The 62,316-nt window shown below is 49.1% G+C and overlaps 1 protein-coding gene across 6 annotated transcripts; it reads left to right on the top strand.

Annotated features, from left to right (window-relative positions):
* The first annotated feature begins 9,131 nt into the window (after positions 1 to 9,131).
* Positions 9,132 to 61,678, top strand: DRP2 (dystrophin related protein 2). 6 transcript variants are annotated; one of them, XM_048864424.2, is made up of 24 exons: positions 13,571 to 14,005; positions 27,083 to 27,248; positions 36,341 to 36,474; positions 37,578 to 37,734; positions 38,833 to 38,953; positions 42,717 to 42,985; positions 43,582 to 43,728; positions 44,251 to 44,329; positions 45,911 to 45,971; positions 46,923 to 46,984; positions 47,421 to 47,495; positions 48,108 to 48,309; positions 48,651 to 48,736; positions 49,186 to 49,343; positions 49,662 to 49,828; positions 50,916 to 51,027; positions 51,574 to 51,710; positions 52,114 to 52,179; positions 53,276 to 53,341; positions 53,633 to 53,776; positions 54,692 to 54,929; positions 55,160 to 55,280; positions 55,735 to 55,821; positions 56,703 to 61,678. In XM_048864424.2, exons 2-24 carry the CDS (start codon positions 27,129 to 27,131, stop codon positions 56,720 to 56,722), a joined length of 2,829 nt encoding a protein of 942 aa, XP_048720381.2. In that variant the 5' UTR covers positions 13,571 to 14,005; positions 27,083 to 27,128; the 3' UTR covers positions 56,723 to 61,678. The 6 variants fall into 6 exon arrangements, with proteins under 6 accessions (XP_074988509.1, XP_048720381.2, XP_048720380.1 ...); XM_075132408.1 differs by lacking the exons at positions 13,571 to 14,005; positions 56,703 to 61,678 and adding an exon at positions 9,132 to 9,149 and having other exon boundaries at positions 27,083 to 27,236; positions 55,735 to 56,696; XM_048864423.2 differs by lacking the exon at positions 56,703 to 61,678 and having other exon boundaries at positions 27,083 to 27,236; positions 55,735 to 56,696.
* The last annotated feature ends 638 nt before the right edge of the window (positions 61,679 to 62,316 follow it).

The following is a 62,316-nucleotide window of genomic DNA, read 5'->3' as shown; positions in this document are numbered from 1 at the left end:
CTCTGTGCAGTGAGTGGTTGAAATCTCTCTGCCCAACATATATCATCTAGAAGAAAAGAAACAGGTTTCCCCAGTTTTCATTTGGGGACAGGGAACATCTTTGCTGTGTGTTTATACAGTGTTTTTAGCACAATGGGGTCCTGCTCCATGACTAGGACTTCTAGATGCTATGCTTATGCAGATTATAATTGAACTTGTGTTAGAATCCTCTAAAGATATGCAAGGGGGGTACCTTCTTTTTTTCTACTGTTGCCATCCAGGCTGCTGCTGACAAATGCTTCCATTCTCATGGGGCGCCCCCAACCCACCATCTTGACTTCCCAGGAAGTCTGCCTTGAAATAAGCAAGCTGGAGTTTGGGAGCGATTTATCAGGCATGCACAGCATTCCTTTCTGTAATGAAGGAATGGACAGGTCAGATCAGGACAGACAATGCCTCAGTAATGTGTTAGATCATGCTCATCCCTGTCTGCTGATATTTTGTATTCCTTCCCTCTCCATGTCAGAAAGCTGAGAGTCCCAGGAACTGACGCAAAAAGAAAAGGAATACTTGTGCCACCTTAGAGACTAACCAATTTATTTGAGCATAAGCTTTCATGAGCTACAGCTCACTTCATCGGATGCATTCACCATGAAATTACTCCAGGAGCTTTCCACTTAGTCCTTGCAGACCACCTCAGCAGGCAATTTGCAACCAACCACAAGTGGTCAGTCAAAGACACCATTATATGAGGTATAGTCGCCCATTTACATTTTGCTGCATGGGTGGGGGGGGGGGGGGGAAGGGGATGTCAAAGCTCTGGTTTCCTGTCAGATGCCTTCCTACATGTCTGTACTCCCGGGATGATCTATGCTTACGTGCCAATTGCTTTGATACCATGGGTTCTAACAAAGCTCAGCCAGAGCTCAGTCACGATAATCATGTAGCACCACTATTGCCTTGGCCAACTCAATTCTGGTTCTTGGATCTGAGTGATTGTGGTGGATAATCAGCTGAACATAAGCTCCCTTGGTGATGGTGTGGCCAAAAGACCCAATTTGATCATGGGATGTATAAAAGGGAATCTCAAGTTGGAGGAGAGAAATTATTTTACCTCTATATTTGGCACTGGTGCAACTGCTGCTAGCAGACTGTGTCTACCTCTAGTGCCCACAATTCAAGAGTGATGTCGATAAATCTGAGAGGATTCAGAGAATGATTAAAGGATGAGAGAGCCTGAATTTAGAGGGATAGATTGAACTCCTTGAGTCTATTTAGCTTAAAAATAGATTACAGTCTATATGTATCCACATGGGGGAACAACTACTTAATAATGGGCTCTTCAAGCTAGCAGCAAAAAGTATAACACCATCCCATGGTTAGAAGTTGAAGCTAGACTGTAACATGGTGGCTGGCATCTGAGCAGTTCCTTGTGGCCAGGGTGCCCCACCCTAGTTTTCCCCTAATTTAGGGCTCCTTAAACAAAACTCACTTGGGGACAGGGACCATCTTCCCCAGCATCAACACTCTTCTTTGGGTGTCTTTGCAGGATAGCTGCAGTTTTGCCCTCACTGAATGTCCTCTGACCCTTTATAGCCCAGGTGCTGCCCTGCTGCATTAATTGGCTCAACTGGGAGCACCTGTTCTGACACAGGGGCCTGCCACTCTGTGACAGACAAATTCAAACCAAAAATAAGCTGTAATTTTTTTAACATGTACTGCATGAGAGTAATTAATCACTGGAAAACGTACTAAGGGTTGTGGTGGATTGTCCATCACTGATATTTAAATCTAGATTGGATGTTTTTCTAAAAGATCTGGTCTAGCAATTATTTTGGGGAAGTTCTATGGCCTGGGTCATACAGGGAGTCAGACTACATGGTCCTTTGTGGCCTAGGAATGTATAAATCTATCTATCCATCCATCCTCTACTACATTTACTACTTCTTCCAGAAGGAGGTACATCTCCTTCATTACACATGGATGCCAGCTGGCTAACCTCTAACCCTCTTCAGAGGTCCAAAATATACTAATTCATCTTAGGAAAGTGTTTTACCAAACTTACACATTCTACCAAATGGAAACTGTTCACTATTTGGGCTTAACACCAATTATCATTTTTGGAGAGTTGGACTATCTGTCACTAAAGAGCTTGGAGTTGTCTATCAGCTCCTCTAAGAGTCCACCAGGCAACAATAATAGCTAACCATCCCCGCATACAGAGTCACACAGTATTCTCCCACTTGATGGTAGCTAGATTCCTTAAAAGTCTCTTATGTACTTCCCCCCGCTCCTCCACACCCAGATAGGGAGCAGCGTTCCTCTACTAGAGTGTCCTTTAACAATTAGATTCGGTATTGCCAAAGGAACTGAGGGACAGTTGGTCTGGATTTGCTTTTTATGACCTTTGGTGGGGGCCCATGAGGGCGAGGGCACAGGCACAGCCCCAAGAGATACCGCTGGCCAAAAGAATCTGAGCCCGAGTGTATGGGACGCATGCACACCAGGAGTGGAATCCATACAGACAACACATCTCTCAGAACCACAGTTACTGTGAAGTAAGTAAGTGAGTCTTTGAACTCTGCCTGGAGGTCAGGTCTGGAAACCATGGGGAAGAGGAAACAGTGCGAGATGAGAGTAGAAAAAGACTGGCTTGTCTGATTAATGCCATAGACAGGATTATCTTCAAAGATCACTGGTAATATCCAGCTGCCATGTAACCTTCCTGTTAGATGGGTAGAGCTAAACAAGCCTAGAAGAGGCTTTCTTTCATCCACTACAGGTGTGTGTGTGTGCTCTCATCCATGAAGGGAATGTGTACAGGTTCTAGCACAATAATGCATTTATCCTGGTACATGCTGACTACTCTAGCAATATTAGAGTTAACGGTTCCTGAGTACATGTGTGCCAGTATTTCCTTGGAGCACACCACCTAAGTGTTTAGTTTGGAAACTGTAGGTTCATCTCATCATGCCTTGAAACAGGACTATTGCCACCTTGCTAATCCTTAATTCTGTTCCCATGTGCATATGTGTTATGGTAGTCTTTCAACACAAGAGCACACACTCTTTTCTCACTCAGTGCACAGGTTGGATGCCCAAAGGGACAGAATGAACGTTGCATGGACAAATAACTTTGTTTCTTTGTCTAGGCATCTTTCATACTGTTCAGTGAGGTGCCCTGTATTGTATTGAGTAGCATGCTCATGAGTATTGAGTAATAGCCCATTTGTGCAAAGCCATCCACAATGTCATGCACGTGGCCCAGAGTCACAGTCTTCCGGAGCAGGATGCAATTAATGGCCCTGCACACTCCTGTCAACACAAGTCCAATGGTCGACTTTCCCACTCCGAACTGGTTAGCAACTGATTGGTAGCAGTCTGGAATAGTCAGCTTCCACAGTGCAATCGCCGTGCGCTTGTCCAATGGCAGGGCAGCTCTCATTCTCGTGTCCTTGTGCCACAGGGCTGGGGCGAGCTCATCACACAGTCCCATGAATGTGGCTTTCCTCATCTGAAAGTTCTGCAGCTACTGCTCATCCCAGATGTGCATCACAATGTGATCCAACCACTCAGTGCTTGTTTCCCGAGCCCAAAAGTGGCGTTCCACTGTGGTCAGCACGTCTCTGAAGGCCACAAGCAATCTCGTGTTGTAGCTAGTACATGTGGCGAGATCAATGTTACATTCCTCTTGCCTTTGTAGTTTAAGGAATAACTCCACTGCCACTTGCGACATGTTGGTCAGAGCAAGCAGCTTACTGGTTAACAGTTCGGGATCTGTTTCTGTAGACCGAAGACGCAGGGCATGCAGTACACAAACCATTGAAAGCCAAATGCAGACAGAAGCACAGAGATTACTGGGATGCAAAGCAATGCATCATGGGGCATTGGAACAGGACCCAGGATGCCCCATGGCACCTCCATCTTCCCACAACTCTTAGTGGCAGAAGAGGAAGAAATGCTCTGTGGGATAGCTCCCCAGAGTGCAACGCTCCAAATACTCCTGCAAGTGCTGCAAGTGTGAACATGCTATTGTGCAGGCAGCTGACAGTGTGAACACACAGCAGCGGTTTCCCTTCAGTGCTCTCTGAGCGGTGCTGTAAGTCTGCCCGTGTAGACATGCCCTCAGTCTTGGACTTTGTGCCTTAAGGCCTTCTATACAGTTTTTCTTAGTAGTTAGTAAAAAGAAAAGGAGTACTTGTGGCACCTTAGAGACTAACCAATTTATTTGAGCATGAGCTTTCGTGAGCTACGTACCTGTTAATAGTTTAGTTGTTAGTACTTAAGGTCCCTGTCTCCGGGTTTCAAGCCTTGCGAAGACTGTAGCAGGCCTATGCCTGTTAGTGACCCTCACAGCAGTTGTCTCAAGTACTTGGGAGAGGCACCCGTCAAAGATAAGTGCCATATCTGTAAGAATTTTTGGCCCTGCATGCAAAAATAGTGTGATATTTGACTCCGGGCTCTCCTCATGGAGTGCGCCCTCTGTCCAGCATCTGAGCCATCTCGGCACAAGTCACTGAGCATCTCCACATTGGTAAAAAGTGCAACCCCAGCACTGGGCTCTGCACAGCACTGCTCCCCGTCGCCGGTACCAAAAAAGAAGGCTTGAAAGCACGGCTCCCCGGTACCAGTGAAGAAAAGCCAGGTGGCAATGGGCGAAGGATCTACCTTGGGCCGTCCACTTACCCCAGAGCCCTGCAGTCGGCCTTCTCCAGTTGGAGCCATTAGCTCAATAAAAAGTCGTCCTCCGATTCCTGCAAACGGTATTCGACCGACTTCCTTGCCAGCACCAATGCCAACACATGCTTCTCAGGTGTCGAAGGAGCACAGGCCGCCGCTAGTGCTGAAGGTGCCGCAATCTTCGGAGAAGGCTTCCCAAGAGGGAAAGCCAGCCGATAAGGCTCCCCAGGGAGCAGTGGAGCACCACAGATCCCCTGAGGCGATGACATGCTCTCCACCGATGCACCGACGGAAGACGGAACCTCCCTCCAGGTTGGCAGATGTTCGCCATTGGTCACCAGCACCACAGTCATGGTTATCATCGTCCTGACTCGGTTTTCTGAGAGGGAAGGCACCGATCCCCTACTACTGGCACCAATCACCGTCCCACAGGTCGTCGTCTTGTCACCGATCCCAGTTGCTGACGCCGTGGCAGTGTTCTCCTTCCCGCCTTCAGTCCCCCTGGCACCAACTTCAGTCTGCACACCGTAGGTACTTGTCCCCCCATGCAGGGTACCGGTCACTGTTATCGGTGGTCTCAAGGCAGACTCAGGTGTCTACAGCCCCTCCATGGGGGATCCACCAGATCCGAGGGTTGCTTCAGCCCATTGCCTACAACCCAGCAGCAAGAATGGGCTATTGAGCTGGCAGTGGCAGCAGCAGCCGGGCAGTGGCCTTGTTGGAATGCATGGGGGGTTCCAGTCATGGCTATGCCCCCTTTGCTCCACTCGTCAGCCACTGTCTCAGAGCACCAGCTACCGGCACTTAGCCCGGTACCAGATAGGGATGTAAATATCTGTTTAAAAAGTTAACCGGTTAAATTATTAAAATTATATTGTTTAACCGGTTAACCATTAATGGAGGTCCCTCCAGCTGGCCTGGCATGGGCTGGGACTGGGGTTCCTCCAGCAGCCCCGCCGGGGCTGGGGTCCAATCAGCCCAGCGTGGCCAGGGCTGGGGCTGCTCCGGTCTGGCGCAGTCGAGGTTGGGGTTGCTCCAGCTGGTATGCCTTTCCACCGGTGCCGTTAATCCACAGGGTCCTGGTGAAAGTCAAGCATGACCGAGCGAGCGTTATCCTCGTGGCCCCTGAATGGCCCCGTCAGCACTGGTTTGGCATGCTGTTGGACCTTTCGGCAGCTGCCTCTCTTCCCCCACCTCTTCACGCAGACTTGCTGTCACAGAACCATGGCAACCTGCTACATCTGAACCTGGCGGTGCTGCTTCTGACGGCTTGGCTCCTGCATGGATGAGTGTGGAAGAACAGGTGTGCTTGGCCTGTGTTCAACAGGTTTTGCTGGGCAGCAGACAACCCTCAACCAGGGCAACCTACCTAGCAAAGTGGAGACGGTTCACGTGTTGGCCTTCGGAGTGTTGCCTGCAGGCCTTGCTGCAAGATGTCTTGGATTACTTGCTGCATCTCGAGCCCCAAGGGTTGTTTTTCTCTTCCATCAAGGTCCACCTGGCAGCCATCTCATCGTTGAATCCCCTGCTCCAGGGTAGGTCTCTCTTCGCCCATCTTATGATGGTAAGGTTTTTAAAGGGTCCGGACATCCGGGACCCTGTCCCTCCTTGGGACTTGAGCCTCGTGCTGTCCAGGCTCATGGGTTCTCCCTTTGAGCCTTTGGCTACCTGCTTCCTCCTGCTGCTGTCCTGGAAGGTCTCTTTCCTGGTTGCTATAACCTTGTCCCAGAGGGTGTCTGAAATCAGGGCATTCACTTTGGATCTGCCCTATATGATATTCTTCAAGGACAAAGTCCAGCTGCGCCCTCACCCGGCGTTTCTGCTCAAGGTCATCTCCCAGTTTCATAGTGGCCAGGACATAAACTTACCAGTCTTCTGTCCAAAGCCTCATGCGATGGATGAGGAGTGAAGACTTCACACTTGGACGTCAGGAGAGTGCTAGCATTCTACATAGATAGAACAAAGCCATTCCACAAATTGACGCAGTTGTTCATGGCAGTGGCAGACAGGATGAAAGGTCGACCAGTATCTGCTCAGAGAATCTCATCCTGGATTACAGCCTGCATTCGCTACTGCTATGAGCTGGCAAAGGTGCCCCCGCTGGCGATAGACAGATTACATAACTACGGCGCACAGGCGTCATCATCAGCCTTCCTGGTGTAGGTGCCGATCCAGGAAATCTGTCTGGCTGCAACCTGGTCGTCAGTCCACATGTTCACATCACATTACACGCTGACCCAGCAAGCTCAAGACAATGCTGCCTTTGGCAGAGCAGTGCTCCAAACTGCAAGACGGTAAAGTCTGAGTCCACCTCGGAGGATTCTGCTTGTGAGTCACCTCCAATGGAATTGACATGAGCAAACACTCGAAGAAGAAGAAGAAAAAACCGTTACCCACCGTTTCATAACTGCTCTTCTAGATGTGTTGCTCATGTCCATTCCATTATCCGCCCTCCCACCTCTCTGAACTGAGTGGGCGTAGGGCCAGCAGTGCCCGATATATCAGCACATGAGCGTGGCACTCAAAGGGGCACCACAGCTGGCCCTATGGATACAGCTAAGGCAAAAATCTCTGATGGCCACAGACACCTACAATGGAATGGACATGAGCAACACATCTTGAAGAACAACAGATAGGAAAAGTTGGGTAACCGTTTTTTCCCTCCTTCATTTCTTCTGCTGGTTATGATTTGCCCACCAGTCCCATAATTTTGATGTGTTATTCCTCTGACTCCACTCCAGCTATACCCCACACGGCACTTCGGAAGGGGCGCACTTGGCTAACGTTGCCATTGCCAGAGCCATACAGGTGTGATGTTCTTCTGTTGCTGTTCTACAAAGACTCTGAATTGTGAGAGGCTTCTCCTTATTTTCAGTTTCATGTTCATGCTCCTGGTCAGTTCCCCCTGACTATTTTAAGTTCAGGTCAACTCAGCAACTGCTCCTTGAGGGAATTGCATACACCCTGCTTAATTTTAAATGTGTAGATTTTTGGCTACAAAATATTTTGGGAAACTAAATTTGAGATTTAGGTTGTTCTTTAACCTCATCTTTTGCACAGCTTTCATTCACCAGCAAAGCATGTACTTTTCTCATGCTACTTGAGTTCCCCTGCTCAGGATAATGTGTGCGTATGCAGTGCGGTGCCAACCCAGCAGATTACCCTAAGGTTGGAGAGTGTACACTGCCATCTGATCCAGTGCAGGCTGCTTTATCTCCCCACTCTCTCCCCCATGAATACATACCAACATCCAGAATGTAAGAAGTATACAGATACCACTGCTTTCCCTTCAAAGAAGGAGGTCCTCCCTGGGTTTAATGTGAGAGGTTCATTATGTCACAAGCAGGATAGATCAGCAGCTGTTTAGCTCTATACTGCATTCTGCTGCTTTCTAGTTAACCAGCTTTGAAACTTCCAAAGAGTGAAGCCTTTCACTTTAAGAAAACCACTATGTAGATCTTCTTAGTGTATATGCAACATGGCTCAGGTGGCACTAAACCAGGATTCGTCACCGAATTTAGTCCACTGGTTGAATCATTAGCTTGCCCAGGCCAAGTACTGATGGGGAGTGTGACATGAAGGCTGATCCATCCCCCCACTATGGAGGTATTGGACTGGATTTCAAGTTACAAGGTCAGATCTTCAGCTGATATTTATTGCCATAGCTCTACTGACTTCAATGGAGTTATACTGATTTATACCAGCTGAGCATCTGGTCCACAATTTGAAGGCCAAGAGCCACTAAGCCCTCCAATGCCAGGCATATTGACCCGAACATAATGCATCTGGAAATGTAGATGCCTAAGGGTATCAGGCTGAACTGTTTTCTGAAGCTATTTTTCTGCAAATTAAAATTTTCTTTTGTGGGGAGAAGCTTCTATTTCTGCATTGTCTTAATTCAGTGGGATCTCATTCCTTAGCCAGTGCTGTCCTCTCAGATCCACTTGGCCTGTTCTGAAAGAGTTAACAGCTTCAACCCATTTTCTGCTGGAATGAAGAAACCGGTTCCTCTGTGTTCCTGCTTTCTATTCTCTTGTTGGCCTACTTCCGTGTGCTTGCATTTTGCATTCCTAATGCTATGAATAAATGAGGACCCAAGGATTTAGAAGGTGGTACAGCTGTAGCCACTCAGAAAATTGAACCTCTGAGGGTTGGATAGCAGCTCTAACAACTGCCAATGTGTATGCTCGTGAAGTCTTCTAATGGCATGTAACTGGTACCAAAGGACAACGATTAATGCTTACTTCAATACCCCTATCAATTGAGTTTAACCCCTAGCAGTTACTTTAACCACCATCTCCTGCTGCCTTTGTCTGAGTTAATGCTCCATTATAAACCCCAGTGCTAAGCAATAACCTCCTGGGCACTGTGACAAAATGATTTATTGCTAATCTTTGCCCACAGAACAGAAGAGATGAAGATGGTTAATTATGGGCTCGGACCAGCTGATCAAGTGTCCTACTTTGTCCACACAAAAACCTTGCTACCCAGGTGAGCTGCTTATTTCTGTGGTGAGGCAGTTCCTGAGCAGGAGGAGTAAGGTGGGTTCTATCTGCTTTTCAGCCATCGGAGGCACCTGGTCTGTAAAGAACAAAGAGCAGCAGTAAGTTTGCTCTTTATGATGGTTATTCTGAAAGGTAGACCAGAGTCCTGGGGCATTTTTTCCGTCCAGAAAAGTTCGGCTCAGAGCCTGCAACACCTGGTTCTCTTTTAATGCAGTGATTTTTACTCTGTAGTTTCCAGCTGGGTAGGCTGATGGGGAAGGAAAGTGGTTTGTCTTCAGTCACGCAATCAGCAGCTGGTTTACTGAAGATTAGAACCCAGGTTCTTCCCAGTGGTGTACTCCATGCCCTAGACATTGTGGCTTCTTAATATTTGGCTGTCTGAAACCATTTACTTATATACTAAAATCGGTGAAGTTCTCGAGACACTTACTGGTCACTGGTGCTGGTTTGTGCTACCAGACTTTATTTTAGAGAATCGTAAAGGGAATGGTGGTGTGGTTCCAGCTAAGGATTATCCAGGAACTCTACAGACAGTTATGTTACACAATTCCTGAGTAACAGCCCAATCCTGCAATCAGTTATACATGTGGGTAATTCCATTGACTTCAGTGCGACCACTATGAAAAAGTTAAGCACATGTATAAGCAATGACAGGATTTTGCTCAAGATACTGGACTGGGCCTTGAGAGACTTGGGTCTGGTTCCTTACTCTGTGACAGACTTCCTAATCTGTGACCTTGGACAAGTGGTTTAATTTCTCTGTGCCTCAGTTTCCCCAACTGTAAAGTGGGGTTGGTACTTTCCTGCCTCATAGGGGTATTGTGAGTCATAGGGATGTCTATGCTGCATTTTAAAACCCATGGCAGAGAGTCTCGGAGCCCAGGTTCTACAGACTTAGGCTCCTGCTACAGCGCTAAAGACAGCTGCTTTGAAGCCAACCTCCTTCCCTGGGCTTAGACCAAGCTCCAGCCCGAGCAACAATGTCTGTGCTGCTGTTTTTAGCACCATAGCACAAGCCCTGCTAGCCTGAGTCTGTAGACCTGTGCTCTCAGATTCACTGCCGCGGATTTTCAAAGGCAGTGTAGATGTACCCTTAGTGGCTCAGGGTAAAATTTCCAAAGGTGCCTAAGTACCATTTTCAGAAGTGACTCAGGAGCCTAAGTCTCACTGACGGTCAATGGATCTTAAGCTCCTAAGTCACTGAAGTGCTTTTTGCCAGTTTTACCCTCGAGGTCTAATACACTTGAGATCCTCGCCCAGAAGGTGCTATATACGTGTAGAGTTAGAATTTTCCTTATTTTTTTTTTTCCATGTGTAAGTTGCGCTGTCACTCAGTTCAACCTACTTCTCCCCACCAGCTAGACTTGTAGCAGGCCCTGGATATGATCTCACCAGGAAGAGACTGATCTCTAGAGAGGGGGCCAGGAGAAAGCCTCAAGACTTTCTGGGGCTGCAATGTGGTACATTGTGCATGCATCACTAAGCAGTTTCCTTTCTCTTAGGGCACCTCTGTTCTGTGTCTAACCGAATTTCCAGCAGCTCCTGTGTGATGGCTCTCCTCCTCCTGTGTACAAAACCCAGTAAATAGGGAGGGAGATGGAAAGGCACAGCATAAACATATTGACAGCCTTTGAAGAACAAAAAAGAGCCATGAAAGCTGTCTGTGCTCCATTCCCTCCACCCTGCTACCATTGTCTCCTCTCTCATTCCCTGATTTTTCCTTTTTCTATTTCTCTTTGCCCCCTCCTTTTCCTGTTGCACTCCTTCTCTCTCCCCCTCCGCACCCCACTCCACAGTCTTGGATGCTATATGCCCTGAAAGGATTTTTCCTCCTCCTCTGTAATCTTTCTCATTTCCGCTTATTCGGTAAGGACCCTTTGAGTTGTTACGCAGGGGCAATCATAAAGGGAGCCAGTCTGATTTCTGAGCATGTGTAATCTGTCTGTCTGTATTTGTTCCGCCCAAGCAGAATGCCACTAGAAAGAACTCCACTGTTTTTTTCCCCCCAAACAACTTAATGCAAAATGTTGCCAGGATAAAATCAGCGCTGAGGTATTCTCCTTATGGTTATTCGTGCTGGGGATGAAGGGAGAGGAATTTACTTGATATCAATTATTTAAACAAAGTAGCAACAATCTAGTGGGCAACAAGTCTTCGATTCTCTTCAGTTCAAAGTCAGAACCGCCAGTTCTATTTTCATTCCTTGCCCTGGAACAAGGGACTTTTTGTCCTCTCCTACTTGCAAAGAAGACATGTTTGATACTGTACTGGAACATCACGCAGGTTCCGATCCTTAGGTGTGAAAAGTACACCATTCTCGGCTATCCCTCTGCATTGTGCTGAGCTACTCTGTGCCCAGTTACTCATTCTGTGGTGAATGCTTGGAGAGGAGCACCTCCTGCATCAAAATAGTATGCAAATTTCTCGATGCCAGATAGGGATGGTGTTGACACAATGTTTTTACATGCATCCTGCATCAAAAATCACTCAGACCCAATTTCAGGCACATGAATATGTTCCATAGGGAACAGCCCTCTGCACTTCTTCTGCCATTGACACATATTGTGTTCCTTGGATCCTTCATGTTCCCTGAATTCTCCTTTTTCAGGGTACCAGTTAGTAGCAATTATGATGTGCACACTTTGTTCACTGGGAACTGTGCTAAGACCTATCAAATTTGTTTCACAGAATATTGTAATAGTTCTGCCACCCTCAACCTGGACCAGATTTAAACTGGTGATTTAAAGGTGAAAGGCTTCATATCCTGTTACCATCCCCATTTCCTCCACACAGTAGGACTAAGGGCTTGTCTACACTTAATGCTACAGCGGCACAACAGTGTAGACACAATCTACCTCCCTGAAACATGGCAGGTAGGTTGACAGAAGAATTTTTCCATCAACCTAATGCTGTCCCCCTGGGGACTCAGGTCAGGTTAACAGTGCTGCTAGAGGTGTGGATTTTTCATACCTCTGACTGATGTAGCTAAACCGACCTAATTTTGTTGTGTAAACCAGGCCTAAAAGGAAACTAGTTCTGTTCCTGGGGTCCTAAAGGTGTTGAGGCACCAGCTTGACCCCCCCTTCCCTTAACTCCTGCAAACCCCTCTGTGAACACCACATGGACCTGGTGTTGAGTGGATTAGGGGCATAGCTGCTTTATGAAACAGTGTCCCCTGGCAAACAGACAGGAAAAATTCCTTGTTGTAGCTGTGTTGATCCCAGATATGAGAGAGACAAGGTGGGTGAGGTCATATCTCTTACTGGACTAATTTCTGTTGGTGAATGAGACAAGCTTTCAAGCTATTCAAGGCTCTTTTTCAGGTCTGGGAAAGGTATTCAGAGTGTCACAGCTAAATACAAAACTGTACAGGTTATTTAACATAAGGATTGTTGCAGACCATTTAAGATGAAGTGGACACTTAACATCTCTGCAGTCATAGGACAAAGGAGAGTAAGTGGGTTTCTCAGATTGTTGTAATGAGTCATATAAAATCAGTATCTTTGCTGAGATCATGATTTTTAGAGTCTTGGCAGAGTTATGAATTTAAGCTCCCAAGCTTTCCTTTTGAATGTGTCATGTAGGCTTCCTTTGAGGATGAGGACAGGTCAGATATGGAGTGATCACTTTGTGAAAAGTGTTTGGCTACAGGTCTCTTATAATTTTTCTGAGAGTTCATTTGAGAGCATAGTGATTGTCTGTCTCGTTTCACCCTTGTAGTTATTGGTGGGGCATTTGATGCACTGGCTGAGGTACACCACATGTTGTGCTTGGCATGTGTAGGACCCCTGGATCTCAAAAGGTGTGTGTTGTGGGGAGCACTGATCATCGTAGCAGTGGAGATAAAAATTATTAAATAATAGTATAGTGCTTTGAGATCCTTGAGCGGAAAGTGGCAAAAAAATGCAAAGTGTAACTGTAGCTATTTATTTGTTACATATGGGCACAAATCCAAATCCCAGGTCTGAATGTGGTTTCAAAGTCAAGTTAGTGCTCAAGCCCTCTGTTTCTAAGGGGCTGAATCCAAACACTGCCAAACGTGGCAAAGTCTGGGTTGGGATTTCATACCCCAAGTTGGGATTGTAGGACTCATCTAGTTATTTTCCTTTTGCAAGAGAAACAGAAAATGGGCCTAAAACACAATGATTTTTCCCCTTTGACTTTAAAATAACCACATTTTTATTGAAATTATTAAATTTTTGTAAGAGTAAAGAATGCCTGGGTTTTTATTTAAGCTGCTTTATTCCTTAACTGAGAACTTGTCTAGCAATTTCCAGCACACACATGGACACATGTATCCTAAAACAAGAGCTGCCACACCACCCCAGAAATGCTGCTGATAGACATCGGCAGGCTGCATGGGGTGTGTGTGTGTGAATCCAGCAGACTGTCAGGTCTCCAGAGGTCAGGCTGTACTGCCTTTGTGTGTCTGTATTTCTCTCGCTCTACCTCTGTGTGTATTTTGTCTCCTCCTCCCTCCGTGTGCGTCTCTCTTCCTTTGTATCTCCCCGCTTCTATTCCTTCTTTTGATCTCCAGCCAAGGAACCTCCAAAATTCCAGGCACTTCACAGAACTACCCTGGGTGCGTTCCTGCATTACCCAGTCAAGGATATCTCTGCCTGAGGTTGGAGAGATGCTGTTACTCCTGGTGATCTGATTGCATAGCAACACAGAAGCCCAGGGTGGTGGAGGAGGAGAGACAGAGAGCATGCACACAGCAGCACTGAGCCTCAGCATGCATCCCAGTCACAGGGACTTCTTTGCTGATTCACAGAAGCAGCCCCAGTCCCTGCCACTGAAGCTCGGCTGCTGCCTTCATTTCAGACCTGACGGAATCGGAAGGTAGGCCGCAGATAAATGGTTTTCTACCCAGCTCCTGGCTCTGCACGGAGAGGGAAATTACCATTGTACTGTATGGTTAGCCTCAGCATTGTGCTGTGCGTGTGCGCGTCCATCTGACCGTGCACAGTATACTGTGTATGTATGTCTGGGGAAACTTGCATGGAAAAGATAGGGGGTGGGGGAGAGATGGGCAGCCAGGACTTTGGTTCCACAGGAAAGAGCTCAGGGAATGGTAAGTAGATGCAGATTCTTGAGAAAAACAGCAATAGCAAGCTTTGCAATTATCTCCAGCTTTGATTCTTTTTAAATCAGAGGTTTATTTACACCGAAAGATGCTTTCTGCCAAGCTGAAGGGCTGCTCGGATCAGGGCCTGGTAGCCTTCCAGCATTCTCCTTAAAAGACTACCCTGCAGGGCAAAGCCGAGCCTAAAGCTCTTTTCAAGTAGTGAGCTGGGATCAGATGAGAAGCAATAGGGACTATGGTCCCAGCTCTGGCCTTTGATTCACTTCCTTGTTCGGTCTTGCCGCTGCTTTTATATTATTCCCTCTCCCCCCCTGCTCTTATAGCCACTTTTTCTCCTGCTCACCTCTTCTCCCACTGAGGACCCATATTACAACTACCATTCTTCTGCTTGAGGAGGGCTAGCCAGGATTACTTCCAGAAACCATCAGTTCTACTCCATAATAGTCTAGAGAGGACATGGGCCACTTCCTGCTCTCCAAAGCTGAGCACTCTGCTTCTACCTCCTTCCCAGTCTCAGCAGCCAAGACCTGGGTATTGCATAGCACTGCAACATATTTACTAGTGCCCCAACCCAGCCCTGTTTCCAGTTACCTCCTGTTTCTTCTCACCTACTCCCTTGGTATGGCAAGCATGTAGTACTGGCAGTGGGTTTACCAACAGGGCTCTGGCAGGCCTCCTTGCCAAGAAGCATGCGTGGCATTGCTAGAGTGGTGGAGAGCTGTTGAATTGCCCTTGGGTTTTTAAATGTTGTGTTGGAAGTTGGGGAAAGCCACTTTTGACAATTTGTGGTTTGGTTTTTTTTAATTTAAAAAACAAATCAAACCTTTAGAAAGTTTGTGTCCTCCCTGTGTCCCAAGACTGGGTCCTTCACATCTTGGTTCCTTCCCCCTCCACTAGCTAATCTCTCCTGAGCAGCTAGAATTTGCTCTTCAGTTAGTCTTTGTGTTACCCCATTGGGGGGATCCTTTCCCTGAATACACAGTTAAAAGCCTTGAGGGTCCTGATCCCCCAAGGGGATTCATTCCCTGGCAGACCTGTTCTGTGCGTTCACCCCTAATGCCTTGGGGCTCCCATTTTGCACTCGTGCATGGCAACACCTGACATTTCCAGGTGGTGAGTGTTCCTTTTCCTGGCAGTGCATGTTACACCACACAAGTCCCTGATGATGCACCCGTGTGCAGTGCCCTGACAGGAAAGGGCTGTGTTATAAAGCCATGCAATTTTGAACTGCCTCTTATCCAGTGACCTGTGCTCACTGATACTTAAAGGTGTTGTGTGTTGAGTAATAGAAGGCTTTGTCCTGGTTTTATTTAACCAGAGAAAGACTAGGACAGTCTCTTTCCAGGTCACAACCTGGGACATATAAACCACACATATAATTAAACTCTGTGTAAAGTAGAGATGACTAAATATAACCAGGGACACAGCTGATCAGAGGGCAGGACAAGAGACAATGATTTCAAACTACAGCATAGCGGATTTAGATTAAATCTCAAGAAAAACTTCCTAGCTGTAAGAATAGTAGGACAAGGGAACAGACATCTCAGGAGGTTGTAGAAGCTCCTTCACTGGAGGTTTTCAAAAGGAGGCTGGAGAGCCATCTGTCTTAGATGGTTTAGACCCAACAAATCCTGCATATTGGCAGGGGGTTAGACTAGATGACCCTTGCGGTCCCTTCTAACCCTATGGCTCTATGATTCTGTGATCAGACTGAAATACATCTTTAAAATTATATTTGACCATCAAGCAAGGCTAGGCAAAATGTGATGCTTAAGGAGTTAAGTGGGTTCCAGTAAAACAAAAGTTCCAAGTTCTCTAAATTGCCAGTGAATTTCAGACTATAATGATATTTTAAAGAATGCTGCATACAAGGCCTCTGTTTCAGGCTGGGTGGCTAATGCTAAAAGCACATAGGTGCTATTGTAAATCTTGTGTAACAAGACATACCTAGTAAAATGAATCCACTCCTCAAATGGCCGGATTGGAGTGCTTAAGAGTAGACTGTAAATTGCTCAGAGCCCCCTTTCTTTCCATGTCCTATAAAACAAGAACAAGATAGCACTTATACATTCGGGGGAGGGGGAATTACTTCACACCGCATACACTCCGCCTACAAAATTCACAGCCTCCCGTGGCTAGAGAACTACATACTGTGGTTGGATGTCTGAGAGAGCTTGGGTGATTGTGGGCCAGTAATAGTCAATGCACAAAAATGTGTATTAATGCAACATTGAGAATGAGAGATCAAGCACCAGGAAGTTAACTTGGCTACATGGCACGCCTGACGAGTTCTCTGTATTATTACTAACCATTTATATAGCACGATAAATGGATGGTGCATATTTCAGAACCGAGTGTAAGATTCATTCCTTCCCTCAAAGAGCAGGGAAGGAAGAGTACAGAGTGTCTGAAAGACAAAGAAGAGATTCAGGACAGTAGTTTATTAAGGGAGAAGCAGCATGGTTCCATGGCTAGAGATGTGTACTGGGACTCTACAGATCAGAGTTCAATTCTTGATTCTACCACAGACTTCTTTGGTGACTTAACCTCTGTGCTTCACTTCCCCCATCTGTAAAATTGAGATACTGCTTCCTTTTCCTGTCCTATCTACCTAGAGTGTGAGTTCTTCGGGGCAGGGACTTTCTCTGTCTAGCACAATGGGGCCACATGATCACAGTTGGGTCTGCTAAGTGCTACTGTAATAAATAGAATTACTGTGAAATAGAGGAGGGTGAGAAGAGATTGGTGAGGAGAATGAAGTAGGAAAGATAAGCTTAGTCAAAATGGGCTTTAATGAGGGAGCAGTTTGGCAAACTATTTCAAGCATAGGGGAGGCATACAAAAGAAGTAGCATTTAACCTCCTCCTAAATAATATGCTATGGATTTCATGTAGCCAGACAAAGAGGCTACATGGTGAGTGTATGTGTGTGCAGCATGGCTTAGTTAACGTTGCTGTAGGAACACTAACTTCAGCATTCCCTGACTTTTGTATGTGCAATTTCTCAGCTTGAGTGCTGTATTAACAGAACAGAACATATTTTTTTCCACGTTGAGGGGAGAGAGATTCTGCTTCTTAAGGAGGACCCTCTCCTTAGCGTTTTCCATATACACACCGAGATCCACCACACTGGTCCCCTTCCCTGGCCTATGGACTCAGGGCCTGATCTTGCAAGGTGCCAAGTGCTGTCAGTTACACTGATGTCAGGCCCTTTATTTCCCCATGGGTCCAAGTTTCATTCATTAGATGACCCAGCACATCTAATGTGGCACTGGGGTGATACCAGTTGCGTTAGAGGTTTCATTTTACTTTAATGGGGGTAGTGTGGCCTTTACACATTAAATGTTTCAGTACATTTAATGCAGGGGACCTAGATGCTTAGTTCAGTGGGGGGAAAAGGAGTTTTCTCCTGCCTAAAGAGGGAGAGAAAGGAGCTACAAGTTCCTAACAGCTAATTGTCCCAGGACATGCCTGGTGCTAGGCCCGGCCACATTCCATGTTTAATCATTGGCAGCACCTCTTCTTTTTTTCCCCAGGGGTTGAGGTTCCTGTATAGGGTGTTGTCTCTGGTCTTTTCTTTCCTCCTGAGGAACAAGCAGAGGTGTGCCTGTGACATGGGGCACACAGGGTGGTTCTAGAGAGAAGACCAAAGACACCCACTCCAGGAAGGAGCTCTTCCTTACTTGCAGACCAATTCCTAGGCAGCAGTATCTCCTCTTCTTCTGCCATCAGTCCCTGACTCCGATGTCTCAGGAAGGAGTCCTGGTTCCCAGGAACAAGCACTTACTGCATGTCCAGTAGACAACTTTTTATTCTGGAACAATACGGGTTAGTGCAGTATTGCGAGTCCAGCTGTCTCAGCTCGTTCAGGATCCTGTTAAGGTGTAACTAAAACTGCAATGAAAGCTTCTCTGCTACTTATGCATAAACATATCATTTGAACTTTGAAATATCCTAAACCGTCCTTCCTTCCCCTTCTGAGTACCTCACTTATTCTTCCACTGTGCAGTAAATTAGCCAACAAAAAAGTCATTAACCATTCTAGCAATGGAGAAAATATGTATTTGTATTTCCATTGCTACAACTGGATAATGGCTAAGAAACCTTAGCTCAAACATTCACCAGATAAATGGTTCCCTTTAAGCCAAGACCCCAAATTGAAAGTTTGAGTCTCAAAGGAACATTTTTGAGGAAGTTAGTGATTGGAAAAGGGGGGTTGTGATAGGAAAAATTTTTTAGCCTTTCCTGCAAGCTACGCTGTAAAGGTATTGTGTGTTCAGTACATGAAACAAGTCACATAGAGTCTGAAGTCCAAAGTTTGGATCCAGTCCAAACTTCCCCAAAGGTTGAAGGTTGCTTAATCTAGTTGGCTATAGAGCTATGAACCAGCTACACAATTTGTCTTGAGATGAGAACTTCTCTGAAATTTGAGGGGGTTCGGCTTAGGCTCATTTCTAAAAATAAGGGCAATCAAATTGTATGCTTCTGGGGTCAGGTGTGTGGTTTGTAGATGAATGGTCATCTTTGTCTCAGACATGAGGTGGGATTGTTGCCGGAGGCAGGACGCCAAAAGAGATGGAGCAAAGGTCTGAGTTCATTCAGCAAATCTACCTAAATGCTGCCACTTGAGCAAATCAACAAATGCTGCTGAAATGGGCTTCTGAATAGAAGCAATTCTGTAGACTAGATTCCCCAGTGAAGCAATAATCCATATTCTAGAGTTTGAAGCAGAACTGGTTTAGCAATGGCTGTTAGTTTCTTTTGTCAGACTGCTTTTCAGCCAGTACAATAGGCCAATCTTGCCTTTACTGATTTTGAAACAGGTGCAGCTTGATCAGCAAGAGGAAAAATCTGTGGGGTGTGTGTGTGTGTGTGTGTTTTTAAACAACCACCTAGTTTATCTTGAAACCACCTTAACGCTGCACCATTCTGGCATTTAAAAGTAATGCCAAGACCTGCACGTTATTTATTTCTCAGCAAAGTGATTATTGAGATCTGAAATATGACTGATTGCTGAAGGTGTAATAGCGCTTTGAAGTCCTGGTGCAGCCTCATGAAATGCGTAACACTATCGTCTGCACATAGTTTATACTTACTGTACTGCAAACTGGGGGAAAGATTGGCTAGTTTCTGCTGGGGCACTCATTACTAGGGAAACGACCATCAGTGTTATGGGGGAGGCCTGCACCATTGGAGAAAAGTCCAGCCTATGCTACGTGGGGGTGAGTGCCCCAGGAAAAGGGCCAGTTGTCATTTCAGGGTTTGTACTACTGGGGAAAGGCTTTCACAGACATGAGTGCAAGGCAGTTCTTACCAGCCCCTGTTCACACAGGTCTCAGCATATTTCCCTTCCTCTTCAGAAAGGCACACAGGGGAACCCACTCATCTCACACCCAGACGGGTTCAACGGCGCAGCTGTCAGGCCTGTGTGCCACTGCAGATCCAGAGGGAATGCTTCATGGACAGGGTCTGATTAGGAGATGGAGGCTGGAGATGTATGGGAAACCCTAGTCATACACCCTCAGTGTGTCTCCTCATCCTCCACCCATCACCAGTAGCATAGGCTGCTTCCTCACTCTGCGCCCCTCTGGTGGGGGGCAGAGCCCACAGAATGATTGATTAGTGCTGCTCCGAATAGCATTAATATGGGTCGTTTTTCCAGAAATAATTGGAGCGGGGGAGGGGGAGGTAAACCAAAGGCCTAGACGTCTTAGCACTCCCCAGTGCATGCACACCTGCACAAACACAATGGGGTCAGCCATTCTGCACTCAGTAATGTGGTTGCAGGTCCAGGGTCCTGACCTCTGCTCCATCTCCAAGGATGTGCCCTTAATCACTTCACTGCACACAGAGGGCCAGCGTAGATTCCCTGGGGTGAGATAAACAGCTGCTGATGGGTAAGTATTTATCTCTCTCCTCCACCCATGGGGGTGGAGCTCTAAGAAGCACTCTCCCCACAGGACTATGCCATGGAGAAAAGAAGGTTTCAGAGTAGCAGCCTTGTTAGTCTGTATTTGCAAAAAGAAAAGGAGTACTAGTGGCACCTTAGAGACTAACCAATTTATTTGAGCATGAGCTTTCGTGAGCTACAGCCCACTTCATCGGATGCATTTATATTTAAAATATATAAAATCTCCTCATTGTATTTTCCGCTGAATGCATCCGATGAAGTGAGCTGTAGCTCACGAAAGCTTATGCTCAAATAAATTGGTTAGTCTCTAAGGTGCCGCTAGTACTCCTTTTCTTTTTGGAGAAAAGAAGGATTCCCAGCTGATGCAAGGCTGCAGCATCTCACAGCATGGGAGTGTTCCCTATAGTAGATTAGCTGATCTGTCCAGTCTAGTTTAAATATCCTGAGTGATGGGCCTTCCACCCTTCCTTTGGGACCCTATTCTACAGCTTCTGAGAGCTCACTGTCATCCTGAATTTTGCTTCTTCGTTTCACTTCCAGTGATTCCCCTCCTTGATGTTAACAGCCTTTGAATATCTGAAACTGTCTATCCTTGGTTTCAGAGTAACAGCCGTGTTAGTCTGTATCTGCAAAAAGAAAAGGAGTACTTGTGGCACCTTAGAGACTAACCAATTTATTAGAGCATAAGCTTTCGTGAGCATCCGATGAAGTGAGCTGTAGCTCATGAAAGCTTATGCTCTAATAAATTGGTTAGTCTCTAAGGTGCCACAAGTACTCCTGCTCTTTCCTTGTGGAGTGGCCACTTAGCCAGGCTGTTATAATGGTCATCCTTTAAAACACTTCAGTAACAGGTTCCCAAAGTTCATGGAGCTCTTGCTGGTGGGCAGTGGAGAGCTTGTTGGTTAGATGGTACCACCTGTCCACCCCCAGGACTCTCTTGGCATTCTCATCACTCCCACAGAGTATCTGTTTCTTTGTCCCTAGCTGGATGTCGACTGGCTATTTGCTACATGCTAGAATTCCATGCTAGGCTTTGTTGCTGACATGTCACAGGGATTGTGAGTTGTAGAATTCTTGTCTTGTTTTAAGGTCTCTGTGGGGAGAGTGATGCAGAATCTACCTGTCTCTCGCTGGGCATGCTATTAGTGGTGGCAAAGGCATCCAACTAGCAGGGCTGTTGCTTGTATTTCCAGCCCTGTCTGGTCTGTGCCTACTGAGTTGGAAAAGCTTTGTTCCATTATGGTGTTGCATAGGGCGTTGTGAGGCTCTCTGCTTGACCCATGTCACTCGTGAGGGATCTCTACACAGCCCTCCCCTTTTTTGCATCAGAAATCCAGCTTCTGTAGAGAGTGGGCTGGCCCCCTGCCATTCTCTCTCAATACAGCTACTAGGGAACATGGAATCCATGTATGTCCTACAGCCCCAGAATTATCCCCTGACCTCTCTTCAAAGGAGTGGCTGTCCTGTGCAGAAAGGCTGATCCAAAAGCAAGGTGTGGGAGCTGATGGCAGGCATGGGAAACCATGGTGCACTGCATACTCCACAGAGGGTTGGAGAGGAGTGTGCAGCCCCTAAAACTATAGTCACATTGCACCCCACAGGAGCAGCTAATTAAGCAGTGGTCCAGGGTGGGCGGACTGGCCAGAACATAACGCTGTAACTGTATTGTACTGTGTAGTAGAGACTAATTAAGGAAAAGAGAGCCAGACCCCCTGGTACTACGGCCAGACTGAATGCATTATGGACTCTTTCATCAGTGGTATGACCCTGATTTTCCAGTCATATCATTGTGTGCACCACTGATTAATCTGTTTGTACATGAAGAGGATATCCAGGGCCTCAGACTTTCAGCCCCATTTTCAGCTGTGGTGCCTGGCCTGGCCCATTGAGAGATGAATTGGGGGGCCAGGAGAAGACCATTCCCTTTCAGGAGTTTGTGGGGAGTGTGTACAGGGAGATGTGGAAGAATCTGGTCTTAGCAATTCTGATACATAAGGCAGAAGTCATCCATTGTTTCACTGGAGTTACACCAGGGGGTAATTTGGCCCATGGGGCTCAGGGAACTCAGGATCCTGGAACTCTAGCCATAAATGCATCAAATTAATAACTTCCTCCAGGGCTGAGGAGGGGAGTCACTGCAATGTGCAATATCTGACATTCATGCAGACGGGCAGGGAAGGTTAGGGGGCAGGACCAGGGGATTATCAGCATATTGAAGAGCTCAGTACAGGCTGCTCTGTGGGAGATGGAGCCAGAAACTGCTAAAGGGTTAAAATAAATCATAATAGAATGAGCTGTTCTCTTAGTGTGTGTGACTGGGGAGGGGAGAGAGTGCGAGAGCACGAGCAAACGGAATAGAGACCTGCAACCAGAGAGACAGACACAGCTGTGGCCGAGGGACTTTCTCTTCGCCTGGCTGCCCAGTGCTATCAGAGGCTTTGTAGAATGTACTGCCTGCTTCTGTCTGACGAGAACCCATCAGAAAATTTCTCCATGGCTCAGAGTGGGGCCATGTGTGACAGCCACCCACCCCGAGGGAGGCAGCCAGGCTTTCTTCCAGCTGCCTCACTTCTCCTTTCTCACAGACCCCTTTTGAAACAGCCCTTTTTATGGCTTTAAAGTGAAGGCTGGTGGCTGGAGCTGTATTAGAATTCCCTGGGGAAACCCAGCTTTTAGGTGGTAGACCTGGGAGAGGGGCAGAATCCCTCGACACTGCAGCGGGCATATGCAATACTAAGCCACCCTTCCCCGCTTGCCCGTACATTTCACCTCTTGGCGTGCCCCACGTGATGTTCAGATTTGTTGTATGTTTAGTCCCGAGACGAATCCCCTCTGTTTGTGCTCAACTGGTCTGTTCCTCTCATGACACTGGTGCTGTCTTGAGGTTAGAGTTGCGATTTTTGTGTGCTTTGCCTAGAGATTTCCATGGGAAAACCATTTAATTTCAGAATATGAACGAGAGGCTGCTAGACAACTCTCTGACACCACATTCTACAGGCCATTACCCACTGAGGGTTACCAAAAGAAACTACACCATCTGCTCAAGAAACTCCCTAAAGAAGCACAGGAACAAATCTACACAGATACACCCCTAGAGCCCCAACCAGGGGTATTCTATCTGCTACCCAAAATCCATAAACCTGGGAATACTGGATGCCCCATCATCTCAGGCATTGGCACCTTGACAGCAGGATTATCTGACTATGTAGACTCCCTCCTCAGGCCCTACGCTACCAGCACTCCCAGCTATCTTCGAGACACCACTGACTTCCTGAGGAAACTACAATCCTTTGGCAATCTTCCAGAAAACCCCATCCTGGCCGCTATGGATGTAGAAGCCCTCTACACGAACAGTCCACACAAAGCTGGACTACAAGCCAACAGGAATAGCATCCCCGATACTTTCACGGCAAACCTAGTGGCTGAACTTTGTGACTTTTGTCCTCACCCACAACTATTTCAGATTTGGGGACAATTTATACCTTCAAGTCAGCGGGACTGCTATGGGTACCCGCATGGCCCCACAGTATGCCAACATTTTTATGGCTGGCTTAGAACAATGCCTCCTCAGCTCTTGTCCCCTACCGCCCCTACTCTACTTGCGCTACATTGATGACATCCTCATCATCTGGATCCATGGGAGGAGGCCTGTCATAACCATAGGGGTAGCCTAAATTCCTCCTTCCCTGTAAGGGGTTAAGAAGCTCAAGTAACCTGGTTGGCACCTGACCAAAGGAACCAATGGGGACAAAAGATACTTTCAAATCTGGTGTGGGGGAGAGGTTTTGTTTTGGGTTCTTTGTTTCTGTGACCGTTCACTCTTGGGACTAAGAGGGACCGGACATCAATCCATGTTCTCCAAATCTTTCTCAGCAAGTCTCTCATATTTCAAACTTGTAAGTAACAGCCAGGCAAGGTGTACTAGTTTACCTTTGTTTTCTCAACTTGTGAATTTTCCCTTTGCTAGAGGGAGGTTTATCCCTGTTTTGTTGTAACTTGGAAACTAAGGCTAGAGGTGGTTCCTCTGTGCTCTTTGAATTTTCTGCTACTCTGTAAGGTTAACTACCAGCCTAAGTTTACAGAGGTGATTCTTTTACCTTTTTCTCTTTAAATAAAATCCTTCTTTTTAAGAACCTGACTGAGTTTTCCATTGTTCTAAGACCCAGAGGTCTGGGTCTGTAGTCCTTTTGTAACCAATTGGTGAGGATACATGCTCAAACCTTCCCCAGGAAAGGGGGTGTAGGCTTAGGGGAATAGGACTCCAAGTGGTCCTTTCCCTGATTGTTTGTTAAATCACTTGGTGGTGGCAGCAATCCCAAGGCAAGAAAGGAATCTGTGCCTTGGGGAAGTTTTAACCTAAGCTGGTAAGAATAAGCTTAGGGGGTCTTTCATGCGGGTCCCCACATCTGTACCCCAGAGTTCAGAGTGAGGAAGGAACCCTGACAAGGCCCTTGAGGAATTCCACCAGGATTTCAACAATTTCCACCCCACCATCAACCTCAGCCTGGACCAGTCCACACAAGAGGTCCACTTCCTAGACACTACAGTGCTAATAAGCGATGGTCACATGACCACCACCCTATTACTGGAAACCTACTGGCAGCTATACTTACCTACATGCCTCCAGCTTTCATTCAGACCACATCACACAATCCATTGTCTACAGCCACGCTCTAAGATACAACCGCATTTGCTCCAATCCCTCAGACAGAGACAAACACCTACAGGATCTCTATCAAGCGCTCTTAAAACTACAGTACCCACCTGGTGAAGTGAAGAAACAGACTGACAGAGCCAGAAGGGTGCTCAGAAGTCACCTACTACAAGACAGGCCCAACAAAGAAAGTAACAGAACACCACTAGCCGTCACCTACAGCCCCCAACTAAAACCTCTCCAGCGCATCATCAAGGATCTACAACCTATCCTGAAGGACGATCCCTCACTCTCACAGACCTTGGGAGACAGACCAGTCCCCGCTTACAGACAGCCCCCCAACCTGAAGCAAATACTCACCAGCAACCACACACCACACAACAGAGCCACTAACCCAGGAACCTATCCTTGCAACAAACCCCGTTGCCAACTGTGTCCACATATCTATTCAGGGGACACCATCATAGGGCCTAATCACATCAGCCACACTATCAGAGGCTCGTTCACCTGCACATCTACCAATGTGATCTATGCCATCATGTGCCAGCAATGCCCCTCTGCCATGTACATTAGCCAAACCGGACAGTCTCTACGTAAAAGAATAAATGGACACAAATCTGACATCAGGAATTATAACATTCAAAAACCAGTCGGAGAACACTTCAATCTCCCTGGTCACTCAATAACAGACCTAAAAGTGGCAATTCTTCAACAAAAAAATTTCAAAACAGACTTCAACGTGAAACTGCTGAACTGGAATTAATTTGCAAACTGGACACCATCACATTAGGCCTGAATAAAGACTGGGAGTCTGAATAAAGACTGGTTGGGTCTTTACAAAACCTAAACCTAATTTCCCCCATCCTAATTTCCCCCTACTGTTACTCATACCTTCTTGTCAACTGTTTGAAATGGGCCATTCTCATTAACACTACAAAAGTTATTTTTCCTCCCTTGGTATGCTACTGTTAATTGAATTGTCTCATTAGATTGACCTCACACTTAGTAAGGCAACTCCCATCTTTTCATGCATTTATACCTGCTCCTGTATTTTCCACTCCATGCATCTGATGAAGTGGGTTCTAGCCCACGAAAGCTTATGCCCAAATAAATTTGTTAGTCTCTAAGGTGCCACAAGGACTCCTTGTTGTTTTTGCTGATACAGACTAACATGGCTACCACTCTGAAATCATTTAATTTTGGTGTCTCTTAGCATCCCCGTAAAACTGGGCAAATTAATGTTGTGAGCATTGATTTATGTTTGTAAAGCATGTTGAACTCCTCATAGAAAAAGTGCCATGGAAGGGCAAACGCTGATGTTACAACCTGTGGGCTTTTCAAATTGTCTGCCTTGATCTATTCCCCCTTAGTAATGGCCCCAAACCCTGTGGTATCACAAATATAAGCTGTAGTATTTTGGACCTGACTGTAGAACGTTGTTTTCCCTAAAATAAGGGCTCCTAGTTTCACAGCTGCTTTGCTGCCTAAACTGAAATGCAGAAGCAGCACAATGGCCAGAAGAAAAGAGTGAGGTTAGTGGAATAGGTGAGAGACCAGAGTTAACCATTACGAATGCCTTTTTCTTGGAGCATTAATGACCCCATGATGGGTTATATATATTGTCTGTCTGTCTCTATGTCTAGAGCTCTAGACATATGGCTTTACAATCAATTTTCCTTCCAAACACAGGATGTATTTATTATTCCTGTCCCTCTGAGATCTTTGAGGGTAAATGGCAACAGTGCTTAGTGCCCATGACAGTTCTGGTTCCTCCTCCTTTCCTGCTAAGCTCTATAGCTCTCTGTCTCACTTGTCATAGTCCAAAGAAAAGACATTTTTGCATGCTGTAGTATAATCTGTGGAATTCACAGCCACAGGGTTTTGTTAAGGCAAATTGCTTACAAAAAGGATTTGATGTTTATATGAGCAAGAAAATAGCATCTTCAGTGACACTAACTCTATGATAAAAATGACAAGGCCTTTCAGTCCTCATGCTTCAGGGCAGAAACTGATCTGGCAGGTGGGGTCAGGAAGAATTTTCCCTCCATGGTTCAGTATTGTACAGTGAGTGCATTGTGGAGGATATATGCCTTCCTGAGAAGCACCTAGGACTGGCCACTGTTGGACACAGATTTCTGGGCTAGGTAGACCTTTGGTCTGTCCCCTTATGGCAAGGCCTGTGTGTCTAGTTTTCTCCCTGCAGCTTAGCCAGCTCTCCTGAACAGTGAGACCTGAGAGCTGATCCAGTGGATTCCACACTGTGTTTCAGGTGCCTTTGCCCAGAGAAGTCTCCATCCCCATGAGCCTTCGTTCTGATGCAGCCAATGGTCATGCAGGGATGCTCCTACACCCTCCCACGATGTCATGATTGGCATATAGCAGACCAGTCACATCACAGCAGCACCACCCACTCTCAATCTCAGGTAAGCCCTGAGGTAAGTGAGGACATGAGATACCGGGAGGAAGCACGAGCAGGAGAACGCGAGAGGAGAGGGCTCGTGCCTCATACTGAGAAAGAGGGACGATCAGCGAGTTATCTTAAGTGCCTATACACAAATGCAAGAAGCCTGGGAAACAAGCAGGGAGAGGGATTGGGGAGGAATAGCTCAGTGGTTTGAGCTTTGGCCTGCTAAACCCAGGATTGTGAGTTCAATCCTTGAGGGGGCCATTTGGGATCTGGGGCAAAAATTGGGGATTTGTCCTGCTTTGAGCAGGGGGTTGAACTAGATGACCTTCTGAGGTCCCTTCCAACCCTGATATTCTATGATTCTATGAACTGGAAGTCCTGGCACCGTCAAGTAATTATAATGTGATTGGAATAACAGAGACTTGGTGGGATAACTCACATGACTGGAGTACTGTCATGGATGGATATAAACTGTTCAGGAAGGACAGGCAGGGCAGAAAAGGTGCAGGAGTTGCATTGTATGTAAGAGAGCAGTATGACTGCTCAGAGCTCCGGTATGAAACTGCAGAAAAACCTGAGAGTCTCTGGATTAAGTTTAGAAGAGTGAGCAACAAGGCTGATGTCGTGGTGGGAGTCTACTATAGACCACCAGACCAGGGGGATGAGATGGACGAGGCTTTCTTCCGGCAACTAATGGAAGTTACTAGATCGCAGGCCCTGGTTCTCTTGGGAGACTTCAATCACCCTGATATCTGCTGGGAGAGCAATACAGAGGTGCACAGACAATCCAGGAAGTTTTTGGAAAGTGTAGGGGACAATTTCCTGGTTCCTCCTGGAGGAACCAAGTAGGGGCAGAGCTCTTCTTGACCTGCTGCTCACAAACTGGGAAGAATTAGTAGGGGAAGGAAAAGTGGATGGGAACCTGGGAAGCAGTGACCATGAGATGGTTGAGTTCAGGATCCTGACATAAGGAAGAAAGGAGAGCAGCAGAATACAGATCCTGGATTTCAGAAAAGCAGACTTTGACTCCCTCAGGGAACTGATGGGCAGGATCTCCTGGGAGAATAATATGAGCGGCAAAGGAGTCCAGGAGAGCTGGCTGTATTTTAAAGAATCATTATTGAGGTTACAGGGACAAACCATCCCGATGTGTAGAAAGAAATAAACATGGCAGGTAACCAGCTTGGCTTAACAGTGAAATCCTTGCTGATCTTAAACACAAAAAAGAAGCATACAAGAAGTGGAAGATTGGACAAATGACCAGGGAAGAGTATAAAAATATTGCTCAGGCATGCAGGAGTGAAATCAGGAAGGCCAAATCACACTTGGAGTTGCAGCTAGCAAGAGATGTTAAGAGTAACAAGAAGGGTTTCTTCAGGTATGTTAGCAACAAGAAGAAAGTCAAGGAAAGTGTGGGTCCCTTACTGAATGAGGGAGGCAACCTTGTGACAGAGAATGTGGAAAAAGCTAATGTACTCAATGCTTTTTTTGCCTGTGTCTTCACGAACAAGGTCAGCTCCCAGACTGCTGCACTGGGCAGCACAGCATGGGGAGGAGGTGACCAGCCCTCTGTGGAGAAAGAAGTGGTTCGGGACTATTTAGAAAAGCTGGACGAGCACAAGTCCCTGGGGCCAGATGCGTTGCATCCGAGAGTGCTAAAGGAGTTGGCAGATGTGATTGCAGAGCCAGTGGCCATTATCTTTGAAAACTCATGGCGACCGGGGGAAGTCCTGGATGACTGAAAAAAGGCTAATGTAGTGCCCTTCTTTAAAAAAGGGAAGAAGGAGGATCCTGGGAACTACAGACCAGTCAGTCTCACCTCAGTCCCTGGAAAAATCATGGAGCAGGTCCTCAAGGAATCAATTCTGAAGCACTTAGAGGAGAGGAAAGTGATTGGATTCACCGAGGGCAGGTCATGCCTGACTAATCTAATTGCCTTCTATGACGAGATAACTGGCTCTGTGGATGAGGGAAAAGCAGTAGACGTGTTATTCCTTGACTTTAGCAAAGCTTTTGACACGGTCTCCCACAGTATTCTTGCCAGCAAGTTAAAGAAATATGGGCTGGATGAATGGACTATAAGGTGGATAGAAAGCTGGCTAGATTGTTGGGCTCAACGGGTAGTGATCAATGGCTCCATGTCTAGTTGGCAGCTGGTATCAAGTGGAGTGCCCCAAGGGTCGGACCTCGGGCCAGTTTTGTTCAATATCTTCATTAATGATCTGGAGGATGGCGTGGATTGCACCCTCAGCAAGTTTGCAGATGACACTAAACTGGGAGGAGAGGTAGATATGCTGGAGGGTAGGGATAGGATACAGAGGGCCCTAGACAAATTAGAGGACTGGGCCAAAAGAAATCTGATGAGGTTCAACAAGGATAAGTGCAGAGTCCTGCACTTAGGATGGAAGAATCCCATGTACCGCTACAGACTAGGGACCAAATGGCTAGGCAGCAGTTCTGTAGAAAAGGACCTAGGGGTTACAGTGGACAAGATGCTGGATATGAGTCAACAGTGTGCCCTTGTTGCCAAGAAGGCCAGTGGCATTTTGGGATGTATAAGTAGGGGCATTGCCAGCAGATTGAGGGACTTGATCGTTCCCCTCTATTCGACATTGGTGAGGCCTCATCTGGAGTACCTATGATTAGGGGTCTGGAACACATGACTTATGAGGAGAGGCTGAGGGAACTGGGATTGTTTAGTCTGCGGAAGAGAAGAATGAAGGGGGATTTGGTAGCTGCTTTCAACTACCTGAAAGGGGGTTCCAAACAGGATGGATCTAGGCTGTTCTCAGTGGTAGCAGATGACAGAACAAGGAGTAATGGTCTCAAGTTGCAGTGGGGGAGGTTTATGTTGGATATTAGGAATAACTTTTTCACTAGGAGGGTGAAGCACTGGAATGCGTTACCTAGGGAGGTGGTGGAATCTCCTTCCTTGGAGGTTTTTAAGGTCAGGCTTGACAAAGCCCTGGCTGGGATGATTTAGTTGGGGATTGGTCCTGCTTTGAGCAGGGGGTTGGACTAGATGACCTCCTAAGGTCCCTTCCAAACCTGATATTCTATGATTCTAAGAGTGCCAGGGCTCATTAACGATCACACCTTTTCTCTTTCAATTCAGAGTTTTGGTGACAGTTGCCAAACTTCTGTTATTTATAGCAAAGTGGCACCTCCTACATTCCTGTTAGTGGTGGGGATGTTATTTCCTCCGTCTCCCCCAGCTTCTACTTAGCATGTTCTACTCATATAGCACTTTCCAGATGCACAGTGCTTCACAAACAAGAGATGGGCTTGAGTGACAATGTGCAGTGTTGGGATCAGTTCTGGGTTTCAAACCTCCACCACCAAAAATTGTGTGTGGAGATGTGTGGGTGGGTGGGGATGAGGGGGTCTCTGTTGTCATCTCTCGTGATTTGATGGTTAGTCTCGCAATATTTGTTTTTCTTGAAGTCCCAGCTCCTGGACGCATGTGACTTGAGGGGCAGGAGGAATTCAGCTATCATTTTTTAAAAAAGGAAGTTTCTGCAGAGAAGAGGTGGAAAATGTGACCCTGGTGCTAAAGGCTCAGAAGGCAAAGAAAAAAATCCAACTGTTTTTAAGTCTCATGATTTTTAAGCTGATCTCATGATTCTTTGGGGCCTGCCTTATGATTTTTGAACACTTGCGGCTGGCAATATTGGTGGGATTGCAGAATCTACTTCCCTTCGGCCCTTTTGGAAATCCCAGGTCTTTGGTTAGGAGCAGGCCTGTGCTATTCTTGGCTACATGGGCTGGGGCCAGTAGCTATCCTAAGGGGGTTTCTGACCTGCATGGCCTGTGTTTCTGACCCTCACATACTGCGTCAGTGCTCACTGGATGTGTGTTTGCCTTGCACTTCTTGTGCTGAACGTAGCCAAGGCTGGCAGTTTGTCCTGCCTGCAAAAGGGGAATGAGCCAGTTAACCCAAGACCCCAGCCGATGGCGGAGAAGGCACAGAAGAGCCTGCATTGCTTGTCTGATCTGGAGGTTCAGCAGAGATTCTTCAGGGCTCTTTCCCTTCCACCCTTCACTGCCCCTTTCCATTCCCTCTCCCTCTGGCTGAAGAGTGCTGGACCAGCGCCCTGTGGAAACAGCAGTGCTGATCTGAGGGAAGCAAGCCCCCTTTGGCCTCAGCACTCCTCTTCTACAGCAGAGGTTCTTAAACATTTTCTTTCTGAGGCTGCCCCCCAACATGGTATAAAAACTCCACAGCCCACTTGTGCCACAATAACTGGTTTTCTGCCTATAAAAGCCAGGGCTGGCATTAGGGGGTAGCAAGCAGGGCAATTGCCTGGGGCCCCATGCCAGAGGGGCTCCCACGAAGCTACATTGCTCAGGCTTCAGCCTCAGCTGACAAGGCTCAGGGACCTGGGCTTCAGCCCCACGCAGTGGGCCTTCGGCTTTCTGCCCTGGGCCCCAGCGAGTCTAATGCTGGCCCTGCTTGCAGGCCCCCCGAAACCTGCTCGAGGCCCCCTACAGGGCCCTGGACCCCTGGTTGAGAACTACTGTTCTATAACACACCCAGGTGTTTTTTGCTGGCTCCAAGGAGTTCAGGATGGCTGAGTCTGGGGCTGGATCCCAGCACCATGTGTTGCCGTTGCACTGACTGCCCCAGCATGGAGATCTGCAGCTCAGGGGAGAGAAGCTGGGGGAAGTGTGAGAAACTGGCATCTGTCTGTCTGAGCCAGTTCCCAGGCTGGAAGCGGGGCTCATAGATGAGCCCGTGACTTTTCCCTGCTGGTTCTGAGTCAGTGTTTATGTGGAGGGGGTGGCTGTTATGTAGCTATTACCAGGAGCGTGTAAGGGGGTTAATAAACGACCCAGCAGATTCAACAAGGAGCAGAGGGTTGGAGGGAGAGCAGAGTGAGCTGAGCAGCAACCTCCACTGCCTCCCATGAACATGCTGAGGAGCTAGCTATCCGTGGGTCGGGCTGATTCTCTGTGGGGGTACAGGAGTGGAAGAGGGAATAAGCAGGGAAACAGACAGAGGCAAGGGCAACCTCAGGGACACTTGCAGCAATCAGCAGCTGCACTGGAGAGAGGGTGTACGAGGGGCACTCGTTGCTCTGGGCTTATAATCACTCACCCAAAGCCTTTCCTGACTTCTGTGCTGCACAGGGCTAGAGTATTTAACTCCACATGCAGGCAGAGTGCCAGGCCACTGGCTTGCTCTGCTTGCAGGGCAGCGATCTTAATAGCAGCTCTGCCTTCCACCCTCCAAATACCGTGCACTGTCTGCCCCCTTCCTGGGACGGGCCTTACTCAGGGTTGCTGGCGTCGCTATTGTCTTGGCTTCAGAGTCCAGGGATCCCACTGGGTTGGTGAAAACTGAAGAGCGTGTTGGTGTGAGAGCCCCCTGATTGCAAAGGGCAGCCCAGCACAGAGGGAGGGAGGAGGGGACAAATGGGTAGAGATGGCAGGCATGCAGAGAGAGACAGAGAGAATGAGAGAGACCAATGGGAAGAGGGAGAGATACAGGGAGCTTTTTCATAGTGTTCCTGTAGGTGGAACTGAGCATGGAAACAATGCCGAGCTGCAGAAACTCCAGAGAACTCTGTGGGAGACAGATGGGAACGGGGACGAAATCCTTTTGGCAAAAACAAGATGTTTTCCCTGGGTACAGATGCGTGTGAGCCAAGCCCAGGAATGTTGATGTTGACATGTGAGGGAGTCTGGCCCAGGGAGTCCCAGCTGTGAAGGAGGGGAGTGCTGAATCTGCAGAGGGGCTTCCCCTTCCCACCCCTTCTGTCCCTAATGCAGGCCCTGGCCATCACTGTGATGCACACCTCTGCTGGGGCTCACCCAGGTGAGCTCATGGCTTGTCCAGGAGGTGTGGGCCAGGGCAGATGCTTCTCCACTGAGGCTCTTGACAGGGTTTCTGGTAGCAATAGGGAACCCCTGTGGCTCTTTCAGTGTAACCTCCCGTCCTCCTTCTCGTATAATGGGGTTTGAGGAGTTTCTGTTTCCACCTCCCATGCTCCCCCCACACCCTGTCCTCTCCCACCATGACGGGACTCAGACAGAGCCCCCAGGTACGCCCCGGGTCTGTCTAGGGGACTAAAAGCTTGCATTGACTGTTCCTTCAGGAATTTGTCTATTGACGAACAAACGCTGAGACCCCAGCACTCCATTTGCAGTAACCAGAGGACCTGGGGGCTGCTGCACCATTGCCTTTGCTATTACCCAGGGGCCCCGGCCCCGGCCCTGTACAGTGCCACCTTTGCTATTATCCAGGGGCCCCGGCCCTTTACAGTGCCACCTTTGCTATTACCCGGGGTGGCCCTGCCCAGCACTGTGTTCTCTTATATGTGCAGTGATTTCTTTGAATGTGGCTAGCTGTGGTACCTTCTCCCCCATCAGTGCCTGTCACACACACGTGTGCACAGGGTGACTCCTGGTGACACCCTGCCCTCCCTCACACACAGACAGCTGCCGTGGTACCCGTGGGGGTTAAGGCAGGTTGGAGGGAGCTGGAATTCCACCCGGACAAAGCTGTGATTCACTGGCAGAGCAGCTGCTGCCGCCGCCTCCCTCCAGATTCCTGGGGGGTCAGTAAACAGGGCAGCAGCTCCTCTCAGCCCCCCCATCCTGCTCCTTGCCCGCCCTCTGGTCCCTTCCACCCTTCTTCTCTTCCCTGTGGTGCTGCTTGCCTTTCTCCTGCTGCTGTCTGCCTGGTGCTGGGTGATGGCACTGGGAAGAGAGGGGGACAATGTTCTCTCCCGTGCAGCTGGTGGGCAGCCACGCCATGGATCCCTGGCTCTGTACAGGTAGGGGACGTGCTCCACAGCCTGTGTGTGTGTGTGTGTGTGTGTGTGTGTGTGTGTGTGTGTGTGTGCCTGCACACACATCTAAAAATACAGCTGTTCACATGCATCTGACTTCTGGAGGGAGAAGGATCCAACCGGCCTGCCACCTCGGCAGCTGCAGCCAGTGGAACTGGTACTCGATGTGGAAGCGCTGCTTTCCCCCACTCACCTGCAGGGGTTTTATTCTGGGGGAGCAGGCATTGCACACCTGGCCAGTGCATGGCTGCTTTCCCTCTGGCTCATCTATAGGACATAATCGGTGAGTGGCAGGCATTGTGGACTTTTACCCTTTTCCTAAACTAGGCTGGAGAGGATCACTCTTCCCGTGGAGTTATATCCACGCAGTTCCGTTTACCCCTAGATGGAGAAAGGCCATTGGCCCTGATCCCTTTGCAATCCCCCTGGGGACAGAGGAGGTGGCTAGGGCCATGCAGGGCTAACCTGCTTTGGCAGCGTGAGTATTTGCACAAGAAATGTATTGACTTTCAGTATACGGGCAGCAGCGTTAGTGTGAATGATTTATGGTATTCATGTCTAGGATTCCTCTGTACTCTGTGTTTGATGATTTTCGGGATGCTCTCTGGAATGACATGGCAGATCAGGGGCAGAAAATTAAATGTGCTTTCGGTGAAACATAAAACATGCTTCTTCCCCCACTGTGATCATTAAGTACCTCCCAGTTTTTTTCTGGGGAGTAGAGAAGTGATAGCCCTAGTGACCTGGCAAAACCCCCTTTGGATAGATTATAAAGCCAGACGGGACAATTGTGATCATGACCTACTGTGTCACTGCCCTGAATTAATTTCTTGTCTATTCTGCCTGGTCCTGTCTTTCCTTCTGTGCCATTAGCATATGGTCCCCTCCTCGCTCAAAACTGTTACAGGGTAGCTGTGCTCTTTCAAACAACTGCCAATCCCCTCTCCAGTTGAGTGAAGTGATTCCTGTACCGATCATTTGGAAAACACTTTGGGTTGAAAGGTACTAATGCATATTAATTGTTATCACTTCTGAGCCCTGCCAACAAATTAGAACTGGAGGGAAAGGTTGTGATTTCCCAAGCAAAACACAGCAAATTGTGAAATTGGTAAATGTTTGTGTGTTTTGACAACAGGCAGCAAGCTGCCATTGTGGTCACACACCAGCCCTCCATCCATGCACCCCAAATACACAGTGGTGAGAGTGTTTGTGTTGCACGTAGATCATGCCTCCCTCTGATTGTTTGTTGGTGTGTCTGGCAAGTAGGATAGTCTTTGCTGTTGTCATGGGACAGAGCACAGTCTAGCGATCAGAACTATGGAGTGGGAGTCAGGAGACTAGGTTCATCTCATAACTCTGCAACTGACTCACTGTGCAGATAATTTCCCTGTGCCGTGCCCCACTTTCCCCCCAGTCTGTGTCGATAATGCTTCCCTTCCTCCCAAGGGATTGAGGCTACATTCCTCATTGTAAAGTGCTTTGAGATCCTTGGATTTAAAGCACGCTGAATGCAAAGAGATATAGTGTGATCTCCTTTCTTCAGATGACTGGAATTCTGAGTCTCTCCCTAATTTTCACACGCATGCACTCTCTTCCTTCTGGAGTGGGTGCAGAGGAGCTGCAGAGTCTCTGGAAGTTGGGCCCCTGGACTGCCAGAGAATGTTCTCACCTGCAATTTTCTACAGGTGAAGCAGGTGGGAGCTTATAGTCTGTTTTTTGTGGTAGCTCAGGCTGCACAACCAGGGCCATTAATATTGTAACAAATCCGTGATCACCTACACCTTCCTGGTTGTCACTGTGCTGCACACTGGGGCCGCTCAGAACTTAATGGCAGCAGCAGGAACAGAATTTGAAGCCTGTGCCTCTTTGGTGCTCCAAAATCACAAGTTCTAGCCACTTAAGCTGAAGGGGAATATCCATGTAGAGTGGTGTGGAGTCTATGCCACACAGCTGAGCAACTCTGACTCAATCCAGCAAAAAAAAACAAACCAAAAACAACACACACACACACACAGAGCACAAGAGTAAAAACCCTGCATCCCCTTGCAGTGTTGTAAATGCTGATCACTGTATAATATGTCACATTGATAGAACATCCTTCAAGTGTTTTAAATCCTTAACAAAATCTCAAGATCTTTTGTGATGCAGGCCGGCATTTCAATCCCTTTGTACAGATGGAGAAGCTGGTTCATTAATGTTAAGGGTTGTGCCCAAGAACACACAGTGAGTCAGTGGCAGAGGTGAGAGCAGCAGTCAGTCATGTGCTCTAGCCACTAGACATCCTGTGTCTGGACTCAGTGTGTCAGGTGTTTGTGCTTCCACCTAGGTTAAAGCAGCGGAAGATGGTGAAGGAGCGCCCTGTGTAACCCAGCAAGCTTCCAGCAGTGCCCTCAGGCCCCAGGCACCTCTGGAGATGAATCTTTGTTGGAATGAAATCAAAAAGAAATCCCACAGCCTTCGGTAGGACTCCCCATGTGAAGTGAGCTTGCTGGTCTTTGCCCCGGGATTGCCTGCTGGAGATGTTAGGCACAAGCCTTGAGATCTTGTTCAGTTCATTTGCCACCCAAGTTCACTGTAACCTTGGAGCAGTTTTCCCTCTCGGCCTCTAAAGCAGAGACAAATCCCTGAGTCACTAACTCTTTTCTCCTCTGCTTGAAATGTGTTTTCATTTGCCCTTGCTTGTGCTCTCACTCCTTCTTTCCTCTTGTTTCCTCCTGTCCCTTTATCTCTTCTTCCCCATCCATTCCTGCTTTCTCTCTGCCCCTCTCTCCAGTCCTCAAGCAGGGGCGTGTGTGTGTGTGTGTGTGTGTGTGTGTGTGTGTGTGTTCTTATTGCCCAAGATAAGGACTCAGGAACCCATTCCCTTCACATCATCTTCCTCTGTGGCCTGCCCCTTCCCTCCAGACCCCTCTAGGAGCATGTGCCTTTCTGCAGCCTTCTGTAGTTGCAGATCCACCGCCAGCATCACTGAGAGTTCAGTTGGGGCATATTAATTGTGCTTTGCCTTAACACACACATCCTGGTCCAGGTAAATGGTCCAGGTGGCTACAACGTATAGCCAAGTCTCTGCCAATATAGGCATAGCCGGAGTTCAGGCTGTTTATACACACAAGTCCAGGCAGGTTCTTCTGCTCTTCCCCACTACACACTTGGAAATCAGAAACAGCTTAAGGGAGTCCTCTCACCTGCCCCTGCTAACACCAGCAAATACTTCTAATGCTGAGCCTCATGGAAGGTATCCTCTACTGCATGCGAGGCCAGGGCAGCATCCATGTGCATGCTCACCTGGGACAGGCTGAGGGAGCTCCTCCCTCCTGACACCAATGCAGGATATAGCCATTCTTTAGTCACGGGACAGAGAAAGTTTTCCCTTAGCCTGGCTGCCTCTTCTCAGGGCAGAAGGCACACACTGTGTGAGATTGGGCTGTGCCCTCTGAGCCACAGGCTGCAGGGGCCCAGTGCACTGTCCACTCTTCCCTTTTTGAAAAGCGGTGAATTCCCATCGGGCCTCATCCTTTTTGTCTGCTCTCTATAACTGTTGTGTTCCCATCCATCTGGTGCAGGGCTCGTCTGGAGGCCTTTTCAGACCACAGTGGGAAGCTGCAGCTCCCCCTCCAGGAGATCATAGACTGGCTGGGTCAGAAGGATGAAGAGCTGTCCGCACAGCTGCCGCTCCGGGGAGATGTGCTCTTGGTACAGCAGGAAAAAGAGACGCACGCGGTATGTTTCCAGATACACACTCCCTAGAGCCCTATCTTCGCTCACCAGCTAGGATGAGCTCCCGCCCCAGGTTCCTTGGCATGGAACCTGGATACCTGACCTGGTCTCTCTGCCCACAACTGTACTTGCAGGTTCCCCTGTGACTTATGTTTGGGGCCAGAATGCTGGCTGTCACTTGCACCTTTCCCCTTCCCTTATGAGGTGGAGCCAACGTTCTGAAAAGCTCCAGCCTGTATTTTCCCCAGTGAATAACAGATAGGATCAGTTCAGTTTAGAAAGTGAAGAGGCATTTTGTGTAAATGACAGAAAGTAAATCTGCATTACAGATTTAAAGTTAAATCTATGAAGAGATCACAGAACTGGATGCTGAGCCTCAGGCACTGACTATTTCCTGTTTCCCAACTGGCTGCAATATCCGAGCTCTCAGACAGACAGATGCCTTTCTTTGGCCACATTCATGCGGATCCTGACACTTGCCTGCTGGGATCTGAGAGACCAGTTTGGGTCATCTGTCTGACTTAGATCTACAGCTGACACAATGACGGGGATGTGAGAATCCTTGTGGTGTTACAGCACATAGCCGTTCTGATTAACCAATGTCATCCCATCTGAATTCAGGAGAATCATAGAACTAAAAGGGACCTCGAGAAGTCATCTAGTCCCGTCCCCTGCACTTGTGACAGGACTAAGTATTTAAAATATTTACAAAGGACCGTTTCCTTCTCCCTGGACCTACAGTGCAAACTGGCCATGATCAGAATGCCTCCCTTTTAATAATTCGTGGCTCAGAACGCGCCAGTAGTTGCCTATTTCAGAGACACTGTTGATCTACAGATCTCACCAAATCTCTCTCCTCCTTCCATGTGGTGGGATCTTCCTTGAATCCCAGGGCTGTTTATCCATTAACTTTCCTTTGTATGTTAAAGATGTTCACGTACCATCTTCTGAGGCGGAGCTTCTTTAACATGTCAGGTACGTGCTGGTAGTTCGCTTGTGCACTGGAGCGAGTAATTCACTGCACAGTTCTTGGTTGAGGAAGGAGCCTTTCAGTTCTCTAACTCAGCCTTTGTTTTGTCATGCTGTGCCTCCCCACTGCAGGCTTTCATGGAAGAGGTGAAGTCTCGGGGCCCATATATTTATTCCGTCCTGGAGTCGGCGCAGGCCTTCCTTTCCCAGCACCCATTCGAGGAATTAGAGGAACCCAATTCTGAAAGTAAAGGTTTGTGGAGCCTCCCACTCTCATCCCCCTCCTTGTCCTCATGTCAGCATGGCCTAGCTCTCGGATCCTGCATGCTGTCGTTCTGAGAGAGGAGACGGGCAGGGGGCAATGTGGCATTGTGTACCGCAGTGCAGCATGAATGAACTGAACGGGCAGTCCTATAGCACAGTGTTACCTGGCATTGGCACTCCATGTGTCACCATAGGTATGCCTGCACTGCCATCGTAGGGGTGATTGCAGCACCTGTCGACATACTTGCTTTGATCTCGCTAGCTTGGGTAGCCATAGCAGCAAAGCTGCAGCAGCGCGAACTTTGGCATAGGCTCTATGGGCCCGCCTGGGACCTTAGATCATTACTGGGGTGGCTAGCCTGCGCTGAAGCACATCACTGCTGTGGATACTGAAGTTAGCTCAAGTAAAGCTAGCCTTGGGTATGTCTGCATGTGCTGCCATCACATCTCCGAGGACAGCGTGGACATACCTTATGTCATGCTACTTTGTGGTGGGGCGAGGCACACAGCAAGCACGGGGTGTGATGGGCACAGTGTGTGGCTCGTCCTAGAGAGATGCAACATGGTACACGAGGGCATTGAACAGTGATTTAATTAGCATGCCTGCAAAATGAACTCTTGTCCCAGCCCTTCAACTGAGCCACACCCCTTATGTGAAGCCAGGGCCTCTTCCCTCCAGAGGTGGTGGAGAGCTCTCCCTTTTCTTGGTGACTCTCTTCCTCCAGCCCCACCCGCAACGGCTGGGAAGGAAGAAGCGCTCTGCCAGTCGCTGCTCCTCTCTTGGCCGGGGGGCAGGGTACAAATCCACTCCCAGCATTTGTGTGGGGTCCTGGCAGCTCCTGTGCTTTCCCCACTGATAGGGAGGAGGAGTGAAGTGATCTGGCCTGGCCAATAATAGGGCCCCTTTGCTGAGCGCTGGGCTCCCTACACTGATTGGCACTCAGCTCTGCCCCTGACCTGCTTTTTGACCTTGGGTAAATCATTTAATCTCTCTCTGCGCCAGTTTCCCCATCTGTGTAACAGGGATAACGCTCCCCTCGCATTAAGGGGCCCAGGCAAAGCTGCCTGTAACTTGAGGGGCTGTCTCTGCCTGGGGAAGGCATTCAGGAGTTGTGCTTTAAAGGCAATAGGGCCATCTTGACTCCTTCAGCGGAGTACTCACCTTGGTACCACAGGTGAAGCTACTGGTGGACGCAGTCCTTCAGAGGTCCTTTGTCAGACCGGCAGCTCCTGGCTGGGATGTAGCAGCGTTGGCTGTGGGGTCACTGTGTCCAATGGAATGTGCATGCTGTACCCTGATACTCTTTTAGGCAAGCTGCTTGGAAAATAGCTTAGCCTCATGGGCCAAAGCCATCACTTGTGAGTGCCGGCCATGATCAGACGGATGTTGGTAGGCAGGAAGCTTGTGACTGGCAGCGGGAGAGGCTGAGCTGTAATGCTGAAAGAGGAATGAATCTGAAGAGGGAAGGCAACCTGGGTGAAAGTGATCTGAATGATAGATTTCATGATTCTAAGGAAAGCCAGGAGTGAGAGCACCAGAATAAGGATGATGGATTTAAAAAAAGCAAAGAACTCAGAGACGTGGTAGGTAAAGTCCCCTGGGAAGAAAATCTAAGGGATAAAGAAGTTCAGGAGAGCTGCCTGGCAGTTTCTCAAGGAGATAATATTAAAAGCACAATTGCAAACAATCCTGATAGGAAGAAAGTTAGGAAGAATAGTAAGAGACTAATATGGCTCCATCAGAAGCTCTTTAATGACCTGAACATCAAAAAAGAATCCTACAAAAAGTGGAAACAAGGACAAATTGTAAGGATGAATACAAAAGAATAGCACAAGTGTATAGGGACAAAATCAGCAAGGCTAAGGCACAAAGTGAGTTACAAATAGGAAGGAACATAAAAGACAGCAAGAACAGGTTCTTTAAATACACTAGTAGCAAGAGAAAGATGAAGGAAAGTGGAGGTCCTCTACTTAGCCGGGAAGGAGAACTAGTAACTGATATCAAGGAGGATGAGGTGTTTAATGCCTATTTTGCTTCAATCCTCACTAAAAAGGTTAATGGTGACTAGATAGTCAACATAACTAATATTAACAAAAAGGAGAAAAGAACACAACCCAAAATGGAGAAAGAACAGATTATAGAATATTTAGATAAACTAGATGCATTCAAGTCACCAGAGCCTGATGAAATCCATCCTAGGGTGCTGAAGCAATCTCAGAACTGTTAACAATTATTGTGGAGAATTCATGGAGGACAGGAGAGGTCCCAGAGGACTGGAGAAGGGCAAACATAGTACCTATCTTTAAAAAGAGGAACAAAGAGGACCTGGCAAATTACTGACCAGTCAGTGTAACTTTGATACAGGGAAAAGGTACTGGAACAAATTATTAAACAATCATATTGTAAGTACCTAGAGTAGGATAAGATTATAAGGAATAGCTAGATTAATTTGTCAGGAACAAATCATGCCAAACCAATTTAATTTCCTTCTTTGACAGGGTTATTTTTACCTAGGGGATGCGGGGAAGCAGTAGATGTGATATATCTTGATTTTAGTAAGAGTTTTGAAACGGTCCCACATGACATTCTCATAAGCAAACTAGGAAAATGTGGGCTACATGAAAATACTATAAGGTGTGTGCACAAGTGGTTGAAACACCGTATGCACAGAGTAGTTATCAATGGTTCACTGTCAATCTGGGAGGGGTGTATCTAGTGGGGTAGTGCAGGGGTCAGTCCTGGTCTAGTACTAGACAATACTTTCATGACTTGGATAATGGAGTGGAGAATATGCTTATAAAATTTGTGGATGGCACCAAGCTGGGAGGGGTCACAAGCACTTTGGAGGACAGGATTAGAATTCAAAACTATCTTGACAAATTGAAAAATTGGTCTGAAATCAACAAGATGAAATTCAAAAAAGACCAGGGTAAGGTACTGCATTTAGGAAGGAAAAATCAAATGCCCAGCTACAAAATGGGAGATAACTGGCTAGATGGTAGTACTGCTGAATATGAATCAGCAAGGTGATGTAGTTGCTAGAAAGGCTAACAGTGTGTATTAATAGGAGTGTCGTACTGGGAGGTAATTGTCCTGCTCTATGCGGGACTGGTGAGGCCTCAGCTGGATACTGTGTCCAGTTCTGGGAAATTGGAGGAAAGGTTAATAAAACTGGGCATGTTTAGTTTTTGGATAAGAAGACTGAGGGGGGACCTGATGACAGTTTCCAAATATGTTAAGGGCTATTCTAAAGAGGATGGTGATCAATTGTTCTGCATGTCCATTGAAGGTACAACAAAAAGTAATGGGCTTAATCCGAAGCAAGGGAGGTTTGGGTTAGATATTAGGAAAAGCTTTTGAACTTCAAGGGTGGTTAAGCTCTGGAATAGGCTTCCAAGGGAAGTTGTGGAATCCCCATCACTGGGGGCTTTTGGGAAGGAGGTTGGACAAACATCTGTCAGGGCTGGTCTAGGTTTACTTGGCTCTGCCTCAGCGCTGGGGGCTGGACTTGATGATCTGTCGAGGTCCCTTCCAGCCCTGCATTTCTATGATTCTATGACATGTACTGAAATTGTCCTCTTTTTCCTTTCTCCCTTCTCTCTGTCCTTTGTTCTTTCTCTTCCCAATTCTCCCTGGCTTCTCCTCTCTTTCTCCTCTTTCTTCCTCTTGTCACCCCACCCTTGCATTGGCTGTCCCTGCTGTGGCTGGGATCTCCTGGTTGTTCACTGTGGCCCTGCTGCTTTTCTCATAGATGTCTCTCCAAGGCAGAGGATCCAGAACATCAGCCGTTTTGTCTGGAAGCAGGCGAATGTGGCCAGTGAGCTGTGGGAGAAGCTCACTGCCCGCTGTGTTGACCAGCACCGTCACATTGAACGGACACTGGAACAGCTGCTGGAGGTCAAGGGAGCCATGGAGGAGCTTAGCACAACACTGGACCAGGCCGAGAGTGTGCGAGAAACCTGGGAGCCCATTGGGGACCTCTTTATCGATGCCTTACCAGAGCACATCCAGGCAACCAAGGTACATCTCACCCTTTCTCTGTCCCTAAGGGAGACCAGTTGTGTCTCTCTTACTGGAGGAGATCTTGCAGTCTGATAAAGTCACTATTCAAATAGGACTGTGCCAAAATCCTGTCTGGACACCGATAAAATCAGAGGGACCAGTTCATCGCTAGTGGTGACTCCACTGACTGATAGGGCAGATTTGGCTTGTGATGTCTGGAGGGATAGATAATCCTGAGGTCTTCTCCAGGGGAGCATATTCCCCTCACTGTACCTGCTCAAACCAGGCACTCTGGATAGGACTCTTCTTCTTGTTGGCTACTAGTTGGGATCTGATTAGTATCCCAAGCAAGGGGACTCAATTCCATCGTAGCGCTAGTGTGTGCATCTTCAGTCTGGCTTGCTGGGTTCCTTCTGCTGCTCCAGCTCTCTCAGAAAAGGAGGGTTAAGCAGTGATTCCCACCCACCCACACTCTCTCCCAGGCAGTGCCAGCTGCTGGTGTACCCAGGCCCGCATCAGGGCATTGCTAGTGATGTTACAATGAAAGAGTAAGGTGAGTGGCTTTTCTCTCTGTCCCACCTTGTGTCTCTTCTCTTTGGGATGGGGGGCTCTAGCTGTTTAAAGAGGAGCTCTCCCCCATGAAGGACGGGGTGAAGCTAGTTAATGACCTCGCACACCAGCTTGCTATCTCAGATGTGCATCTGTCCATGGAGAACTCCCGGGCTCTGGAGCAGATCAACACCCGATGGAAACAACTGCAGGTAGGAAGGGGCAATGTGGGGGCAAAGTAGGGAAGTTGGGTGCCCTGTGAACAGTAGTTGGACATTATGGGGAAGGGGCTGTCAGAGTGCAACAAGGGTAACAGAGATCTGGGGTCATAGGTCTGAATGGGCCTTTTCTAAGAGAGACGGAGATAGCAGGCCATTGGGACAGGGAGGTGGTGAGTCTGCAGTGGGATTCTGGAGAACAGAAGCAACATGAGGGACAAGGCACAATGGAGGCTCATGGGGCAGGTTCTCAGCTGGCGTAAATGGGTGCAGCTCAGGTGACTTCAGTGGAGCCATAGTGTGGATCTGGCCTGTGGAGACTGAGAATTAGCTAGGCGAGGGAGTGGGCAGGAGGGTTTGGTTGTTGGGGGATAGGAATCCAGGAAGGTGGTGGATGTGGGGGAGGGGTGGTGCATTGCAGTGCCATGTTAGTACATGTGCAATGCCTCCTGGCCTGTCTAAAAGCTGAAGTCCTGGGGAAGTTCACTTTTAAGTTCCAGTTTCCCCTTCTCCCAGGCCTCGGTTAATGAACGCCTGAAGCAGCTTCAGGATGCCCATCGGGACTTTGGACCAGGTTCCCAGCACTTCCTCTCCAGTACGTGAGCAGATCCCCCCCAGTGTCCTCACCATCAGACACCCCCCGGGCCGGAGAAGCTCAGCACTGAGTCTATTGCTTTGTACAGATTCACACCTGCCTGCCTTTCTTACTGCCTTGGCCACACAAGATTTCCCCCAGAGACATATTCCCCTTGGCCTAGCTCTGCCAGGGCAACCCCAGTAACCAGCTTGAAAGAGGCACTATCGAGTGGCAGTTCCTAAGTGACACATGGCATTACTCAAGGTTGATAGCACCATGACACCGGCAGGGTACAGGATTTAGGTGCTTGTCTATATGGGGACACTCAGGAAAAATACGCCAAATGACTTCACACTTTACTGGATTTGTCATCAGTGAGAGTGCTTTAAACCCATGTGGATGCTCGTGTTTGGAAGTAAAGTGGTCTTTGTTCCCTGAATCTTAACTCTCTCTGGAGACAAGCCCTTATGCTGGAGGCAGCTCTCCAGGCTATTATGATCCGTATTTGCTAACCACGTGTGCCCGTCAGGTGGAGTGGTGCCCCATTCAATGACACAGACATGGTGACATGAGCCTGAAGCAGCTCCCAGTTGGCACTTGGGGCTGTGCCAAACTCAGTAATCCTGTGACTCCACAGGGCTCGATGGCAGATGGCAGCAAAAAGTCAGCTCCCATAGCCCACAGTGGTGGGTAAGGCGGTGAGAATGCGCCTGTTATTTTCCATTGTAAAGCGGGATGCTATTCTCACGTCAGTGAGCTGGCTCTGTCAGGAGGCTGTCTTGGCACCATGGCAAACCCTGCAGTGGAAAGCACTTAGGACAACATTTCCAAACCTGGGTATCTGATGTTACATAAAAATGGCTTGATTCTCTACGGGGTTGAGCACCCACAGCTCCCAATGACATCATTGGGGTTAGTGGGTGCTCGGCTCCTCTGCAGAGCAGGTCACTTGGCCTGGGTGCCTGCACATGGATTTAGGAGCCAGGTTTAGAAGCACTGACCTTGGTACTGTACTTATAAAGTGCCCGAGTGGAGGTGAGCTGTTTGGTGGTGGTGCTGGAGGTGAAAGGGTTTCCTTTCCCCGGACAATGACTGGTGCTGCAGGCAACCAATGCAGTTATGGTAGGGCTCCTGTCCATTCTGATCTTTCTGCTCCAGAAAAACAGGCCTCTCCTGAACTGACGGAGATCTCTAATGAGAGTGAGAGAAGCAGGTGTCTCTCACGCTGTGGCCCAGTCATTAGAGGGTAGCAACACACCCTCCAGCACCCAAATCCAGTGCAGTACACCCACCCACACTGATGCACATTGGGGTCTCAAGGATGGACCTTGTAAGGAAGGATTTCACTGACCAGGGACCACTGCCTGGGGCAATGGCAGTGTCCCAGTGTCAGGGTCCTGTCTGTAGCCAACTGTGGGGAGTGGGGTGAGGCTGGGGGCACAGAGATGGTTACTCCATTTCTGCATTCACAGTACAAGGAGTGCTGTGTCCCTAGCCCTACCTCATCTCTGCTCTCGAGAACAGCACTCGGTAGGCTGCAGTCTCTCATCAGAGAGGAGTTTGACTGACAGGCACGTCTGTATCTGTCTCTTTTTGCAGCCTCTGTCCAGGTTCCCTGGGAACGAGCAATTTCACCCAATAAAGTGCCGTACTACATCAAGTAAGTGTAGGGGGTCAGAGGCTGGAAGAGTGGCTGGTCTCTCTGTCTCACTTTCCGGGGCACTCCGTCTGTCTTCCATCCCCTGTGTGACTTTCCCATTCACCTCCAATAAGACCTACGTGGTCTTGATGGGGCAAAACACAAATTCTATCCATTCCAGGATCTCATGCGGTGAGCTCACCGCCTTCCAATCACACCAGACACAGCCCAAGTGGTCCTTTCTCCCCTGGACAGAGATCCTCCCTGGGCAGTCTCTGGTGTAAGTAGGAACCTAGGTGGGTCCCCACATTCAGCTGTGGTTGGGCAAGAGATGTGTTCCCTTGCAGGATTCCCAGCTCTGGGGACTCTCATTAGGTTTTGCAGAGGGGACATTTGCAGATATTAGAGGGGGGTGTTTGTGTGTGGGGGGGGCGTAGTTTAGCAAGTGCTGTTTTTAGGCACCCCCTAATGGCTGTTAGCAGGCGTTGGGGCACTGGAGAGTAGTGGGTGCATGTTGTAGGAGGAAGGACCCTAGCAGTCAGCCCACAAGAGGTGGGGTTGGAGGCAAAATTAACAGTGATGTTAGAACAAACTCATCACACCTGATTCCACCGGGGTGGACCCCCTGCCACCAAAATGCACCCCTGCCTGTGTGCACTGGGAATCCCCTTAGTATTATCACTGCCCCTTCCTCCCCCCCCCCCCCCCCCCCCCCGGAAGACAGAATGTGGGATTCTGTGCACCATTATGCTGAGATGGGAGGACGGGACCGTCAGGTGATGGGCAGAGGCCTGCAGGCATCTGCTGCCTGGTTTGGGACCAGAGGGAGCTCCGATCTGGGAAGTGCAGCACAGACTTTGGGGACCCTTTGCAATAAAAAGGGGGTAATGGCTGGCTGCAGCCGTCTGCCTGTTCACATGTCTGCCAGTTAATTTACATGTTTAGTGATTTGGTTTCCTTCTTTTTTTTCAGCCACCAGGCTCAGACGACATGCTGGGACCACCCCAAGATGACCGAGTTATACCAAACGCTAGGTAAGAGCCACTCTAGGCACCTCCCTTGGGGACCCCACTGCATGAGCCCATGGAGAGCACTGATTCACACAGCCTCTCCTTTCCATGCCCTTTATACGACAGGACTCGGAGCAATCCCCCAGTGCACCCTGACAAGTGGCAGAACTCCCTCCGCTTAGCTCCCCTCAATATAATGGATCCAGAGTCTCGCAGAGACCTGGTGTGATTCTGTGCTGTCTTCTGTCACGCTCGCTCCTCCTCACCTTTTGTCCCTGATGGAGGATTGATCCTTTTGTTTGTTAGAATTGGCACAACATCCTTTGGCTTGGGTTCTGTGCTAATTCAAAGGACACTTTCCCCTGCAAAGTCTGTGACTGGTGAGTGCTCCTTTCCCTGCCTCTGAGAATGAAGATGCACAGGCCACAGTTATATTCAATTCTTTCATGTTGTTTTGCAGCCGATTTGAACAACATCAAATTCTCTGCGTATCGGACAGCCATGAAGCTGCGCCGTGTCCAGAAAGCTCTGCGGTGTGAGTACCAGACACTGTCCTTGCCTCTCCTGCCCTCCTGCTCTGGGGAGCCTTTCAGTGCTTACAAGGAGAGGTTGGAGCGCAGCAACTGATTTGGGTTTGGGGTTGGTTCGATGAGACTGTCAACTCTCTCTGATCAAGTTCAACAATTATGTTAATGGTAGGGTCAGTCCTACCCTCACGTCAGAGCCCCTGTGATTCTTTTGGCTTTTCAGTCCCATTTTCCTCTGCTTTCACATCTTTTTCTCTGCTACGTTGCTGTGGAAGGCCAACACAAAGAGGGGAAACTGACTCGCTGGGCAGTGAGACGCTACACAAAGTGCTCTCCAATGGCCAGAGTAAACACACGGAAAAAAACAGTGAGACACGGCTTCCCTGTAATCTTTCAGTGACTGGGATCTTAGCTGTTACCTGTAACCACAGTAGGGGAAAGAATGCCAGACAGAAAGGTGGCTTTTAAATAGATGGTGGCTCTTTGATGATGTATTTTTGTAGTGTTTGGGACTGATGTCTTCAGAGAAGGTGTCCATACCTCTCCTCTTCATTCTGATCTGTAATGTTTCCTTTCCCTGTTCCTCCAATCCCTCACTTCTCTGCCCCTGGCCTGCTCAGTGGACCTGGTGACTCTGGACACAGCCTTGGAAATCTTTAATGAGCACGAGCTACAGCCCAGCGATCGTGTGATGGACGTGGTGGAGGTCATCCACTGCCTGACTGCCCTCTATGAGCGGCTGGAGGAGGAGAGGGGCATTCTGGTCAACGTGCCGCTCTGCGTGGACATGAGTCTCAACTGGCTGCTCAACGTTTTCGATAGGTACCTGCTCTCAGCTTCCCTGACTCCTTTCAAAGCCATAAAGCTGCCGCTGCTGGAGCCTGCACACTGCCTGGGCACTGCGTGGAGGGGAACCTCACTTCTGGAGCTCGGGTGGGTACAGCCAGGCCAGTGCTGCAAGGAAGCTCACACTGCCATGGGCTGGGGCCCAGCTGGCATAGGCAGGGCACTCCTGGGAAGAAGTTGGCATTGCAGTGGTCCAGCTGGCATTGCTGGGAGGAAGCTCATGCTGTTGAACACCCAGCAGGCACTCACTGGGCTCTGTTAAGAAAACGACCTTCGCAGAACAGAGGGGCTCAGCGTTGTGCCTCTCTGTTTTTCAGCGGTCGCAGCGGGAAGATGCGAGTGCTGTCCTTCAAGACTGGCATTGCATGTCTGTGTGGCACAGAGGTGAAGGAGAAATTCCAGTGTGAGTCACCACCCAGGGTCCGTGGAATAACTAGGTCAGAGCAGGAGTGGGAGGCTTCCGGGCTTAGTGAAGTTTCTGAGCAAGGAGGCCTGCCTGATGGGAGCCTCCTACCATGACTAATCTCTGCATTATGACTCCCCCTCTCTCTCTGAATCCCATACCTCCTAGATTAGTAGGCTGGGACTACAATGCTGCAGTGCAAATATAGACACACTTGGGTGAACTCCTCAGCTCAGCTGTGGCAAAGAGTCAGTCTCGGGATCAGAGCTCCAAGCCTTGCTTCATCTCCGTCCTCTCACTTCCCTTCCTCTTGCCCGAATAAAGCTGCATCCCCAGCCATGGGGTGGGGGGTAGGCACGCACCTGTACAACTGTAGTAGGAGTGTCTTTGCTATTGGTCTCTCACCCTTGTTCTCTTCATTGCTGTGGTGCTGGGCCACCTCCCGGCAGATCTCTTTGGCCAGGTGGCGAATCCCGGCGGTCTGTGCGACCAGCGGCACCTCAGTATCCTGCTGCATGAGGCCATTCAGGTTCCGCGCCAGTTGGGAGAGGTGGCGGCGTTTGGGGGCAGCAATGTGGAGCCCAGTGTCCGCAGCTGCTTCCGCTTCGTAAGTAACGTCAGTGGCGATGCATCCTTCTGCCTTTTCCCTTCCTGTGAGGGGTCCATCCAATGGGCAGGGAGGCAGTGGCAGCAGCTCTGGGAACGGCTCCGGGGGAGATCAGTGTCGGAGCTACCTCCTGTGACGTATATGCCTTTTCTGAAGTGGGTATGGTACCAGCTCAGCAGGGAGAGGGACAGAGATGCGGGGATGGAACAGGAGCCACCCCGGGTATTGGTTAGCAGAGATCTCTGCCTCGCTCCGTGCTTGGAGCCATGAAGGTGTTTCACAGCGTGATCTGCTCCTCTCTCTCTCCTCTTTCCTCAGAGTAATGGGAAGCCTGTGATCGAGGTCGTCCAGTTCCTGGAATGGGCCAACCTGGAGCCACAGTCCATGGTGTGGCTGGCTGTCCTGCACAGAGTGACCATTGCTGAGCAGGTGAAGCACCAAACCAAGTGCTCTGTCTGCAAACAGTGTCCCATCAAAGGCTTCAGGTACGAAGAGCAACTGTGTGTGCAGTCCCTGCAGCCAGTTTAGGAGCAAGGGGAACTGTGCGGGAACCAGTGATAGTGGGGTTACACTGGGATGAATCTCACCCGAGTGCTAGACAAACCCACTCCTGGCAGAGACCTCATCTCCCAGCCTCAGGGGAGAGTGGGTGAGGGTGGGGACCCTGCGTGGAATGGGACCTCAGCCCAGTCTCCTGGAGGCGGTCTGCTGGACCCTGGCTCAGGGTGACCCAGCTGTCAAGTTCGTGACCTCTGTGAAATGACTTGATAGACGTTTATCCCCTGGACGGAGACCATCACAAAGCACCAGCTGCAGGTACTTATGGGACCCTTAGCTGGCTACCTCAGCAGGGAGACTGAGCTGCTTTCCCATGCCAGTAGGGCAGAGGCCTGTCAGCAGATCCAAGGGAAGCTTGCGCTGCCCAGGCCATGCCTGATGTGCAGATAGCAGCCGCCAACCCAGGGCCACAGTTACACCAAACATGTTAAAATAAAAAGGGTGTGCTGGGGCCATGGGGCTGGGGTGGGTGGGGTCCCCACCCTCACCCTCTCTCCCCTGAGGCTGGGAGATGAGGTCTCTGCCAGGAGCGGGTTTGTCTAGCACTTGGGCAGGCTGTGGCCATTCTGGAGGCATTACTGGTGGGCCCCCACCAGCAGGGGCAGGTCAACAGCTGGACCCTGTGCTGAAAAGGCCATTTGCCCTAAACTTGCAGTAGGTTTTAGATGTGACCTCTGACCTCCATGTCAATAATTTGGGCATTCATATCAGCAGTGCCTCAGACAGGTCCTGCCACAAATATCAAATGGAGAGACCCTTTGTCCCTGCAGGAAGAGAGAGAGGGAGCTGGCTGGCTTCTGGGGACAGTGAATGGGTCAGCGCCTCTGAGCCGTGCTTTAGGTTCAGTGATGTACAAGAAAAACCAGAGCTGCCGTGATCTGTGAGGAGCACACGGTGTGAGCCAGACATGCTACCGCAGAGCGGTCCCCTGCTGAGAGCCCCTGGGGGCGGGAGGCTTGGAGACAAAGCATCAAAGATTGATGCTGTCTCCCTAACTGCACTTCATCTTCCCAGGTACCGCAGCCTGAAGCAGTTCAACGTGGATATCTGTCAGACCTGCTTCCTGACCGGACGAGCCAGCAAAGGGAACAAGCTCCACTATCCCATCATGGAGTACTATACCCCGGTACGAAGCTGGGGTGCCCGCTGTCGTGCTGGGAGAGCTGAGCACTCGCTGTCTCACGTGGCTAGGGAGCCAAGGGCAGCCAGCCTAGGGTATTGCAGGAAACTCTTCATTCAGTGCTGTACCCTCCTCCTGCTGCGGGTAGCCTTGTGCAGTGCCAGAAATGGCTTAGCCGATGTTTTGTTCAGCTCTGCCTGTGCGTGACAGAAGCTGCCTACACAAGTGCATTTTGCTGATTACAAAGCTGTCACGGTAAACACAGGCTCTGCCCCTCCAGCCCGTTCATGCAAAGTGCAGAGACAGTCCCCGATACTGTGCATGTTGGCATGGCCTTGCACTGTGATATGACCAGCCACACTCCTGATTCCATGTGCAGCTGTTTGCTCGTGCTCTTCCCTGCTCGTTGCACAATTCTTGCATGCATCTTTGGCCTGTGCTCTGGAAACTCTCCCCCTCTGCCCTGTTTGAGGCTGGGCTTGAGGGATTTCTTTCCTCTGGATGTCCCCACCCCTTACTCACTAAAGCCTTGGTGTGTCTGTTTCTCTGCAGACCACCTCTAGTGAGAACATGAGGGACTTTGCTACGACTCTAAAAAACAAGTTCCGGACCAAGCAGTACTTCAGCAAGCATCCACAGAGAGGCTACCTGCCCGTCCAGTCTGTGCTGGAAGCTGACTTCAGTGAGACGTGAGTGCTACTGTGGCACCAACCAGCCCTGTCTGATACTCCTCCCCCGCCCTCCCAGATACACACAGATGGGGACCTGCCAGTTGCAGGGGAGGGGGGCAGAAATTCAAATTGAAATGATCCCACTGCAGGGATCAGAGGGTGAAGATGGTTCAGGTTTCACTCTAGAGGCTGGATTGGTGTCTAGGCCTTGGAAGAAGATCTGGGATTCCCATCACTCTCCCTTGATGGAGGGTTTGGTGGAGATGCTGCTTCCAGCTTCCTGTTTAACCTCACGGGAGTGATGCTTCTCCAAACTGTCCCTGGCACTTCTAGACCCAAATGAGACCAGGGTAGCTTCTCGTAGTCAGAGGTCAGAGTAAGGAACCACAGAGCCTCACTGACCTGTGTGTGTCTCTTCCAGACCAGCCTCCTCCCCGATGTTACCGCATGCCGATACCCACTCCCGGATCGAACACTTCGCCAGCAGGTACCACACGCCGGTGCAGGCTGCCCAATGAGGTCTCCTGTCCGCCTTGTGTGCAGCCTTCACTCTGCAATTTGCAGGGTGAAGTAACCCCAACAATCCAAGTGCCCCCACCTCCTCCACACAGGCCTCTGCTGGGGCTTTCCAGGCGACACTAACTAAAATCACTTCACAGATCGTGGCTAAAATTGGCTCAGGTTAGTTCCAAAACATGGAGCCCTGGTCCTGGGAGGGGAAGAAGGGTAGTGACGCAGCTGCAGGGCCCCCCTTTGGAGTGGGATGCCCAGATGGGCTAATCTGGGCTGGGATGCGACCATTCTGTTTCTACGGAACCTTTATTTTCATTCATGAAATTTTGTATTTAAAGAAGAGGCCTACTGAGCTACCATGCTTCCCCTAAGAGACAAGCCAGACCGCTGTCCAAGCCAGTTACACCCTCACCAACCCCCTTGGGGTTTTTGTTTCCAGCCACCTGCCTCAGGTCATCCCATGGGACTTCATGGGCCCCACTGCTGTAGCTTTCCAATCCATAAAGCATAGTTCCACCCAACACCCCTGTGAGACAGGGCAGTGCTATTGTCCCCATTACCCAGGTGTGGAACTGAGCACAGAGATGAGGGCCCTGATCCACACAGGTATTTAGGCTTCAATTGCACTTAAATCAATGATTTAGAAACATAAACACCTGTGTGGATCTGGGCCTAAGTGCCTAGGGCAAGGCCACACCGGGGCTCTGTGATGAAGCTGGGAATTGACCCTGGGTCTCCCAGACCAGTGCCCTAATACTACCCCACCCTCCAGGTAGGATTGAAGTCCATATGCTACATGGAACAGCTGCTCAGTTGTGATGAGCCCTGGGTGGCCTCCACATGGAGGGCTCATCTCTCTCAGGACAATCTACCCATGTTTACAATTTTTTTCTATGAAGGACAAAAATGTTTAGAACAAAAAAAAGTGACAGGGACACTGGGGGCAGAACAGCTGAGAAGACGTCCAGTCTAGTTGTCTGCAGGAGACCCCGGGAACTGTGGTGTATAGAACATACAGACACATCCACTGGTTCTCCTGGGCACGTATGAACACAGTTTTGTTTCCCCAGGCTCGCGGAGATGGAAAGCCAGAACTGTTCCTTGTTTAATGACAGCTTGTCCCCAGACGATAGCCTGTGAGTTGATGCATCTCTCGATATTTTGAATGTATTTCTCTGCAAAGCTTGCATGGGGAGATATACTGAGGCTGGCTGTCTGGGGCATGTGAGAAGCTCCTCCTCTATTATCTGTCCTGCCCTATCTGTGGTGCATAGTCACCCTCTGTACCCAGGAGTTCGATTCTCCTGTTCTAAGCAATACAGAACCAGCCTCTCTTGTACAAAAATCCCTCCGTACAGCTGTTCCTTCCACTCGCGCTCCCATCGCTAGAGTTCCCTCACCGATCTCCTCCTGGTGTTTTGTGACAGGGATGAGGATCAGTACCTGTTGCGTCACTCCAGCCCAATCACAGACGGAGAGCTGGTGTGCAGCCCAAAGGTCGAGGACAGCCTAAACACAGAGGATAAGGGGGAGCTGGAGAGAATCCTGGCCCACTTAGAGGATGAGAACAGGTATGTGTGTGGCCAAAAGCCATGGCTAGCAGGTGAGACTGGGGTTGGTTCAAAGGGGAAAGGAGCCAGAGAAACACTGTCTTAGCCGGCTCACCAAGGGCTGGACGAGCAGGCAGGAGTTCAGAGAGGAGCGATGGAAACAATTGCAGGCGCTGGGGGGAATGACTGATGGAAGGGGATGGATACAGCACAATATGTCTAGCTTGACTGAGATGTGAGAACTGTCTGCAGGTGTTGGGAGGGGACGGGACACATCACAGAGCTGCATTGTTTAGCTCCAGTAAGTATAACTTGGAGTGATGGGGTGAAGTGGAGGAAGGGGACATGTAGGCTCACTAGTAATCAAACTTCTGGAGAGCAAGTGGTATTAAAGTGGCACAGTCTCCCGTGGGAAGTGGCAGGAGCCCTGTTATCTGAGACATCTAAAGCAAGACTGGAAAATATTCTGCAGGGAGCAGCTTTGTTCTGACCTAGGTACTAGCTGAACAAGCCATTGTAGGTCTCTTCTGTCTCCCATTTCTTTGATTTATCACCATTGCTGGGCAGCTATGGCCCAAGCACTGAGGAGCCATCTGCCAGGCGCAGAGCTACGTTCAGAGGGAGGCTTATTTCCTAGAGCTGAGCTGTTTGTTTCCCGCAAGTTTAGTTCATTGCTGACGTGTTTAGGAAACTGTTGGGAACTGGTACAGAACGAGGGGCAGGTATCAACTTGGTGCCAGGCAGAGAATTCAGGGGATGCTGAATCCTGAGCTCTCAGACAAACGTGGTGGTAAGGAATCAGCCCAGTGGGGCTTTCTCGGTGGCGGGTTGTCCATCCTGTGCCCACAGTTGCTGCTGGGAGCCAGTTCAGGGATTCCAGTCTTCTCCCCAGAGCTGGTGGAGTCACTGCTTGGATCCTGACTGTCCCTTCTGCAGGATCCTCCAAAGAGAGCTGAGACGTCTGAAATGGCAGCACGATGAGGCAGTGGAGTCCCCCACTGTGGCAGAAGGGTCTCCGGAATCAGCCCAAGAGCCACACAATGATGAGCTCCTGGCTGAAGCAAGGATCCTTCGGCAACACAAGAGCCGCCTGGAGACCCGAATGCAGATCCTGGAGGACCATAACAAGCAGCTGGAATCCCAGCTGCATCGCCTCAGAGAGTTGCTACTGCAGGTACCTCACAGGGATCAGATGGAGAGCATGGTGCAGAGTCCAGTATCTGAGAGGGCTTTGGTATGATGGGTTGGGAGAGGAGCTGCAATACTGCGGGCAGGGAGGCTGATGTGGGCGGCAGGTTCTGGTAATGGATGTGCAGAAGGTTGCAGGCCAACAACAAGGAAGGAGGAACGTGGAACCAGGGAGCATCAGAAAACCTTTTTATGATGTCTCCTTTCTCTTTCCAGCCACCGACTGATTTGGACGTCAATGGCTCTGCGGCCTCTTCCTTGGCTTCCTCGCCCCATCCGTCGGAGGGAAGCCAGCCCAGGGAGAAGGAGCACAACACCCCTGAAACTGAAGCTGCAGGTGAGGCTCTGGAGTTGGATGTTAGATCTCTTGTGCCCCTTGCCAGCCCCGGTCACCTGCCTGGGGCCTCATCCCCATTCCCTGTGACATGCCAAGATATGGGTGGGTCATTGTGCTACAAGAAAGGCCCATTCATCTGCTGATCAGAGTGGAGAGCTGGAGTGTCCAGTGCACTCAGTCGCTCTGCTGTCACCAGCCCGTCACCTTTCTGGTCTGCCCTGCTATGAAACACAGATCTTCACTTTCTAGGTTCTCCAGCCCTCTGCTTTATGAGCAGCCGTGCACTGCCTAGCCCCATGAACAGGGCATCTGTCTGCAGTGCTGCCAGTCCCTAACCTGTCTCCTGATCACACTGTCCTGCCTTGTGGATCTAGCCTACCTGGTATCCGTAAGGAGTTAAATCTCTGAAAAATGCCTATAATCGCAGCTTTGCTTTTTCTCTACCCCTCCCCAGATGAGGTGGAGACGAGGGCACGGGATGTCAGTCTGTGTTTGGAGGACATCATGGAGAAACTGAGGAGTGCCTTCCCCAACTCCCAAGGTACTGGAGTGAAATCCCCTTCACTGGTTTCTTACTCCTCTCTAAAATGAGTGTCTTACTTGGCTCAAATGAAGACCTAGCCCTCGTTCAGCCAATCCTGCAACAATTGGCTCCCAGCAGTCACACGCTGCCAAAGAGCTGCTTGGACTTGTGGTGGCATAGATTTCAGGGAGGAGGAGAAGGAATTCCCCCTAACTGTGGAAAAGCTCTGCAACTGCTAAGAACTGTAGCCTTTGGCTCAGGAGAGTGCAACTAGACATAGGGGCAGCCTTCTGCCCTGGAGAGAGACATCAGTCACGGGAGCTCTGTGCTCCAGATGGTTTCCACTGCTGCTGAAAAGGAACATACCTGACTCCATCAGGTTCCTGGTATCGCTAAATCTGATCACCTTGAACCAACTCCCCTCTCTCCATCCCAGCCTGGAGCCACTACCCATCACCCTAATGAGGCGGCAAAGACCAGACCCCTTCACATATCTGAAGAAATCACTCATGTCCTCCTAGATACTCAGAAAAAGCCAATTCTCAGCGGGGAACGTTTAGTAGCTGGTGTTACTGTGAATGGCCCACTCTCTTCACACAACACCGGCATGGTCTTTGGATAGGGCTTGGGATTTAGCACCTCTAACACTGGGCTATTGCTTGAGCAATGCCTCTTTAATAGCTACTGGACATGGCTGCTCTTTTAATCTTGTGTTATAGCTCCATAATCCTTCATGTGAACCTCCTTTCCTGCTCCAATACAACAGACCAGGGGTTCCTGTGTGTGTGCTGGGGAGAACTTTCTGGCGAATCTCCGTCCACTCAGTTTATTGATGTGATGGTTCTAACCAAGGTGGCTTCCAAATTCCATCTCATGTGACCTCTTGACTTTTCTTTCAGGTGTGACCTCCCGTATCTAACACCTCCTGCGGGTAAGAGGCTTTGTCTAACCAGCTTCTTGATTGCTTTCCTCCCCCACCTCTCACCCTCTTACTCTTCCTGGGATGGGCTTCCCTCAGACCCTCTTGGGGGCACTCCAGTGAATGGCCTCCATGAAGTCCACCAACGTCAGAAGATCTCAGGGGAACGGCTACTGGCCACGTGGGAATGTGACTGCAGGATCTGTGGAGTACTGGCTGGAGCCATCCTGAATGACCAGCCAGTTCTGACCAAGTGTTCTGGGGTCTGGTTTTAAGGAACTCTATAAAGCATTCAAAAGAAACCCAGGAACTGAAACCCTGAGATGGTACTGAACATGAAACACAGGCAGAGACTTCCCCCTCCCTCGCTGGTCACAAACTGTCGCCCTCCTTATAAGGAAAGGTAAGGTAAGGAAATCGCCTACAGGGGATGGCAGAGCCCTGCCCAGCCTTGACTCACTTCAGCTGTGTGGGCTGCTTCTGCTCCCAGACAGTCTCCTGCTGGGCACCAGGCAGCCTAATGCTCCCGCAGCAACTGGACAGTAAACAGCCTCCGAGTATCTATTTTAATACCTTTTTTGTTAACTGCCAAAGGCTGTGAGTCTGACTAACTGAACTCTGTCAATTGCCTGGTACCCCGGGATCTCCAGGTCCAGGCTGGGGGTGCTTGCCTAGTGGGAACAGTGCAGGGAGGGCGAAAGGGGGAAGGGAGGAGTTAATAAAACAGCTTCAGCCCAGCTAGTAGCCTTATCTGGAGAGGAGCTTTATAACAGAGAGCCTTAGCATTTAATTTACCATATATATATATATATATAAATATATATATATATAAAAATGTACTTAGATACTATCGTGGACTCACTCACGCATTAAATTCTAATACCTTGTTCAGTGATAATTTCCGCCTCACTCATTGGGTCTATTCGAGCATCTGCTTTTGAGAGGACAGTACCTTCTGTGCTATCATTTACTCTTACAACTCCCCATCAGAGGCATGGTTTGTGCTGCCCCTGGCCTAGAAACTCCCCCTAGGTGATCTCAGTGCAGTGGGATTGACTAGTGGCACTAGGATGCGAATCCAGGGTTCATTTCCCTTCTGAGCTGTCTGTCACTATAACACCGGAGTCAGGGCTGGAACAACCTCCCCTCCCATAGTTATAATAAGGGGCCCCAGCTCCTCCCAGGATGGAAAATTAAACTAAATAAAACAGGTGGCCCCGATCTATCAGCTGAATCCCGACACATTGGCAATGGGGGATTATCCCAGCAACAAAGACGTGTGTCTAGTGGGTTCTTCGTATTCATCTCTCCTGAGGCCGTTAGAGACTTTAGCTCTGGTCCCCTGGCTGCTCACCGACTTTGTTATGCCCATTTGGCAATTCCATCCCATGCGGCAGGCTCTCCTCCATTTCATAGAATCATAGAATATCAGGGTTGGAAGGGACCTCAGGAGGTCATCTAGTCCAACCCCCTGCTCAAAGTAGGACCGATCCCCAATTAAATCATCCCAGCCAGGGCTTTGTCAAGCCTGACCTTAAAAACTTCTAAGGAAGGAGATTCCACCACCTCCCTAGGTAACACATTCCAGTGTTTTACCATTTCTACATCTGGTAGGTAAATGTGCTCCTTTTCTTCTAGGGTGTTGCAAGAGAAATGGGCAGGCTCACATCTCTTGGTGACACTTAGCCATTGTGATGTATCAGGACATGATGTTGTGAGGCAGTGGCACCGGCCAGAGCCATATCAGGAAGGAGATGGAGCTGTGCTCTGGTGAGCTCCATCATGCTTCTAAAAATCTCTCCCTCTTCATCTGGAGCTAGGGCCCCTAGACCATTTGCTGCAACCCAGGAAGCTGTTTGGTTTGGGATCCCAGAGGGTACAACTGGGGTCTCTCCTTAAATGAGGGAACTATTTGGCACGGGGTGTGTGTGTGTACAAAACTTGTGTTGCAAGCATGCAGGATTGTGTTGTGTCTTGTAGCACAGCAACGTGTTCTCTGGAACACTTGGATCTGGAAGGCTCCAGAAAGTTGTCTGTCTGGGACAAAGTGTTATGGTTGAGAAGACTGCAGAGCTGGGGGGCTGCAACATGTTCTCCAGTGGGGAAAGGTACCCTGGGAATGGGGTGGAATGTTCTTTCTTGGCGGGGAGGGGCTGTGAGGTGCAAGGCAATAAGGTTGCAGTGTAGTAGAGGCATAATAGGAAGTTTTATGAAGAACAGCGTGGAATGTCATATGCAGACTGTGTGTGTTAGGGTTGCTACATTCTCCAAAGCTGATGACATTAGGCATATTATATGGGGAGCTCATCACAGAACTCCAGAGTCAAAATAACCTGTGTTGTGGGGATCTGACTGCTGCAGCTGTGCATTGGAAAAGTTCTGGTTTGCTTTGCTGTTTGCTCTTGTGTATTGAAGGTGCTGAGAAGACTGTGGTGTTAGGACTGCAGTAGCGTATTGTGGCCTGGTAGGTGGCTGCAGTGGGGTGGGTATAAGGCGCTTTAGAGTGCTGTGTTAGGTTTGAGGGAGTGCTCTGGTGTCTTGGAGGTTCTGTGTGATACTGACTTTGTGGTGGTATATTGTGTAATGTTGTAGATCTTGTTTGGTGCAGCATGTTGTGGATTATGAGGCTTGCTGTAGTACACTGTACATTGTGCATAGGAGTTCCTGTGATCAGTGATGTTGTGTAGTAAAAGGTCCTGTGGATTTTGGTGTCTCTTCATAGCCCAGTGAATTGCTGTCCTGTGAGGTATATTGGAAGCACTGTAGATTGCTAGGATTGCTATAGCATGCTGTTTACTGGAGGCGCTGTGGATTGCGGTATTAAGCTTAGTGTAGCAGGTAGGGCAGTAGGGTTAATGTGTATTGAGTGGCCAAATGTGGGGACTTGTCCTGTGTGAGGGCAGCTGTAGAAGGCTGTGGATTGTGTGTGAGGAGCAACACAATGTTCTCTCAGTGCTGCCGCGATGGAAATTGCTGTGGCCCATTCTCTGCCAGGAATGTCGTCAGTGGAGCCACTCATGAGTGGGGATTGACCAGTCTAGTGGAGGAGCATGTGTCTCTGCAGAGACAGTCTTGCAGGTTCTGCGTTTGGGACCAGTGCAGAAGGCTCAGGCTGGGTGATGCTGCCGGAAGCTGGGGAGAGCTCTCACGGATGGGACCGCCTGAGACACAGACCCTGACAAAGTGAGAGCACCCTCTGTAGTTGCTGTTCCCCAGAGGAATTGCTGCTGGCTTTGCCCTTGGGAATCTCACCAGCCCACATCAGGCTCCATGCTGGTCCCCCTGGCTCCAGTCCATCAGGGAGGAGCGGCTTTGGATTCATCCAGACCAAACTGTTGCACTTCTCCTTCTAGGTAGAGGCTAGGAGAAAAGTAGAGGAAACCGCAATTGCACCCTCTCTAGCCTAGTCAGGCCCTAAGTGAGAGGAGCAAGTCAGACAGGTGGTGTTCACCTCATCTGCTTTACCACCATGCTTCACAGGCACAAACAACTTAGCCCTAGTGCTAGGAGAGCCGGGAAAGGTTTGTTCCTACCATGGCCTCCAAGGCTGCCTGCCACATGGAGACCCAGGCGGAGGGCCCTGTTGCAGTGATGATTGGAACCACCCGTTATCAGCTGTGGGATGGGGCAGGAGATGGCTCCCTCTGCTAGCAAACTGGAGAAGGGCTAGCAGGGATATCGTTTTGCCTGTGGAAGGGTGAGACTGGGAAGTGGCTAAGAATGAGAGAGAGAGGCAAGATTCGGGCAAAGGCACCTCTAAAAGCATGTTCAGGAGTTGTTGCTTTTCCCTGCATGAAATCTCCCTTCTGGGGAGCAGAGGCCAGGGCCTGCTCATCTCCCCAACTGGTTTAGAGCGGTGGCCGGCATGATCAGTGACAGAGTTTAAGGCCAGAAGGGACCACTACCTCCTGTTTATCACAAGCCACCAACACACCAGCCCCCGCATACAAAACCCAGCAACTGGAATTAGGCCAAGTATCACAGGACACTAAACTATGACATGCCACAGGCAGAGGACAGAAGGACTGAGGTGCACCAGTGCCCGAGGCCCCTGCACTGTCAGGGAAATGATTAAACGAGACCCCCCAGATAATCCTGGCAAGTGACCCATGCCCTCATGCTACAGAGGAAGATGGAAACACCCCAAAGGCACTGCCCATCTGAGCGCCTGGGTTAGTGTCTTAGTGTTCCATCTGAACACAAAACGATTGATAGTTATTGACAGTGCAATAAGCCCAGAGAGTGGGACCCCCTGCAGCTGAAGGGTCCCACTGCTTTACTAGACCCTCAACCCTGGGTGCTCCTTGGTGTCCCCTGTGCTCTGCCCTCCTTGAATACAAGTGTTCCTGGACATTCCCCAGTCTCAGACCTATCTACAGCATTCTCCCTCTTCCCCTGCCCAGGCTTGGCTCCCCATCTCATGATGGCTCTGCGGCACTCCAGAGCTTGCTTTGCTATGAGTGCTAATCTAGGCCCTGATTAAAACCACCTGATACACTAATGTAATTAGTGGGGTTTTTAGCTATAAAATGACAGGCCTCCATTTTCTCTTGTACCTCCTCTGAGCTCCTTCCCTTAATCACTGAGGCCTAGATCCTCAAAGGTATTTGGGCACCTAATTCCCATGTGTTAGGTGTCTAAATACCTTTGAGGCTCAGACCTGATTGCTTTGCCCTCTTTCGCTTTGGAAAGGGCAGCTGTAGAGAATCAGATCTCTCCCTGAGCTAGCTCTGCACTGTAAGTAAATATACAGCCAAGGCCAACCGGCCGAACCTCTAGGACATTTTCTTTATAAGCTAAGATTGTATTGTGCATAAGTGAGTTCAGGATTTCTGTTAAAGCTGGGAAGGGAACAAACTAGTTAACTCTGGGTACTGTTTGCTGTGGTGCTGTCCTCACTGGCTTCTCTCTATTTCTGCTTTAGAAAAAGAGAATAAATTTGTATTTATATTGATACTTTGGCTGGTGCTTTGGCCTTGTTATTTCTGTTGTTTCCCCTCCCTCTCTCCCTGGGAAGCTGCCATTCTGGGCTTCCCTGTCTGCATCCCACTACTAAGTGCCAGAGTATGGAAAGCAACTTCCCTTGGAACTGGAATATGTTACTGCACAATCATCCATCCCCTCTTTTCTCTGCTTCCTTTATTGCAAGAACCTGGCACAGGATGCTCAGATGAGTGACCCACTACTCAGATTCTTGTGGGTGGCTATGGTCCTACTCTAGACCAAATTTGCTTGGCTTACAAGTGGTGGTTTTCCTCTCTGCCAGTGCCACAAACGCACCCTGGGATCTGGAAGCAGAGCTCGCTTCTTCTTTGGCTCATGCATCATTGCCAGGACTAATGGCTCAGCAATGGGAACTTCATTAACAATTCTGTATATGAAATGAGGCCAGACCAGAATCCAGCTCCCTCTCCCAGGGCACTGCTGGCTCTGCAGGTGTGAATGTTTGTCATTAGCAGCAAGTAGTTAAGAGTCTGGTTACACAAAGGGGCCACTACATAAAGGAGGTGCCTGTTTTTCCAGGCTCTTCTCTGATTATAGCTCAACTCTGTTCATGCATCCACTGAAGTGAGCTGTAGCTCACAAAAGCTTGT

This window comes from Caretta caretta, chromosome 9 (genome assembly GCF_965140235.1).
Source record: "Caretta caretta isolate rCarCar2 chromosome 9, rCarCar1.hap1, whole genome shotgun sequence".
In the NCBI taxonomy this organism is placed as follows: domain Eukaryota; kingdom Metazoa; phylum Chordata; order Testudines; family Cheloniidae; genus Caretta; species Caretta caretta.
Note: the sequence above shows the minus strand (reverse complement) of the source record. Positions and strands in the feature narration are given on the sequence as shown.

What these genes read in the sequence shown, in the direction of transcription:
- DRP2 (XM_075132408.1), top strand. Translation starts at nt 27,129, where the DNA reads ATGCAGCCAATGGTCATGCAGGGATGCTCCTACACCCTCCCACGATGT. An exon ending in AAGAAATCCCACAGCCTTCG is followed by an intron (nt 36,475 to 37,577) that starts GTAGGACTCCCC and finishes CATCTGGTGCAG; the next exon opens with GGCTCGTCTGGAGGCCTTTT. An exon ending in ACCCAATTCTGAAAGTAAAG is followed by an intron (nt 38,954 to 42,716) that starts GTTTGTGGAGCC and finishes CTTTTCTCATAG; the next exon opens with ATGTCTCTCCAAGGCAGAGG.